This window comes from Silurus meridionalis, chromosome 12 (genome assembly GCF_014805685.1).
Source record: "Silurus meridionalis isolate SWU-2019-XX chromosome 12, ASM1480568v1, whole genome shotgun sequence".
In the NCBI taxonomy this organism is placed as follows: domain Eukaryota; kingdom Metazoa; phylum Chordata; class Actinopteri; order Siluriformes; family Siluridae; genus Silurus; species Silurus meridionalis.
The window spans coordinates 19,817,996-19,879,750 of record NC_060895.1 but is presented as its reverse complement, the minus strand read 5'-3'; the positions used below and the strand labels follow the sequence as shown (position 1 = coordinate 19,879,750).

The 61,755-nt window shown below is 37.9% G+C and overlaps 5 protein-coding genes, 1 long non-coding RNA gene and 1 pseudogene across 6 annotated transcripts; 4 read left to right on the top strand and 3 right to left on the bottom strand.

Moving 5' to 3' along the window:
• Nucleotides 1–1,010: 1,010 nt before the first annotated feature.
• On the bottom strand, nt 1,011–1,540 carry LOC124394992. Its single transcript, XR_006927585.1, has 3 exons — nt 1,527–1,540; nt 1,355–1,419; nt 1,011–1,046 (listed from the first exon to the last, which is right to left on the bottom strand). It is a non-coding gene; the product is annotated as an uncharacterized LOC124394992 (long non-coding RNA).
• An 11,441-nt stretch (nt 1,541–12,981) lies between these two features.
• Nucleotides 12,982–13,986, top strand: LOC124394294 (olfactory receptor 7A5-like). The gene has a single exon (XM_046862436.1). It carries the CDS (start codon nt 12,982–12,984, stop codon nt 13,984–13,986), a length of 1,005 nt encoding a protein of 334 aa, XP_046718392.1.
• Nucleotides 13,987–22,370: 8,384 nt separating this feature from the next.
• On the top strand, nt 22,371–23,372 carry LOC124394292 (annotated as a pseudogene).
• A 2,860-nt stretch (nt 23,373–26,232) lies between these two features.
• LOC124394291 (putative gustatory receptor clone PTE01) lies at nt 26,233–27,237 on the top strand. The gene has a single exon (XM_046862435.1). It carries the CDS (start codon nt 26,233–26,235, stop codon nt 27,235–27,237), a length of 1,005 nt encoding a protein of 334 aa, XP_046718391.1.
• A 3,710-nt stretch (nt 27,238–30,947) lies between these two features.
• On the top strand, nt 30,948–31,934 carry LOC124394799 (olfactory receptor 1M1-like). The gene has a single exon (XM_046863260.1). It carries the CDS (start codon nt 30,948–30,950, stop codon nt 31,932–31,934), a length of 987 nt encoding a protein of 328 aa, XP_046719216.1.
• Nucleotides 31,935–35,522: 3,588 nt separating this feature from the next.
• LOC124394779 (olfactory receptor 52K1-like) lies at nt 35,523–36,499 on the bottom strand. The gene has a single exon (XM_046863220.1). The coding sequence runs from the start codon at nt 36,492–36,494 to the stop codon at nt 35,523–35,525; it is 972 nt and encodes a 323-aa protein (XP_046719176.1). The 5' UTR covers nt 36,495–36,499.
• Nucleotides 36,500–43,327: 6,828 nt separating this feature from the next.
• LOC124394290 (olfactory receptor 52E8-like) lies at nt 43,328–47,592 on the bottom strand. Its single transcript, XM_046862434.1, is given in 5 exon segments — nt 43,328–43,441; nt 43,443–43,513; nt 43,516–43,713; nt 43,716–44,180; nt 47,550–47,592. Coding segments are annotated over 5 exon segments (891 nt in total).
• Between the last annotated feature and the right edge of the window lie 14,163 nt (nt 47,593–61,755).

The window sequence follows — 61,755 nt, the reverse complement described above, 5'->3', positions numbered from 1 at the left end:
GGGTAAAAGACTTGCTTTTGCTTAAACAAAATCACACAATCAAAGGTTAATTAACCAGAAACAAAAACAAATTAGGAGAGAAACTCTCAAGAAAATACAATAATATTTGTCTTTAAAATAGTGTACTAGGTTTTCAAGATTGCTTAATGCAATACAACAAAACTATTGGCTTCCTTTTATAAGTTATCTTCTATAGAAAGTCCAACAATCTGCAACATAGTTGCAACCAGGAAATCAAAGGCAACACATGATTTCATTAGAAGCATTAGGAACAATTTAATCAGCAATTTTCTTACTTCAGCGCATTATTTGTTTATATATTTTACAAATATATTAATTATTGATAGATATATAATTGCAATATATAATTTATTTTCTGGCCAATTGAAAACATGCATTTTCTCTCAACTCTATTGAATATAACAAGCACAGCTGTCTTACAGAGCTGTAACAACATTTATTTACATGATTTACTGATTCTTATTGGCACATTGTAAAATAAATGATTTTATGTTTTTGCTTTTTTTTTTTTACTAAATTTAGAACAAAGAGGTTAAACTTGGTAGTTACAGACATTGGTAAAACAAATTATATTTACTAACCTTGTGAATTGATATAATTCTTTTATAATGAAGTTATGACTGTGGCTTTGACATTTTTATAAGCTATGCTGAGTGTAATATATTAATAAATAAAATGAATTATTATGTTCTAATATGTGATATTTGATCTTAATGCAAACTTGCACCTTCAAGTTGAGTTCTAGTCAGAAAGTGTATGTACTGTATGGCAATAGTACATAATTGATCAAAGTAAAAAAAAGTGCTATATATACATTTGAAAAGATTAATAAATAAAATAATATCAAACTAATACAGACATATCACAATAAATAAGTGATGATAATGAAAGTACAAATAACATTAGTACTATAATTCATATGCTTATCTGATTTTGAAGTTTATTAATTTACTGCAGCTGTAACCGTATACTTCTGTGGTCTGCGTTGTGTTGAAAATAACCGACAGGAGAACGCCAGATTTGGTCTGCATAGAGAATGTATTTTTATATACAGATTGTCACAACAGCTTCAGCTCACACACCGTCAACACTCTTCCGCTCGGGAGAGAGAAGGAAAAAAGGGGAAGGGAGAAAAAGGAAGGTAAACAGAAAGGGGAGGGGAAAAAGGTGAAAGAGAAAAGGCGGAAGGGAAGAAAACAAAGGATAACCAACAAACAAGGCCAAAGTAAAACTAAATTTAACATACCAAAAAAAATAACTCCATACACACTTATACAGATGTGCATATGAAATGCAACAAGATTGATTTCAAATATGGTTCGTCAATGCATACCTGCATAGAGAATGTATTTTTATATACAGATTGTCACAACAGCTTCAGCTCACACACCGTCAACACTGTCAACAAAAATAACATTCCAGAGTGCATAAATTCACATGTTTCTGTGTGTGAATTATTTTCAACCAATGCTAGCAATTAATCTTTAGCATGGAACACAGCATACCTCTTCCGCTCGGGAGAGAAGGAAAAGACCGTTAAAGAGCAATCAGCAGATATGGCTACCTGGACTGAACCACTTTGTTGTTAAAGGAAGGGGAAAGGAAGGTGAACCCATTATCTAATTACAGACCCCTAAAATGTATTTTACCAAACACTGATGATTTCAACAAATATAGAACCACAGTGAATGCATAAACAAGAAAATCTAGTGAAATAAAACTATTTCAACCTTGTTACACTCACCCCCACTAATTTCACTAGAATTTCCATAACAACATGTACAACATACGAACGACTAATTTAAAATCAAAGAAAGAAGAGAGGGGGAATTTATAAACAAAATACTCAACTCTACAGTTAAATTACTCAGCTATCAGGTGTAACCCTAATCATACAGACTGAAGAAAGTCCACCAACATTAATGCTGTCCACTGAAGGACTAGGAAAGGCAAAGGTTAGCTACTCCTTCACCCAACCACAGGAAGACATGCCATATACACATCTTATCAAAAGGTCACATCCAAGATTGCATAATTGTCTATCTTAATAGACCACACCCAATTTTTTTATTTTTTTTTTAAGGAAATTTAAAGCAACAAATAATTGGCAATAAATAAAAAAAATAAAATAAGAATACACACAAAACTATGTATTAACTCATTGTTTAAATTTCTCTAAAAGAGATTCAAAACAAATAGGTTAGACAGTCAGAATGAGCTAATTAAACAGCTTTGCCAGTCTAACAGACTATATGCAATTATACATCATCCCTCTTCAAGTAAACAAAAAAAAATGAAATACATCAATAGATACAGTAACACAGAACAATAACAAAAAAACAGTAATACCAAAGTAACCAATTACCCAGAACTCACAGCACCATTTTGTCTTTTCCTAAAAATATTCCTAACAAATTGATTAGACATAGTCTGAATAAGCCTATTTAACGGCCTTACAAGTCTGCCATGTCTAGTGCGAAAACCATCAGTCAGATCAGGTCTTTTCACTGACAATTCAGTCTTCTCAAAGGTTGATGGTTGTACAGTAAGAGGAGGCTCATTAACAGGGTTTCCTTTGGGAATTGCCATAACCTCCATGTCATACTCAGTACACAAAATGACACCTGATGCAGAATCATCCTTATCCCCACTCCTGCATTCAGAAGGGCCATAATCATGTATATCACATTCTACATGGGAGTCAACACCAGCAACATCACCATAACACTCAGTTGTTACCATGTTAACATCATTCGTCTGAGCAGTGTCATCACACATCACATTCCGCCCATCCAACTCATCAATGTCCGCTACAGGACCTCCAGTGCTGTTAGAGAGGTCAGCAACCCATCGAGTAGTCCTTTCATCTGCAAGATGCTCAAAACTAGAACTCTCAAGTTCATCATCACTCAAACTGGATAACTGTTCCTCGACAGCGTCTGTATCAGGCAATGGGAGAAAGTCAACTGGCATAATCAGATTCCTATGAACAGTTTTAACAACACCAGAAGGGCTTCTGAGTTTGTACGTGTTTAACAAGGGATTTTTGTCGATCACTATGTAAACTGTACTCTCCCAACGATCTGCCAGTTTCTTTTTCCCTCTTTCACCTTTGTTAGCCAACAAAACTCTTTGACCAATATCAACAGGTTGTCCCTTACTCTTCTTGTTATACACTTCTGCCTGTCTACGTTGCTGTTTTCCTGAATGTGACTGAGCAAGTTTCATAGCCTCACAGAGGTCACGCTTGAGTAACTGCACATACTTGTCAATGTCAACAGTTTCTCCATTCAAAAGTACACTTTCGAACATAAGGTCAACGGGTAGTCTCGGAGTACGGCCGTACATGAGAAAGAAAGGTGAAAAACCTGTTGTCTCATGAACTGTACAATTATATGCAAAAGTCAAGGTGTTCAACATCTGCGGCCATCTGACTTTAGATCTGGGGGGCAGTGCACGAATCATGTTACCAAGAGTGCGGTTCATCCTTTCCACCTGACCATTGCCCATTGGATGGTATGGTGTGGTGTGAGTTTTGTCAATACCAGCCAACTGACACAGCTCCGCAATCAACAAACTCTCAAAATTGGCACCCTGGTCAGAGTGAATGGTAACAGGAAAACCATACACGCAAAAGAAATTGTTCCAAAGAACCCGTGCCACTGTCTTTGCGGATTGGTTAGGGCAAGGATATGCACACGCCAACTTTGTAAAATGGTCAGTGACTACTAAAACGTCAATAGTCTTATTGTTGTGGTCTTCAGCCGACCAAAAGTCTATGCAGACTAATTCAAGTGGAGCAGTGGCAATGGAAACTAATGGGGCCCTAGCCTCAGGCTCAGGAGCCTTGCTCACAATGCATCTCTTACAGTTGTGCACGTAGTCTTTGACATCTTTCTCCATTGTATCCCAATAAAACCTCTGTCTGGCCAACCCTAATGAGCGCTGCTGACCCTGATGGCCTGCATCATCATGAATGCCTTTCAACACTGCCATTCGAAGCGATTCAGGTACAACATATTGGTAAGTTTTCTGTTTTGTCACTGGGTGCTTGGACACACGATACACTATCCCCAGGCGTGTGTTCAGTTTACCCCACTGTCTCAATATCCTTAACGTCCCACGTGATTCATGAACTTTTTCACGTCTTGAGGGACGACGACCACGGTCTATAAAAAACTTGACCCGGCCAACAACAGCATCATTAACTTGTTCAGTAAGCAGTTCAGTATGGTTGAAAACAGGAACAGGATTCTGCCCCACTGCAACAAGAGACTCTAGGTACTGCACATGTGAAATTGCTCTCACAGTACCTGCATCTTTCCAATGCTGATGTGTTTGCATGACAGCAGAAATCTCATCACTGCTCACTCGTACACTTCCTGCAATACAAACAGCTTCACAGGTAGCATCTTGAGTCTCAAACTGAGCATTCACATCCTCAACTCTGGTAGCGCTGCGGACAGCGAAACATATTCTGAACATCATCCTGTTGAAAATTGGCGCCTGCTTAAGAAGGGTGGAATATGGAGCCCTAGTCAATCTGTGCAAAATTTTAGACTGCACAAAAGGCTTTCTACTGAGGCGTCAGCTACCACATTCTTAGTGCCTGGAATATACTGGATGTCAAAATCGAATGGTGCCAGCTGTGCCACCCATCGCTGCTCGCAGGCATCCAACCTGGGCTTGGTCAGTATGTACTTCAAGGGATTGTTGTCGGTCCACACAGTGAACCTATGACCACGTAACCAGTGGCTAAATTTATTACAAATCGCCCATTTCATTGCAAAAAATTCAAGGCGATGTGCAGGATATTTTGCCTGTGCATGATTTAGAGATTTGCTGGCAAAAGCTATTGGCCGTGCTTTGTCACTGTTGAGATGAATTTGCGACAGCACTGCGCCAAGTCCGGCGGTAGATGCATCAACAGATAAAATGAACGGCTTGCTAAAGTCAGGGTGAGCCAACAGCACTTCTTCAGTGAGTGCTGCCTTAAGATCCCGAAAAGCCTGACTACATTCCTGGGTCCAATCATCTGGGCCAAGTTTGCGGGTCAACAAAGGCCTTTTATTGCTTTTTGATTTCCGAGGCCTTTTCTGACCACCAGTCAAAGCAAACAAGAGCTTGGCCAACACAGAACAGTTTTCAATAAAATGCTGATAGTAGATTACCATCCCTAAAAAAGAACGTATTTTGGAAGGTGATGGCGTGACGCCATCCAACTCCATCAAATCAGCCTCTGTCACCTTGACTATGGCTTCCACTTTGTCCGGATCCCTCGAAATTCCATCCTGGGAAATCACATGCCCTAGGAATTTGACTGAACGCTTTAAAAACTGACATTTTGACGGTGAGAGTTTCAAGTTATGTTCTTTCAGGCGTCAAACACCATCTCCAAACGAGCCAAGCTCTCTTCTTCGGTCTTGGCAAACACCAACAAATCGTCGAGATAACACAGAAGACTTAAAAAGTTCTGGTCACCAAATATAGTCAACATCATGCGCATAAATGTGGCTGGACTATTACACAGCCCTTGCGGAGACGATTGTATTCGTGTAGTCAAGCGGTGACGAAAATGCTGTATACTTCCTGTCGTGTTCATGTAGGGGTATGTTGTAATAGCCAGCCGTCAAGTCCATGGTGCTAAAAAACATGTTTCCCCCCAACGCAGCCAGAACGTCACTCTGATGTGGAAGCGGATGGGCGTCTTTAACAGTTCTGGCATTAAGCCATCTGAAATCCGTGCAGATTCGCAGATCGCCATTTTCTTCCACACCAGAACCAAGGAGAGGCAAATTCACTACAAGATTTACGAATAATTTCTTTTGCCTCCATCTCATCCAAAGTTTCTTTCAGCTTATGATAATGAGCAGGCGACATTCTGCGGTATGGCAACCTAAATGGTCGGTCATCTGTTAATCTAATACGATGGCAGAAATCGCGCCTCACCACAATCCAGATGATGTCTCGAGAAGACAGACTCATATGCCTCAATCAAATTAACAAGTTTCTCTTTACACTGTAAGGACACTTCACAATCACCAATTGGAATGGAGCTAAGCCTAGCTTTTCCATCTTATCATTCACATCAATGATGTTACTGCATAAGCTTCTGGCAGTAAGGCTACAGCAGGAACTATTACTTTGCACTTTCCCACATTTTGATGAACAGTCACAGTGTCAGAAAACTGATCAAAGTCCTCCAAAGCAATGCAGGGGAAAACATCTGCAATTTTCGAGTTCCTACGTAATGTTATTTCTGCTGAAGTGGGGTTGATAATTTTCATGGGCAGCCACCCATCTCCCCACAGTGGAGACACTATCCGCCCAACCATTATCTGTTTGTTCACACATGGGGATGCACATGGCTCAATGAGTACCGTACTGCCAGCTGATAATACGGAACCCGTGGGCAATCGACCCCACACCAGATGTTCAGTCATAGGTCAAGAATTACAGAACTTTTCAACTTCAGAGTTCCAACCTTGTCTGGGATGGACTCCCCTCGCCATCTCTCTAGGTTAGACAGAAGACGAAGAAACTGGCTACTGTCATTCTGGCATGGTGAATCAGGATTACTCATAACACGCCAAAATCCATCATTTGACTTGAAATGCCTGATAAGCGGCTTAAGTACATTTGTACCTAAAACAATGGGATCAATCTGTCCTTTTACAAACAAAACTGGGACTAAAAACTTGTACCCATAAACCTCAAGTTTCAAATCACATAGTCCTAAAGGACTGGTTTGTTTTCCCCCACAACCCACTAAAACAATATCAGCAGGGGCCAGCATGTCCTCAGTCATCACGCCTGCTTGTTTTAACATGGGTATTATGTCTGCACTAATGGTAGTTGCCATCGACCCAGTATCCATCATGCCTTGTATCTCAACCCTATCCTGCACTAACACATTAGTGTAGAACAAACTTTCACTTTGAGATGTTCTCATGGTATTTTGCACGATTACCTTGCTAAACTTGGGACATTTTCGCACAAGAAAGCATATACAGATTCAATATCATCACTATCAAAGGAGGTTGAACTCATGTGCCTACCATCGCCCTCCTCCAGATGGAGGCTCACTAGTTTCCCTGAGGGGAAATTTGACTGTGACCGTCAACAGCAGCAGTCGAGCTGTTTGGCATAACCTGTGACGTAGTCATCCCACAGATGTCATGTGTATGACCAGGACGATAGCAAGTGAAACACAATTTGTGCAACCTACAGTGAGCAATTGTGTTGTGGTCATTACTCTGACAGACTTTACACACTAGTGGTCTCTTAGCATTCGGTTTGCGATGCACCACTGCCCTGGTGGACTGTGTGTTACATGTCAGTGCTTTCTCCAGCATATTCAGTATCCTATCCATCGTGTTACCTTCACGTGTTGTATGATCAGGCTCAACTGCACTCCCAGGAGCCCTAACAACTTCAGTTTTACAAGGTGGTGTACCACTCATATCATTACTAACAGCACTAGCTGTTTGTTGAGAGAATTGACACTCATATACTTGGCGGTTTCTTACAAATTCATCCAAACGATCCTGTACCTCTGCAGCGGTCCACTCACGCTGTGTTTTGCTTAAAACATCATTGAGAGATCTTTATCAGGACAATTACGTATGAACATAACGGCAATCTCCATGTCCCGATTTTGCAACGTTCTACCCTCACTTTTAAGATGCTGTTCAGCTAGGTCAGCAGCTTTGTTTAATCTAATCCAAAATCAAAAGGCCCCTCATTTTGATATGGCTTAGTAGCGTAAAAATCAGCCAGGGAAGCCCTGTGGATACGACACCCCAAGTGTTGTTTGAGGATACGGAATACCATATCTACATCGCCAGCCCTACAGACTGAGACACTGTTGCGTAACCATATCTGAACAACATCCCTTGCCCGCCCATCAATTTGTTTATGATCTCATCAATGCACTCGTTTGGAATAATTGCCTTTTTCAAGGTAGGTCTTCATCAAATCTTCCCATTCAAAGATCGAACACTTATCTGAACTATCGCCACGAAAATATGGTGGCTCTTTACCACTTTTCAGCACAAGATTCATCTTTGAAGCATCAATGATGGTGGTACCACACGGATCCACACGGGAACACCTCTGACAATCATAACACCAGTTGGAGTTAGTTAGCTGATTGTTAGGAAACAAGCTGGATTTAATCGACTGACTGATATCAGAGCTCAGTTGTTTTACTTGATCGTTAGATAGCGCTACAGTAGGTTCTGATAAACTCATTTCAAGTGGCGGTATGTCATCAGACGCTGGAGTAGAAAACCGTACTCTATTAGCATCAGAATCAATGTCATTCATCTTCCCAGGAGTACATGGACCACTAAATGGCAAAACCCCTCTGCCTCTCCCAACATGATAGCCACCAAAATCTCTTTCATCTTTGTTAGAATGCATCATTGATTAACATACCAAAAAAAAAAAATAAAAATTTCATTCAAAACCGCGTAAATATTATACTTTTGCACTGTTTACTTTACAACTCTACTAAATCGATCAATAACTTAAAACATTCGAGAAATTATCAAATCAAATCTATGTTCACTTAGAACGTCTTTAATCTTGAAAATAAAAGAGTACCGTAACCTTAGTCCATGCTACTTGACGTGAAAAGCAGTAAAAAAAAAACGACGTCTCCTCGACGAATTAGAAAAGCAATGATGTCTGACGTCTCCTCGATGAAGTGGAAGCGGTGAAGTCCGGCGATTCTAGTCTGTGCAGCAACCTCGGGAGTTCGGCAGCCGCTGAACAATCATCCGGGTCACGGCACCAGTGTAACCGTATACTTCTGTGGTCTGCGTTGTGTTGAAAATAACCGACAGGAGAACGCCAGATTTGGTCTGCATAGAGAATGTATTTTATATACAGATTGTCACAACAGCTTCAGCTCACACACGTCAACACTCTTCCGCTCGGAGAGAGAAGGAAAAAGAAGGGGAAGGGAGAAAAAGGAAGGTAAACAGAAAGGGGAGGGGAAAAAGGTGAAAGAGAAAAGGCGGAAGGGAAGAAAACAAAGGATAACCAACAAACAAGGCCAAAGTAAAACTAAATTTAACATACCAAAAAAAATAACTCCATACACACTTATACAGATGTGCATATGAAATGCAACAAGATTGATTTCAAATATGGTTCGTCAATGCATACCTGCATAGAGAATGTATTTTATATACAGATTGTCACAACAGCTTCAGCTCACACACCGTCAACACTGTCAACAAAAATAACATTCCAGAGTGCATAAATTCACATGTTTCTGTGTGTGAATTATTTTCAACCAATGCTAGCAATTAATCTTTAGCATGGAACACAGCATACCTCTTCCGCTCGGGAGAGAGAAGGAAAAGACCGTTAAAAGAGCAATCAGCAGATATGGCTACCTGGACTGAACCACTTTGTTGTTAAAGGAAGGGGGGGGAAAGGAAGGTGAACCCATTATCTAATTACAGACCCCTAAAATGTATTTTACCAAACACTGATGATTTCAACAAATATAGAACCACAGTGAATGCATAAACAAGAAAATCTAGTGAAATAAAACTATTTCAACCTTGTTACACAGCCAATGTGTCTGCCTCAATGGATTTATACCATGAAATTAATCTTCTTCTTCTTCTTTACCTCCACCTCTCCAAGATCTTCTTAACCTGCTCCCTACTCTTGCCACAAATCACAATATCATCCGCAAACATCATAGTCCACAGAGACTCCTGTCTGACCTCGTCCATCACCACTGCAATCAGGAAAGGGCTCAGAGTCGATCCTTGATGCAGCCCAACTTCCACTTTGAACCAGTCTGTCATTCCTACTGCACACTTCAATGCTGTCACCCTGTCCTCAAACATGTCCTGCACCAACCTCACATAATGCTCTGCCACACCTGACTTTTTCATACAGTACCACAATTCCCCTCTTGGCACACTGTCAAACACTTTCTCTAAATCTACAAGCACACAATGCAATTCCTTCTGACCTTCTCTATACTTTATCAACATTCTCAAAGCAAATTAATGCATCTGTAGTGCTCTTCCTTGGCATGAAACCATATTGTTGCTCACAGATGGTCACCTCTTCTCTCAGCCTGGCTTCCACTACTCTTTCCCATAACTTCATGGTGTAACTCAGGGGTGTCAAACTCAAAATCACAGTGGGCCAAAATTAAAAACTGGGACGAAATCGCGGGCCAAACTCAATATTTATTGAAAATTTGACTGCAATTGTGCATGAGAAACATGAGAAATTAAATTTGAAATGAAATGCACATCAGTGGTATTCGTTTCGGTATTATGTCTGTCTCTCTCTATCTATAGACCTAATTCCTTTTTAATGTAAATATTTTTACAGGGCAACAACACAACCAAAAATAATAATAATAATAATAATAATAATAATAATAATAATAATAATAATAATAATTTCCTTCAATTAAAAAAAAGCAATCTTTCAACTATTACCAGTCCATGCCTTGGAGTAGAAAAAGTGCATAAAGACATCATTCATTCAAGCTCAGTTTTTACACTCTGATTTACTCTAATGCACAGTGGTTCAAGCCAATGTGCATCAATGTCTGGGTTTAGGCTCTGAGCTGAGGAAATCCTCAGGATTGAGTGAAGATGTTCATCAGTGAGACTCCTGAGTGGTGTTTTGTTCATCTTCATTAAAGAGAACAGATACACACACAGATATGTGCTGATATATACACACCGAGTCGTACTTTGACTTGAGCGTGTCTCTACACTGGAGTTCAATCAGCTCCATTTGGAGGTTGGTTGCTGCGCTTCCCACGTCAACCACAAACGGATTACTGAGCAGTTCAAATCTGCATTTCTGGGCTTCAAAGTCAGTAAATCTCTGGGTAAATTCAGTGCTGAGTAGGCTGAGTTTTTAAGAGGTCTCGACAGATGCACCAACGCACAGCATTCTGGGATTTGTAGTATTAGCGGTGTATGCACTATATACTGGCGGGCCAGCTCTAATACACATTTGATATGATCTCGTGGGCCAAATATAATTACACCAATCTGGCCCGGGCCTGAGTTTGACACTCCTGGTGTAACTGATCAACTTTATTCCCTTATAACTTCTACAAGTCTGCACATCTCCCTTTTTTTTAAAGATCGTTACCAGCACACTCCTTCTCCATTCCTCAGGCATCCTATCACCTTCTAAAATCTTGTTGAACAACCTGGTTAAAAACTCCACTGCCATCTCTCCTAAACATCTCCACGCTTCTACTGGTATGTCATCATGTCCATCCGACTTCCCACTGTTCCCACAATCCTCTTAATCGCTGCTCTCACTTCCTCCTTACTAATCTTATCCACTTCCTGCTTCACCATCTTTACACCATCCAACCTTTGCTCTCTTTCATTTTCCTCATTCATCAGTTGCTCGAAATACTCCCTCAACCTTCTCAACACACTCTCCTCACTAGTCAACACATTTCCATCTCCATCCTTTATTGCTTTAACTTGTAGCACATCCTTCCCAGCTCGGTCCCTCTGTCTGGCCAATTGGTATAAAACCTTTTCTCCTTCCTCAGTGTCCAACTTCTCATGAAGCTCCTCAAATTTCTTTTCCTTGGCTTTCGCCACATCTCTCTTTAACTGCTGCCACATCACTTGTTCTCCTGCCCACTTTTCTCATCACTCTCCGTCCCAATCCTGTTTTGCCAACCTCTTTCTCCTTATGCTTTCCTGCACCATGAAATGAATCATATATTAAAATCTGTTATGAACTACTGAAAGAGAGCCTGATCAAGCAAGATAACCCATATATATATTCCAGAAACAGAAGTGTTCTGGAAGAAATAGTAGATGTAACTTTGAGTATGGAGGGACAGACACTTAGAAAAAAATAGAAAAAATTTAAAATTAAAATTAAAAAATGCACTTGCATGCTTTGAAATCTGTCCATGGTGAAAAATCTCAAATTTCCTTCACGTGTTATTCTATTTGTTCCTGTCATTTAAATTAATCACATTTAAAGTAACAGTGTTTTTTATTTTATTTTATTTCTTTTCTCAGCTGCAAATGTTAAGAATGGTGAGTTGCATACAGCTCTAGCCAGGATGAGACCCTTCAATGAACCCCTTCTTAATGCAACTTTTGGCATAAAGCCTCACCAAGAGTCGGTTTAAGAGTTTTTAATCTTTTCAATTATGGTCACCTAGATCTGCTCCACTCAGGACAGCATGTAAAAAAAAAATATTTGCTGCATAATTAGTGCCCAGATTCTGTTAATAAGAGTCCTCTGTTTATTATACATTGAATACTATAAAAATGTGCTGTATATTCATTTGATTATATTTAAATTTATTTATTTGCAATTCAGTTCTGTTTCTTCCAGATTTTATTTTGGTTTCAAGACAATTTTCAAGACAATTTTTTCTATTTACTCCATGGATATGCTATTCCTGTGATATTGAGAAAATATTAAGATATTGAGAACTGTAACTAGAACTTAGAAATAGAAAATCTTTTTGTTTGTTTTAAATAGCTGTCTATTCTAAACACAAACATTTGATATTTGCCCGCCCCTAAGTTCCCAACAGAGGGTCAAAACTTGTGAAAAAAAAATTTGAATATAAAATCATGCAACAATTGGAGGTGGGCTGTTATTGCATCACTGTATGAGGTATTAAATTAGAAAATATAGTACGCTCCTGCTACACATAATGCATGCTCAAAACCTGAACCTATGTTCTCTAAATAAGTAATAGGTAAGGCAAAAATCTTTTTAATATTTAATTACAAAAACAAAATTCAATCATTTTTTTACTGCTGTGTGTATGTATATATATATATATATATATATATATATATATATATATATATATATATATATATATATATATATATATACATACATACATATCTGCATATCTGTTCATATTTAACCTGATTATGTCTGTCATTACAGATTCTATAAGACATGAACAGCATCAAAATCACAAGCTCTTTGAACTTTAGTTTATTACAAAATGCATCATTTGTGCATCCCGAGTATTTTTTCATCAGTGGATTTTCCGGGTTACCTTTTAGCCAATACTACTTTGTTTTCTTAATTTTTGTCTATATTATCTCTCTGTGTGGAAACTCAATTGTCATTTTTGTTATATTAGTGAACAAAAATCTGCATGTTCCTAAATACATGGGAATCTTTAATTTAGCTCTGTCAGACTTTGGTGAAACAAACGCACTGATTCCTAACCTTGTGAAGACATTTCTTTTTAATTCACAGTACATATCCTATAATGCATGTTTGGTTAATATGTTTTTTTCTTTTTTCTTTGCTGGTGGACAGTCTTTAACTCTTGCTGCCATGGCCTATGATCGATTTATTGCCATTTACTTACCACTGAGATATCATGTAATTGTAAATAACTCCTTCATGTTTGCGACATTAACCTCAATATGGGTAATTAATTTTGTTATATTTGGCACAATGGTGATTTTGATTACACGTCTTTCATTCTGTAAAACCAATGAGGTCAAAAGTTTTTTTTGTGACCACGGGCCAATTTATACACTTGCTTGTAATGACAATAGCATAAATTCTTTTATGGCAAAATTTTGTACTGCAGTATATCTCTATGCACCTTTGACTGCCATAATCTTATCATACATAGGAATTCTTTTGGCCTTAACCAAGATTACAACATGGGAGGGTCGTTTTAAAGCACTCAAAACATGTGTCTCTCATTTGCTGGTAGTAGGAATATTTTTTCTTCCAATTTTAAGTATGTATATTGCGGCATTAACTTCAAATCTACATCCTAATGCAAGGATAATAAATACTTCGCTATCAGCAACCATTCCATCTATGGTAAACCCTATAATTTATGTCTTTAACACAAAGGAATTCAGAGGTTTTATAATGAAGATGCTTAAAAAGAAAAATATCACAATTTCCAAGTTACAGACTTTAGAAAAGTAATATCACACCGTTGCACTTTCCACATAAAACATCCAGTACCACAGGACTGTCTAATGCATGTTGTCAAACTTACTAAGAGTCAGTACTTTTATACCAGTCAACTGCTAGTCAGACCAAACAGCCCTTCAGGGTAAGTAGGTTATATAGGATGTCTCTGGTTGTGATTTAAATGTTCTTTTCATTTGAGCAAGTAGCCTCCATGAAGATGAACCCCAGGCTTCCTTACCCTGTATCAGTAAGATAATGTACGATATCAGATACAAACTCGTAACTGCTCCTGATTGTATATTATTGTATGTGCATGAATGTATTCTTATATTGTACTAAGGTGCAAAAGGTTTTTGAAAGCTAGTTCAGAATTTGCTAGATTGGGATGTATTATGTATTGTATTGTGAAAATCTGAACTGTCTCCAATAATTTCTTTTAAGAAAGAATTTCTCTTATTTTCTGCCACTATTTCTTAGTATTTGCATGCAGCTGAAGCATATAATGCATTTAATGCAAAGCAAATGCAAATTTTGTGAATATTGTAAAAAGCAAATTGTAAGCATTCCTGCTAAAAAAACTGCTACAAGTTGTTTTTGTTGTTTATAGTGATCAATAAATATTTATTATGATAGAACTGCCTTACTGCTACTTTAAAACAAATTGTAAATTAATAGCAATAATTTTATATATATATATATATATATATATATATATATATATATATATATATATATATATATATATATATATATATATATATATATATATATACAGTGAGGAAAATAAGTATTTGAACACCCTGCTATTTTGCAAGTTCTCCCACTTAGAAATCATGGAGGGGTCTGAAATTGTCATCGTAGGTGCATGTCCACTGTGAGAGACATAATCTAAAAAAAAAATCCAGAAATCACAATGTATGATTTTTAACTATTTATTTGTATGATACAGCTGCAAATAAGTATTTGAACACCTAAGAAAGTCAATGTTAATATTTGGTACAGTAGCCTTTGTTTGCAATTACAGAGGTCAAACGTTTCCTGTAGTTTTTCACCAGGTTTGCACACACTGCAGGAGGGATTTTGGCCCACTCCTCCACACAGATCTTCTTTAGATCAGTCAGGTTTCTGGCCTGTCGCTGAGAAACATGGAGTTTGAGCTCCTCAAAGATTCTCTATTGGGTTTAGGTCTGGAGACTGGCTAGGCCATGCCAGAACCTTGATATGCTTCTTACAGAGCCACTCCTTGGTTATCCTGGCTGTGTGCTTCGGGTCATTGTCATGTTGGAAGACCCAGCCTCGACCCATCTTTAATGCTCTAACTGAGGGAAGGAGGTTGTTCCCCAAAATCTCGCAATACATGGCCCCGGTCATCCTCTCCTTAATACAGTGCAGTCGCCCTGTCCCATGTGCAGAAAAACACCCCAAAGCATGATGCTACCACCCCCATGCTTCACAGTAGGGATGGTGTTCTTGGGATGGTACTCATCATTCTTCTTCCTCCAAACACGTTTAGTGGAATTATGACCCAAAAGTTCTATTTTGGTCTCATCTGACCACATGACTTTCTCCCATGACTTCTCTGAATCATTCAAATGGTCATTGGCAAACTTAAGACGTGCCTGGTGGTTTAAGCAGGGGAACCTTCCGTGCCATGCATGATTTCAAACCATGACGTCTTAGTGTATTACCAACAGTAACCTTGGAAACGGTGGTCCCAGCTCTTTTCAGGTCATTGACCAGCTTCTCCCGTGTAGTTCTGGGCTGATTTCTCACCTTCCTTAGGATCATTGAGACCCCACGAGGTGAGATCTTGCATGGAGCCCCAGTCCGAGGGAGATTGACAGTCATGTTTAGCTTCTTCCATTTTCTAATGATTGCGCCAACTGTGGACCTTTTTTCACCAAGCTTTCATCCAGCCTTGTGGAGGTGTACAATTTTGTCTCTAGTGTCTTTGGACAGCTCTTTGGTCTTAGCCATGTTAGTAGTTTGATTCTTACTGATTGTATGGTGTGGACAGGTGTCTTTATGCAGCTAACGACCTCAAACAGGTGCATCTAATTTAGGATAATAAATGTAGTGGAGGTGGACATTTTAAAGGCAGACTAACAGGTCTTTGAGGGTCAGAATTCTAGCTGATAGACAGGTGTTCAAATACTTATTTGCAGCTGTATCATACAAATAAATAGTTTAAAAATCACATTTTGTGATTTCTGGATTTTTTTTAGATTATGTCTCTCACAGTGGACATGCACCTACGATGACAATTTCAGACCCCTCCATGATTTCTAAGTGGGAGAACTTGCAAAATAGCAGGGTGTTTAAATACTTATTTTCCTCACTGTATATATATATATATATATATATATATATATATATATATATATATATATATATATATACAAACTAGACCAATCTCTGCCTAGTGTGCATTGGCACAGCTAGGTTAAAGGACAGTGGGGCCAAGAGTTGCACTAAGGTCAAGGTTATTAAACCTGACAAAGGTCAGCAAGGTGGATCAGCCCGCAGCATTGCAAATGTCTTGGAGTGAAACTCCAGAGGGCAAAACCTTAGAGCCTTAGAGACACTCAGAGTACAGTGAGCTCTGACCCTGAAAGGAGTTGGGAGACCAGAGGACTAGATGAGGTAGCATCCACAATTCACCTGCTAAGGGTGCATAACTCCTGGTGCATAACAGGTCATGGGACGACTAAGGGTACCTTGGCAACATACCCCGATTTAGGGTAAAGGAAGGTACTGGCCATGCCTGAAATAAATTCCAGGAATCAGGGAGCCACAGAGAGGGCGTGAGGATCCCCTACACTCTTGAGAGAGAAGATAGCCAAGAGGAGCACAGTCTTGACTGTGAGGTCAATGATGCAAAGGGAGGCTCAGAGAGGGCCTTTAAGACAATGGCCAATTTCCACGCAGGCACTCTAGATCATACCAGAGGCCTTAACCTCTGGGTATATGGAGAAAACCTGTCACCAACGGGTTCTTACCTAGCGACTGCCCCACAAGGGGTGCATGACAGGTTGCAATTGTGGACACGTTAAACTCCAGATTGGAAGGATCCAACACTTTGGCGAACTGTTCTTGAAGGAATTTCTGCCAAGGGCCGACCAACTGGATCTAAGTGCTGTTCCCACCATGACTTAAACAGGTGGCAGATCATGGCATATGACCTCCTCATAAAGGGAGTTCTGGATTGAAGGATCCAGAAGCCCCCCTCAGTCTATCATCTATCATAAGTGTCTATCATAAGAGCTGTGCAACATCCAGGAACTCCCAGCAGGGGCCCTGAGACATGTAGGGCTCGCTGCATGACCTTGATTGTACAGGTTGGGTTTCCTCTCCGAGAAAACCCTTGAGTCTTGAGCCACCAGTGCTTCACAGTGAGTGACTGGTCTTCTCTCACTCTCTTGACAACCGTGAGTATGGATTTGATATGAGCAGGAGTAAGGGTTAACATTATGGTTGAATCCCATAGCACACCTATATAGGTGGCTCTCTGTGATGGAGCTCTTTTTAGCATTCAGCCTTAACCCCAGCTCCTTCATGTGGGTGAAAACGGCATCTCAATGCCGAACCACCAGCTGGTCTGATTGAGCCAGTATCAACCAATCGACCAATTTGAGACATGACCTGATTCAGGGTCAGCATCATGAATGTAGCATCAGCTGATGTAGATCCAATATGGGATGCAACCCTCCGTCCTTTTTGGGAACTATGAAGTTCCAGCTGTAGAACCAGGATTCTCTGTCTGAGGGATTGACCACATCAAAGTCCTCGTTCCTCAAGAGAGTATTTACTTTTAGTTCCTGACCAGAGCCTGTTTGGGCCCCACCAGGGTGGGGCACACCACATTTAACCATTGCGGGCGAGCCCCAAACTGAATCATATAGCCTCTGTCTACAGTGCGCAGGACCCACCGAGACAAAATTTTCCAGGCTGCTAGATAGTCTCTTAAGGAAACGGTCTCTCAAGTACTGACCTCTGTGCCTAGACTCAGAGCTATGCCTTCAATGCAGCTTCAAAGCGTGGACAATGCAGAAGCATTCACAAAACGCTGTTGATGCAGCTCGAGTTACTGAATGGAAACAGCAACAAGAGTCTTCTCAAATCTGAGATGCTAAGCAACCAAAAAGTTAAAACTCACAACCTAGTTTCAACTTATAACAACTTTTCAGGAAATTCATGATTCAAGAGTTTATTGTAATATGTACAGGGAACAGTATGTTACAGCAGAAAGTGAAATTTGTGCTGTATTGTGCTGTATGTGCTAATTTAAATTGGCATACAAACACACACACACACACACACACATTTATTTTACACAATACATGTGTGGGTGTGGGTGTGAATGTGCCAATTTTGATAGGGAAAGATTTACAAGTCTAGAATCTTATTTATATCTGAAGTGTGTATGAAAAGTGGGGGTAACTTTGACACCTTTCTCAGGATCAGAAGGCAATTTGTTTTTGCAATGATGGGAAGAGGCTGTGAATGAGTGTTTACAAAAGTGATTGATTAAAAAATACTGGAAAGTAAATTAATATAAAATCAAATCAAATCAATGTTTGATGTGATTACCTATTGCCATTCACGTCTTACCTATGCACACTTTGTTTACATGCAAAAAGTCAGGGATTTAGCAGGATCAGGGTCAGGTGAACGAAAAACAATTCTACTAAGCAGGTGCTAAACATCAATTTCATATGTAGGTTGAAACAAAGTCATTAACTGTCAGCCAGTCGTATGGACAAATCCAGGGTTGCCACTTCCGCTTCCGGATTGGCACCATCTTGTAGTCGACAACGTGAGAACGGCAGCCATTTTTCTTCAATATAAACAGAGCTGATCTCATGCTCTCACTTGCAGATTGTCTCGTTTATCTCCTTGCTTTTTCTAGACACCTTCCAGCTTTTTTTTTTCCCTCGTGGAGAGCTTATTTTTGGTTTTGGTTTCTCCCGGCTTCTCGGACTCTCGCTGTCTCTCGGCTTCAGATTTGCCTTTTCCTCCCATTTGTTCTGTGTCATGGCTCTCTTCCTCGGACTCTCGGACCCTGACCTTCAGACCACCCTCAACGGCTTGCTTCTCTTTAGAACCTGGACTCTGCCGGTGGCCTACGTCATCATCTCCCTGCTATCCACGCCTTCCCTGCAGTGGGCTACTGCAAAATCAGAAAATCAGTCTTCCTCTGCTCCCCTTCGTCACCTTCTGCGGGGAACTCCGCAAGATGTTCAGTTTGTCTACCACTCAGCAGGATGCCGCCCGCTCGCGTTTGTCTTTTTCACAGGGCAACCGGTTGGTGGCTAAGTATGCTGCAGACTTTTAAATTAACGCTACTGACAGTGGGTGTAATCGCACCGCCTTATACAATGCCTTCATTCAGGAGCTTTCTTCCCAGGTGAAGGGCAAGCTGGCTGCCTGAAAACTTCCACCTGACTTGGATGCGTTGATTGCCCTGGCCACCCGGATTGACCGATGAATACAGGTGCTCTACCACCCTTCTCCAGCCCGCCACAGTACACCTGTTCAACACCTACCCCAGTGTCCTCCTTGACGCCACAGCCATGAAATTTTTCCATCGGCATCTATCGCCTACTGAGAAGGCAAGGCATTGTTCTATGGGGCTCTGTCTCTACTGTGGTGGTTGTGGTGAGGCCGGGTACATGGCGGCATTGTGTCCAGCAAAAGACAGGCTCGTCATTGAAGTGGGGTGCCATGACAAGCCACACTCTATCAGTCCTTTCGAAGCTTTTGTTTAAGATCAGCATTCGTTCCAGCAATCAGGATTTTTTGCAGGCAACCTTTGTGGACTCTGGGGCAGATGCAGAATTCTGCCCGCCAGCTTGGGCTGGAAACCAAAACTCTATTGGTAACTCACCAGGTCTGTGCCCTGGATGGACACCCCCTGGACAACGCCACACGTCAAACCAAGCCTCTTCAGGTGACCATTGGCGAGTGACACTTGCTTGCTGACCCTCAGCAAGCAAAACCCCCACTTGTGGGTGAGATACCGAACGGATGTTTGAAAGAGAACTTTAGGTTACTTTCGTAACCCCGGTTCTCTGATAACGGGAGTGAGGTATCTCACCACACTTTCCTCCTTGCAGTGCACAGAGAAGAGATATGTTCAGAATGAGGCAGGCACCTTCAGCAGCGGTGTATATAAGGAGTCGAAACTCCCTGCATCACTGTCGTGATTGGTCTGTCAACCGACAGACGTGGTGTGATTGGTCCTTTCAGGATTGGTCATGCCCGAGGCAATTCCCATAGTGAGATGTTGTCAGAGAACCGGGGTTACGAAGGTAAGCTAAAGATTTCTTGCAAGTTCAGGGCAGCATTTCTGCAAATGGAGTTGGAGATTTGGTTAGGATTAATGGTGTCCTCAATGCTGAGAAATACAGGCAGATACATATCCATCGAGATATATAATCAGGGAGGCATCTGGTTGGCCCCAAAATTATTCTGCAGGTGGACAATGACCCCAAAAATACATTTAATGTATTGACAACTATTTTGACCCCAGAGAAGAACAAGGAGTCCTTGAAAGTAATAGTTTTGACCTCAACAGAGTCCTGAACAGCAATACTGTTTCTGATTTACTGAATAGACAGAAGAATTTAAGGCAGTCTCAAATACATATCCCAAAATCTACCATACATTAATTTATAAAACATGAGCATACAATATAACCAAAGGATATTCCAGAAATAGAAGTAGTCTAAGAGGAATAGTGAATGAAAACTTATTCAGCAGGACAAAAACATTCCAAGCTGGAAAGAAAGATATTTGCAAGCTTTGAAATCTGTATAAATAAATACCTTCTGCGCATGATGTAATTAATATTGCGATATATTTACATTTCTATATTTTAAGTTAATTAATGTTAAAAACAATAATACCATAATTTCCTGGACTATATAAGCCGCACCCACTGAATTTTACAAATATTTTTATTTTTAACATAAATAAGCTGCACCTGTGTATTAGTTTTAGTGTCTACACTAAAACTAATGAACTTTACACAGGCTTTACCGAAAGCGAGTGTCTCTTACATGGTGTAGCAGGTGAAATATGTTGTGGCTCCTTTAAGAGCAGAGCAGCATTTTGGGAATAGCACGTCACTGCATTCCTCCGGTATTACTGTGTGTGTGCGTGTGAGACTGAGTATTATGTCCTTATTATTTTCTGATGCTCATTTCTAAGTTTCTTTGACTAACCCATAACGCTGTTGCCAAGAAAAATAAAAAAGCACGCGTTTTGGAAACCTGTCTGTGCTTATATGATTTCTGTTGCAACTGGAGTTAGCGAGCTCTCCCTTCACCTAGACTCAACGCGCTACAACGGCTTGTATCTAAACAGTAGCCTACCAAGAAAGTCATTGTTCACTGTCTTCCTCCTTCCTTTCACAACTACAGCGGTACCTTGAGCCACGAGTGCATTAATGTACGAGTTTTCCGAGGTACGAGCGGTCACTTGGTCGATTTTTTTGCTTTGTTACGCAAGCAAAAACTTGAGGTACGAGCTCGAGACGCCGCTGCTAGATGGCGAAGCGAAGCCAGAAAGCAAAGATCGTGACAAAAATTCAGATAAGCAAAGAAGAAAAAGTAAAAATGTTAAAGTTTAGGGATATGTAGTGTATAGGAGTGATAGTAAAAATCGAGTTTTCCCTCTGCCTCCGCTTATCGCCTTTACCCCTCCACACACACACACACACACACACACCCCACCGTTAGCTCAAGTCATCTCATCTCCAAGGAAAATACACTGAATAAAACCTTATTATATATTTACATACTCTTTCTATTATGTTTTCATACAAGATTTGCTTCCGTTCGGAAATTTCATGGGTCTAATGTTATGTCGCTCAGTAGAGCTGCTTTTTTACATTTAAAAATATTGCATTATTACTGGTAACAAATAATCTGTTATACAAAACATTGCTTGATATCCCAGATTTTATTTTAACTTTTAAGTCAAGTTTTTATAGAAAACAAATATTTATTCCTAGGTTTTTTTCAGATGCATAAAATGTTCTATACCTATACTATAGGAAAAACTATACAATCTTATAAAACTAAAAGGTTTGTAGGGAAAGCTTACTAAAAATCATCCAATAACAAAAGCACTTTGTTTAACAAGCAGTGAATTTTTTTATTATATTTTTTAAAGCTGTTCTTCATTCTGAACTTGCCCACTATTTGCCCACCCCCTGGTTTCCAACAGTGGGAATCAATATTAATTAAGAAATTGCGATATAAGTCTTGTAGATGTTAATGGACTTTTCTTGCCATTATGTGAGAATTTATGTGCTATGAAATAAAAAATAAAATGCTCCATATCTTACTAATTTTACCCGATTATGTCTCTCATTTTAGGAGTGAAAAGACATGAACAGCATCAAAATCACAAGCTCTTGGAACCCCAATTTTTTACAAAATGCATCATTTGTACGTCCAGAGTATTTTTACATCAGTGGATTTTCTGAGCTACCATTCAGCCAATACTACTTTGCTTTTTTATTATTTGTCTATAGTATCTCTTTATGTGGAAACTCAATTGTTCTTTTCATGATATTAGCAGACAGAAGTTTGCATATTCCTAAATACATGGGAATCTTTAGCTCTGTCAGACCTTGGTGAAACAAATGCACTGATTCCTAACCTTGTGAAAACATTTCTTTTTGATTCACAGTACATATCCTATGAAGCATGTTTGGCTAATATGTTTTTTTCTCTTTTCTTTGCTGGTGGACAGTCTTTAACTCTTGTTGTCATGGCCTATGATCGATTTATTGCCATTTGCTTACCCTTAAGATATCATGTAATTATAAATAACTCCTTCATGTTTGCAACCTTAACATCAATATGGTTTATTAATTTTGTTATATTTGGCACAATGGTAATTTTGATTACACGTCTTTCATTCTGTAAAACCATTGAGGTAAAAAGCTTTTTTTGTGACCATGGGCCAATTTGTACACTTGCTTGTAATGACAACAGCATGAATGCCTTAATGGTAAGGTTTTGTACTGCAGTTTACCTCTATGTTCCTTTGACTGCCATAATTTTGTCATATATAGGCATTCTGCTGGCCTTAACTAGGATTACAACATGGGAGGGTCGTCTTAAAGCACTTAAAACTTGTGTCTCTCATCTGTTGATAGTAGGAATATTTTTCCTTCCTGTATCAAGCATGTATATTGCTGCATTAACTTCATATATACATCCTAATGCAAGAATAATGAATACTTTACTGTCAGCAACCATTCCACCTATGGTGAATCCCATAATTTATGTCTTGAACACAAAGGAATTCAGAGGCTTTATACTGAAGATGCTTAAAAGAAGAAATACTACAATTCCCCAGGTGCATGCTTCAGAAATGTAATACCACGCAATTTAATGCTTTCCACAATAAACCTTGAGTGGCACTTATCTAATATACGTAGATTAGTGTTTCTGCAATTTTTTGTTTGTGCTCAATAAAAGAATAGTGTGAAAACTATAATTATTACATTCCACAAAGTTTCAGGTGTTTTCGATTCACATTTTATTACTTTGGCATACTAAATTTTAAAAGAATATAATTACTCAGCTTTTTTTGAAGATTTATAGATTTGTTAGTCGGAAATAAGGCACATTTTTCACATTTAAAGTTTTAACCTGTGTTACCTGTGTTAATTCTTATACATGAATGGAAATGCAATCATAATTTGTGCTATCAGATACAAATGTGTAACTCCTGTATGTACCATAGAACAGAGGATTTGAATGTATCCACATGGCTGCTTTCACTGTTCTGTTATACTGAAAGTATGTCATGGCTGGGTTCGATTTTGCCCGATTAGTGCTCTTTACTGTGAAAGCAGGAATACTCTGGACAACAGATCAGTCTTTTGTAATTTTTTGTGTGAAAGATTTTCTGTTTTATATTCTGCCACTATATATTAATATTTGCATGTAGCAGAAGCATGTTATTAAAGGAAAATATTAATTCTGTACATTGTATGAAGAGCTATCTGTAAGCATTACTGCAACCAGTTGGCAAGTTCTTTTTCATTTCTGAATTTCTTGTCTACAGTGAATAATCAACCTTTAAGGTAATCTAATTGCCTTCCTGCCTTTTTTTTCAAACAACTAGAGGATTATTTAAAGGTTTTGAAGTTGGAATGTATAAGTTTAGTGCCTGTAAGTTTGTTCTTTATAAATTTTAATCCCTAATGAGGAAGCCATTAGCGACTGTGACAAGAAGAACATTCCTAAAATGTTATGAAGAAGAAACATTGAAAGGAACCACACTCAAATAAAATCCTCATCTGGGTGGCACCAAATTGCCATTCATTATACTGTACTTTCATCATTGTTAAGGTATACTGTTCAGTGGTTGATGATTTAATGCAAAATTGTTCATTCAAACTGTGTTCCTAAGCCATTGTTGCAGCGTGCTGATATTTATTACAGTCCAAATTTATCCTCATAGTTTTTAATTTGCTCAGTAACTTCATTAATCTTAAAGCTTTTCATGTGGAATTATTCTCAGCTGCACAGTGTGATTTCTAATTGAAAAGAACTCCATCTAGAGGTAGGCCATTGGTATGAATCAGACAGATCATACTGGATCTAGTTTACACAAAATTTCTCTCTCTCTTCTGAACCGTTTTGAACATATTGACTGGCACATATTCAGGGAGGCTGTAGTCGATGGTGAATTCACCAACTTGAAGGACTACGTCAGCAATGACCAGCTACTTCAGCAAGTGCATCAATAACCTCACTGTCTTAAAGTACATCATTTCATGCTCCACCCGAAAACTGTGGATGTTTGTGGAGATGCATGTGCTTTTGAGTACCCAAGAGTCAGCCTTCAACCTAAGGCCCTGACCTGAGGAATGAGAACTTATTATATGTTAAGAAATGCAAAGCATAGGCTAATTATTATAAAACATTTTATACTATACATCCTTTTTTGGGTCAGAGGTCTGTAAACACCTGACTATTTTAAAACCATACAAGTATGAAAAGGTTTGCATTCAGGTTGGAGAATTTACTCATTCACAACTAGAGTTAATATATTGCAGCCAATTTGGATACCGTCATGCTTTTGGACAGTGAGGGAATCCTATCAAAAGATCAACTGTGAATGACAGCACTTTTTAGAAAAGTTGAGCATGCAAGAAATACTAAGAATATTTTATAACCTGAATTGTCCTACAAGGAATAGTGGGTGAAAACTGAACAAAGGCAGAAAAAGTCCAAGCTCGATAGAATAATAAAGCATTTACTATCTGTAGATGTCAGGGTGCAGGTGACCCAAATGCAGGACACCACAAAGTCTATATTTAAAGTCTTTAATGAAAAAAAAACAATATCAGGCAGGACACAGAATGTCCTTAAAGGAAAAAACACAAAAAAAACCAAGTGTCTGAAATGGTATGGCCATCAGGCCGAAATAGTCGATGCATGAAAAAACAAACAAAAAAAAACAAGTGTCCAAAAACTTACAGCTACACAGAGCTGAGCATATTAGGGTTAACAAACTTTGGCACAGTCTATAAATAATATTTAGTTTTTTCTTTTTTATTAATTTACCACATTTAAAATAATTGTACATAAATATTTTAATATTTATTTTCCAGTTTGCTGAAGGAGTTCATATTTACTGATTTTTACTTCAAAAGCACACTGCTAAATTACAAGTCTAATTACTTCTATATTTGTTTTAAAGAAAATGTTTTCTCCCAGATTTGCCTGATGCCTTTCATTTGCTATTGTAAGCATATTCTATGTAAGCATATTTTTCCCCTTTTTTATGCTGTTTATTCTGAACTTCTCTTCGCACATGTACGGTAATTGCCTGCCCCTTGGTTCCCAACAGAAGGGACATCAATACTTAACTTAGAAATAGGGATATAAGATGATACAACACTAGCAGGTGGGTTGTATTTGCATATGTCTGTCTGAGGAATTGCGTGTGAAACTATTGTCCACTCTACCTACATATCATGCATACACAATACCTGAACTGGCACAATGTAAGTGATCTAACTTGGTATAAGCTGAGGTTTGAAAAACGTGTAGGTAAACCATTTATAAAAACAATATAATTTGATTGCATTTTCATTGCTACCTGTAAAACTCTAGTAAATATTAATTCCCCTTTTTATGCTCTTATGTAAGATCTTCTGTACTGTAAATTAAAATATCTGTGCTCATTTTATTTCATTGTTTCTCATTTCAGGTTTGAAAAGACATGAACAGCATTAAAAGCACAAGTGTTTTGAACTCCAGTTTATTACAAAATGCATCATTTGTGCGTCCTGAGTACTTTTTCATCAGTGGATTTTCTGGGCTACCATTCAGCCAATACTATTTTGTTTTTTTAATTTTTGTCTATATTATCTCTCTGTGTGGAAACTCAATTGTCCTTTTCATGATATTAGTTGACAAAAATCTGCACATTCCTAAATACATGGGAATCTTTAATTTAGCTCTGTCAGACTTTGGTGAAACAAATACACTGATTCCTAACCTTGTGAAGACATTTCTTTCTGATTCACGGTACATATCCTATGAAGCATGTTTGGCTAATATGTTTTTTTCTTTTTTCTTTGCTGGTGGACAGTCTTTAACTCTTGCTGCCATGGCCTATGATCGATTTATTGCTATTTGTTTACCTCTGAGGTACCATGTAATTGTAAATAATTCCTTCATGTTTGCAACCATAACGTCAATATGGTTAATTAATTTTGTAATAATTGGCACAATGGTAATTTTGATTACACAACTTTCATTCTGTAAAACCAATGAAGTAAAAAGCTTTTTTTGTGATCATGGACCAATTTATAGACTTGCTTGTAATGACAACAGCATAAATGCCTTCATGGCAAACTTTTGTATTGCAGTTTACCTCTATGTACCTTTGACTGCCATAATCTTGTCATATATAGGAATTCTGCTGGCTTTAACTAAGATTACAACATGGGAAGGTCGTCTTAAAGCACTCAAAACTTGTATCTCTCATTTGCTGGTAGTAGGAATATTTTTCCTTCCTGTATCGAGTACTTATATTGCTGCATTAACATTGCCCCTCCATCCTAATGCTAGGATAATTAATACTTCACTTTCAGCAACAATTCCATCTATGGTAAATCCCATAATTTATGTCTTGAACACAAAGGAATTCAGAGGCTTTATACTGAAGATGCTTAAAAGGAGAAATACCACAAATCCCCAGGTGCATGCTTCAGAAATGTAATACCACACAATTTAATTCTTTCCACATTTGAACTTGATTGCCACTTATTTGATATAGGTCAGTGTATCTGCATTTTTTAATTGTAGTTATGTGCTAGCCAAACCTTACAATATTTAGGTGCATGTAAGAGTTGGTATCAAAACATTTTGAGACTACCTCTGTTTACAGGAAAGTGCTTCATTTATCTAGGTTTACTCACTATCACCTTCAAAATAGTCCCGTTGCAAAGCAATATATCGCTCCCAGCATTCCTGCCACTTCTGGAATGTGTCCTGGAAAGTCTTCTTTTTGAGGCATGTCAAGAACATTCTGTGATTTGTGCTGGATCTCAAATTTCGAAACCTTTTGATACCAACTCATAAAGTTTGGCTTGAACGAAAACTGAGGATTTTAATGTCCACATGGTTGCTTTGACTTTAAAATTATGCTAAAGGTCTCTAACAGCCAGTTCAGATAGTGCCCGATTAAAGCTCCCTACTGTAAAAGCATTACTATTTTAAACAACCAATCATCTTTAGTAATTTTAATGAAAATTTAATGAAAAATATGTTTTTTACTCGGTTACTATATATTATTCACATGAAGCAAAAGCATGTGATGAAGGGAAAATAATTCAGTAAGTTCTGTAAGCTATCTGAAAGCATTCATGCAGAAAAATCTTCTACCATTTCACAATTTCTTTTAAGAATTGAATTTCATTTAAAGTGATTTATAAAACTTCAAGATAATCTAATTGACCCTTTTTTCAACAAATTGTTCATTGCTGCATTAATAGTTATAATTAAGCTTGACCAATGTGACTTTTTTTGTCAGTAAAATGTTGGATGTTTTACCAGGTGGAGAAAAGTTGTCAGTTATTTTCACTAAGGTATCCAAAACATGTGGCCTCAATTTGAAGATCAGCATGATCTGAAGGAACATTTGAAGAAACAATAATCTTTCTCGTAGTTTTTGTTTGCCTGCCACTTGATTTGTTTCAGGCACCACAATGTGAACTGGGTTATTGTCATGCTGGACACAGTTTGAACTAAACCGATTGGTTCCAATTCCATTTAAGAGACATTTAATGCCACACTTTTGAAACTTTCAGACAATTGTGTCTTTCAAACTCTCTGGTAAAAGGTTGGGGAGGCTCCATAAATTCCATCAGCACAAGAACTTTGAAGTAAGATGAAAAGACATGCTGGATAATCAATACTTTGCTTTCAGCAACCATTCCATCAATGCTAATTCTTATGATTTATGTCTTGAACACAAAGGAATTTAGAGGTTTTATAATAAAGATGTTAAATAAAAATACAACAATTAACCAGGTGCATGCAATACAAATGTAATACCACACATTTTAATCCACATTAGACCTTGAGTGCCACATGCTCTTATTCTAAAGTGCTAGCTAGGCCTTAAACAGCACATAGGTGTATGTAGGATTTGGATGGAATGAAATCCTGGACCTATACTGACATTCATTCTGTCATGGGGTAGTGGAAAAACTGTGTACTAGTACTTTCAGCATTTCCATTCATAATAATAATTATTATTCTGTAATCCTATATGGTTGATGCAGTTGAAAAAAAAACTGGTTTCCCTTCATAGACCTTCCACAGAAAGCAAATCCTGGAGTATTCTGTTGTTCTTCATTCATACTTTATTAATTTAGCATTTTATATGTTTGTGATTAAACAGATTTTTTAAATGATGAGATGATTTATTAGTTTGATAATACTAAATACAAAAAAAAAAAATAAATTAAAAAATAGTCCATCAGACTTTGGAAAACAAATGTACTAATAACTATATTTGTAAAGAACTTCCATTTTATTTATAGTACAGTACATAGTGCATAGTACAGTTTCATTCATAGTGCTCCCAGCCCCCTCTTCTTTTTCTGTTTACCAATCATTTGTAATTATAATGTTTTTGTCCCCATATTTTTACATTAATGTGTGTAATGTGTATACTTGCACATACACTTCATACAAGCCTCTATATGTATGGTTTCACATACTGTACTGTATGTGCCTGTTCATGAATGCATCATAAAGCACAGGATGTGCAAAAATGTATCTATATGGCTACTTCTTTATGCCCCAAAAGATCTTTAACCATTGGTTCAGATTTGGCTATATTAAGAATTCCTACTGTGAAAGCAGAGATTGTATAATATATTTTAAACAAATTACCAACCTTCAAGAAATTTCTTAAATAAAAGTACAATTTCTGAAAAATTCCTGCTCTGAATTTCTTGTCTAAAGTGATCCATAAATGTTTGAGAAAATCCAATTGCCTTACTAATAATTTCTTCCAAACATCTTATCTTTAGCTGCATTACTAGTGATATTTATTTGTTTTAATTAAATAGCTGGCCAATATTCTGGTACCTAGTAATACAGATTAGATATATTAACAAATTAGAATACAAGTGCAGCCTGTAAGCAATTAAACAATGACACTGCCAATATAACACTATGTTAATTAGAAGCTTGGAGTAACAATTCAAACCTGGATTAGAATGCAGGCAAAACCCAAAATAAACACATCAACAACAGTTTTCCAAAACACCAATGGTGCTAAGCAACTAAAGATCGATTAAATAGGGAGACTATTGGAATAAACTAAAAACAGATTTGCACAAAAGCAAGATTTGTATGGAATAAAATATCAAAGAAGAAAAATAAAGCTCATATTTCCTCCCTTTGGTGTCTATAGTGAACATCACACTTAGGTGATAATGTCAAAAAATTAAGCAGGGATCCAATCCAATTGCATTCTTAATAAAACTCATTCCATTTAACACAAACGTCATCGTTATACAATCAACAAGTGGAGAAGCCCCTCTTTTCACTGGAGTTTCCAAAACTGGAAAACTGTAATGGATCCTATAATGGATATGAGGCCAGGTATGATTAGGTTGTACAAACTATGCAAATGACATTGTTGTGCAAATTTGAACAAATCTCTTAACCAGTTAATTAATATTCTCTTATTAACATATTATTACAAAGGAATTCTTGTCTGGTGAGCAAAATTATTGCTTGAAGTAATTAATGTCCATTAAATGGGCCTACCCATATATTATAAATCTTTTTGCAACTCTTATTTTATGCCATACTTAATTGCTGTTGCTGAGTATTAATTACTAAATGTCAGTAGATTATTAGATTTAATTACATTTTATATATCTGACAATAGAATAATTTCACTTTTCAATGTAAAGCATGGCAGTAAATATGTCTACAAATTGTTGTTATATTTGTTATATAATAATCTTATAATGAGAAATATTACATAACAAAAATAAAGCTATCTTTCTCTCTAAGATATACTGTTTGCAATTCCTGTGACTCAGAAAATAAATGTACATGTATGATATGTGCCAATGCCCTAGTTCCCAAAAGAGAAATGAGAACACTGGCAAATGAGTTGTATTTTACATCACTGTCTGAGTTATCACGTGGTCTAACATCTCTACATATAATGCATGTATTGCTGAATATACAGTACAAGGTACGAGGTAGAGCAAAAGTAACAGCGTTAATAATTTAATAATTGAAATCTCATTGCTACAGCTTCACTAATATGTGTTGTAAATGTACTGTGTATTGTGAATCTAAACATTTTGGGCTATGCTAAATGTGTGTGCTTATTTTTGTTTTACTTCATTATGTGTGTTATTTTAGGCTGCAAAGGACGTGGACAAAATCTTCATCATGAGTGCTTTGAACACTGGTTTAAAACAAAATGCATCATTTGTGCGTCCAGAGTACTTTTTCATCAGTGGATTTTCTGGAATACCTTACAGCCAATTCTATTTTGTTTTTTTAATTGTTGTCTATATTGTTTCACTGTGTGGGAATTCAGTTGTCATTTTTATGATTCTAGTGGATAAAAATCTGCACACTCCAAAATACATGGGAATCTTAAACTTAGCTCTGTCAGACTTTGGTGAAACAAATGCACTAATTCCTAACCTAGTGAAGACTTTCTTTTTTGATTCACAGTACATATCTTACGAGGCATGTTTGGCTAATATGTTTTTTACTTTTTACTTTTATACTGGACAGTCTTTAAGTCTTGTTGTCTTGGCTTATGATCGTTTTATTGCCATTTGCTTACCCCTGAGGTACCATGTAATTGTAAATAACTCCTCCATGTTTGCAATTATAGCGGCAATATGGGTTTTAAATTTTGTTACAATTGGTACCACTGTACTATTGATTACACGACTTTCATTCTGTAAAACCACTGAGGTCCAAAGCTTTTTTTGTGATCATGGGCCAATTTATACAATTGCTTGTAATGACAACAGCATAAATTCCTTCATGGCAAAATTATGTGTTGTAGTATACATCTATATACCATTGACTGTTATAGTCTTATCATATATAGGCATTCTGTTGGCCTTAACTAAGATTACAACGTGGGAGGGTCGTTTTAAAGCGCTCAAAACATGTGTCTCTCATCTGTTAGTTGTAGGAATATTCTTCCTTCCTGTATTGAGTGCATACCTTGCAGCAGTTGTATCCTTTCTACATCCCAATGCTAGGATAATTAATACTTCACTATCAAGAACTATTCCATCCATGTTAAATCCTATCATTTATGTCTTGAACACAAAGGAATTCAGAGGCTTAATAGTGAAAATGGTTAAACGAAAAACCACCAATATTTCTGAAGTGCATGCTTTAGCAAAGTGATACAATACAGTTTAGTGCTTTTTACATAGAGAGTTCATATATATAAATACTGTACAGTGCAGGGATTCATATGTTTCTGCAAAGGGCCCATGTGTACATGGTTTCATTCCAGCTAAGCACAAGACTTATTGATTTCAGTTGATTAATAATTTAGATTTTATGAATCAGGTGTGTTCAATGAAGTTGAAATGATACCCTTATTGGTTTCCCTGTTTAAACACATATGCATATTCACACCATCAACACATCATCAAGAGATAGATCAAATGTAACAGAACTTCTCAATATGTTCTTGGATACTGTGTACTTGGATAAACTGAGAATTTGCAAATATAAATACTGCAATACTTGCATGTTTTTTCTTTATTTCTAGCTCTTTTGTTTTCTACAGGAATGTCAGAAAATATCAGACTCTGCAGGGTTAAACTGAAACATGATATTACACCGCTTACCACATCTCTTAAAACATTGTGTCTAAAATACCTTCTTGCATTTTTTGTAGTAATAAATTGATGAGTTATCTTAATTTAATGGAATGCTCTGATTTTTTTACCATGCTTGCTGCTGAGCTTGAACGAATGCATGTTGTGATATGCAATATGTATCACAGTGTGTCATTATAGAGTTCCCAATGGCTTATTTTTTGTTTTTTTCTGTAGTGTTAAAGAGTCAAATAATTATTTTAAAAAACAGCAGTGCTGAATAGAGTTGAATAATTATTATGTATTTAGCAGTGGTGGACAGTAACACAGTAAATGTAATTTGTTACTGTACTTAAGTAGTTTTTTGCATATCTGTATTTTACTCAAGTATTTCAGTTTGGTGAGACTTGAACTTTACCTTCCTACACTTTAAAGTCAAATATCTTACATTTTACACAACTACATTTTGCGAAATCAGTCGTTTCTTTTTATTTATGACTGGATAAAAACTGGTCAAGTAAACAGCAAGCCACCAATCAGGGTAACGCGTGCGCTCTGTATCAAACTTGTTTTGATTGCCACCTGGCAATAGCAGATTTAGGCATGGGGACTGATAAGAACTGACAAGACCTGGAGTGATGTCACATCAGTAAGTAGAGCTGAATCCAAATTAAAATCATTGATGACAAAAAAGGTCTAAACCCCTTAGAAGCCAATTCAGAAAAAAGAGTAAAGAAAACGTGCAATAAATAAAGGTGTGTATGCAACTCTATCAATCATCTCACTATGAGGATAGTAAAAGCTAATGCATTTAATGAAATAGGCTAATAACTATATATCACATTATGCTGTGTTGCCTGTCATGCTTTTACGCATAGAGCAACAATATATTTTTTAGTTTGCATAACGTTATAATTTATAGTATGTTGTTTATTATAATGTGTAGCAATAAAACAATTACAGCCTAACTAGTCTAGTTGGATTGTAGTTAAAGTAACACTTATTTATTTGGTTGCCTTTAATTGAGGTGATGTCATAAATGTTTTCTGTGAATACTGAATAGCTCCTGAACTGAGTTCAGTAAGGGGAATCTCCAGTGCAAATTAAAAGGTTTATTAATTAAATAAAACTAATCAATGGGGGATACCTTGGGTCATGGCATGGTTCACCACTGTGTCATTCAAGCTAGAACCACCATTGCCTGTTGGTGGTATGTACTAAGCATCAGCATACAGTTCAGTATCACTTTAACAGCAAGCAGAATATTTTGATAGTAATAAATTATTGAAGAAACTCCTGACTTGCCACACACTTATGATCTTGTTTGCATGATTTTTTTTTTTTGAAGGTTTTGGGCTCATGATATTTTTTATAGATACAAATCATTGTTTGATTCATTAATATAATTCTATTATTAGATAAGTAATATCTTACAGAGGGAATCTCTACTTTTACTCAGGTACATGCTTTGTGTACTTTGTCTATTACTGCTATTTAGATTAAGGGATTAATCAGAAGTATGGCATCATCTGTCCTTACTTTTAGGCCATCACATGATAAATAATTGTAAAATATTCTCTACCTTTTAAAAAGCTTAATTTCTGACAATGACAATGACAAAGCTTACTAATGCTCTTTCGAATAAGCAGGTTTTTTTAAACCCACATTCCAGTCTGGTGGAAGCCTTCTCAGAAAAGTGTAGGCTATTATTAGAGTGAAAGTGGATATATCAGAAAAGGAATTTTTTGACAATATATAAAAACATTTTTTTTTTTTACTATGAGACATGCATAGCACATAGGTGCTCTCCATACTCATCTGTGTACTATGTCTTAACCAGCTGATCCACACTGGTTTTACAACCAAAGTCAAAATGTACAGTAGCTAGACTTCTAAAAGCACAACAGGAAAATGCATTTTTATGTAGAGTGCTGCAATAGATGATCAAAGATGTTTTTGCTGCCATCTTGTGGTAATTCCTTTTAAATACTTTTCATTACTACTGGAGAGAAAGTTCTGCAGTGTTAGAAGTGCTTTTATAAATAAGTGCTTTTTCGCACACATTTATAATAAATATGCGAATAACTGATATATAAAATGTGCATGTAAAAATAAATGAAAAAATTTATCCATAAAGTTTTCAGCTTCCAAAAAATGTATTAATGTTTGAAGATTGTGTTGACTTGGTATAGATAATAATGCTAGGTCTTTACACTGTACTGGTGAAAGAACTCCCATTTATTTACAGAGGTAGAATGTATACACCCAAATCATCTAAAACATCATCAAATCACATTAAACTATTATTATTATTATTATTATTATTATTATTACGATTACTATTATTATATCTAAGACTATGTCATTCTCTAACAGATAAACATCAATTGCTAAATCATAAACTAAGAAATTTTATACACATGAAAATAAATACTGGAATTTAGAAAGCTCGATTGTGCCTGTAAAAGCTTTAAAAACAAATGCATGGGACACAAGCAGATACCTTCTGTTTATATACAAATAAAACTTGTTAAAGAGCAAAAAAAAAAAAAAAAAAAATCTGAATCTGAGAGTGAATAATCTATGGACAAATGTGTCCAAATTTGACATTATAAGATAATGATTACAGATGAAATTATATAAGGCAGATATCAGGACATAAAATGTTAGTAGACTGCCTCACACCCATAGTCAAACATGGAGGTGGAAGCTTAATGATCTGTGGTTGTTTTGGAGCAGAGAAAGGTGGAGACTTACTCCTGGTGAAAGGCATACTAAATCAACATGGTTACTATTCCATACTACAACCTTGCAATTCCATCTAGATTGCACCTAATTGGAACCAAATTCACCAAAACAACATATCAATGACCCAAGTATATGTCAAAACTTAATGTGCATTATTTAAGAGCAAACAGTTGGATGGATTTAAGTTTTTTTTTAATTCTTTGTTTCGATGTTCACACACATATACAGGGAAATAAACAATGTTATGGCTATTTTAATTGTGTTCATGTATCAAACATTTCAACAAGGACACTGGCACACACAACTGCATGCAACCAGCAATTAATACAATATCAATATCAAATCAGTTATTGATGTACATCTCAGACACTCAGTAAATATGACATGTAATTATAGTGAACATCTTGAATAATCATCACTATTTCATTAACTGTGGTGACACTTTCTGTGGCCCAAAAAGTTTCAGCAACTTCTCTTGCAGTTCCTCAGTCTTTAAACTGTATATAATAGGGTTTAACATGGCTGGTAGTGTACTGGACACAGTCAGAACAGTTGTGTAAAGATCAAGTGATTGCACTAATTGCAAGTTCCCTAGTATATAAGCCAAAATAACTGGCATAAAATAAATGAGGACCAGGACCATGTGAGTAAAACAGGTGTTGAAGGCCTTCCAGCGTTGGGCTGTGGATGCAATTCGCAGCACCGCTACCACCACAATCACATACGAGCAAACAATAAAAGTCAGTGGACCAAGAAGAACAGCTAATGTCTTAGTAGTTGCTAGACTTCTGTTATAAGAAATATCTCCACAGGCTAGGCGGAAGACTTGACCATGTTCACAACAAGAGCTTGATACTACCCTTGATCTACAGTAGGAGAGTCGACTGGCCAAAACTACAGGGTAAATCTCAATTAAAACTACCAGTAACCACAATGCAGCTATGATAACCATCATCCTTAGATTAGTATTGATTGTTGGGTAGCGCAAAGGAAAGCAGATAGCAATCAGGCGATCATAAGCCAATAGGGCTAGTGAAAAGGATTCCATGTCACCAAAAAAGTGCATGAAAAACATTTGAGTGAAGCATGCTTCAAAACTGAGGTGATTAAGATTAAATACAAAAACAGGAACCATTTGAGGAATAATAACACTGTTTATAGAAATGTCAACTACTGCCAGGTTACACACCGCAAGAAATTTGGGGTTATGTAGACTTGAGTTCATCATGATCATAGCCAGAAGTGTAAAATTACATAGTAGAGTAATCACATAGATAATTCCCAATGCCAGGATCAGGTAGTTCTTACTGCCCAAAGAGTTAAAAGCAACTAAATAAAATCCATTATCAAATGTACCAGTTCCATTGGAGTTATTAACACTTAAATTCATTTGAATAGCTTCTTCACACCTGTAAAAATTAAATAATAATTTAGATTACAATGCCAATTATACAAATTAATACAGTATATATATATATTTTTTTTTTTCTTTTTTTTTTTTTTTTTTTTTTTCTAAAGCTAGAAAAGCAAATCCGTTGTTAATATTTGATTGTAACTATATTTAATTTAGTCTCAATTAGAAATGCTGAATTATATTCAATGCACCTTAGAAGCTTTACTTACACACCTGGCTCAGACTCCACTCAACTCAGACATAATGCAGAGTGAATATCACAAATATAAATAGTTGAGGAAAATGGACAATAGTAATTTGGGAATAATTAGTATCTGTGTGTGCCAACAAAGAAACAATTACATTTGCAGTCCGGCTAATTAAACCAAAGCAATCTCTAAGTACCTAATTATGGCATAAAAAGGATTGTCTATTTAATATTGTGATTGCTTTTAATGTTTCCAGCCTGTTAAAGACCAACTCACTGATATGATCCTTAGAGAAAAGACTAGAATAATTAAGTGCTTGCCATTTTTCTCCTTACATAAATAACCACTTAGGAATAACCATGTAAACAAAACAGCACACAAGTTAGTCACCACAAAAATAACTATGAAACTTGCATTAAATATAGTTTAAGTATACATTTATATACTTCTTGTACATTTTATACACAGTACATACTTTATTTTATTATATGAATAATTAATTTCTGTTTAATTTGTAATAATATGTGAAACTGTTAAACTGTATCCTGTATAAGTACAGTATTATTTTAAAAAGAAAATAGCAGAATTTAATGGTGCAGTAACCACCATTCATACTGTATCTCCATGGTCAATGATTCAATTCTAATTCAATGTTGTCCCCATCCATATGGGATTTCTTTGGGCTCTTAAACTTTCCAAAAAATCTCTGCAGCTGCTTGATTGGGTGGGAATAAAAAAATAAAATATACATTAAAATGTTTCTTTAATTGGTTATTTTACTTTGTGTTTTAAAATCTCTCTCTCTCTCTCTCTCTCTCTCTCTCTCTCTCTCTCTCTCTCTCTCTATATATATATATATATATATATATATATATTTATATATATATATATTTTTTTTTTTTTTTTTCTAAAGCTAGAAAAGCAAATCCATTGTTAATATTTGATTGTAACTATATTTAATTTAGTCTCAATTAGAAATGCTGAATTATATTCAATGCACCTTAGAAGCTTTACTTACACACCTGGCTCAGACTCCACTCAACTCAGACATAATGCAGAGTGAATATCACAAATATAAATAGTTGAGGAAAATGGACAATAGTAATTTGGGAATAATTAGTATCTGTGTGTGCCAACAAAGAAACAATTACATTTGCAGTCCGGCTAATTAAACCAAAGCATTCTCTAAGTACCTAATTATGGCATAAAAAGGATTGTCTATTTAATATTGTGATTGCTTTTAATGTTTCCAGCCTGTTAAAGACCAACTCACTGATATGATCCTTAGAGAAAAGACTAGAATAATTAAGTGCTTGCCATTTTTCTCCTTACATAAATAACCACTTAGGAATAACCATGTAAACAAAACAGCACACAAGTTAGTCACCACAAAAAATAACTATGAAACTTGCTTTAAATATAGTTTAAGTATACACATTTATATACTTCTTGTACATTTTATACACAGTACATACTTTATTTTATTATATGAATAATTAATTTCTGTTTAATTTCTAATAATATGTGAAACTGTTAAACTGTATCCTGTATAAGTACAGTATTATTTTAAAAAGAAAATAGCAGAATTCAATGGTGCAGTAACCACCATTCATACTGTATCTCCATGGTCAATGATTCAATTCTAATTCAATGTTGTCCCCATCCATATGGGATTTCTTTGGGCTCTTAAACTTTCCAAAAAAATCTCTGCAGCTGCTTGATTGGGTGGGAATAAAAAAATAAAATATACATTAAAATGTTTCTTTAATTGGTTATTTTACTTTGTGTTTTAAAATCTCTCTCTCTCTTTCTCTCTCTCTCTCTCTCTCTCTCTCTCTCTCTCTATATATATATATATATATATATATATATATATATATATATATATATATATATATCAGAAAACACACTGGTCAAAATTAGAGAACAATGACTGTAGCATGGAAAAAGATTACAACAAAATTTTTTGAAGGTTACAACAGTCATCAATTAGTAGAAAGTGTACAGGCCTCTGCTTTGAATGACTTCAGCACATCTGCGGCCACAGGACAGCACTAGTCTCTCTCACTGCTCGGGTGTGATTTTGGTCCACTCTTCTTCCAGTCTCCTCCACAGTTCGGTGACTGTAGTGGGTTTCTTGGCCATAACTTTGTCGCCAAGGATTTTCCAGAGGTTCTCTATTAGGTTGAGATCAGGACTCTGGGCAGGCCATGTCATTATTTCAATGTTTTCAGTTTCAAGGAACTGCTTTACCCGTTTTGCTGTGTGACATGGAGCGTTGTCCTGCATTAACACTGTGGGCTGATTGGGTGATGAATGCAGGGAAGGAACCATATGTTGGTGAAGAAGGTTCTGATAAACATTTGCATTCACTCTGCCATGTAGCTGTATAATAGGCCCAACTCCTGCTGCAGAAAACATGCCCCAAACCATGACACTTCCTCCTCCACTTTTCACTTCTTCTTTACACACTTTGGGTTTAGTCTTTCTTCAGTTTGTTGCCGAACATAATGTTTCCCATCGGACCCAAATAAATTAAACTTGCTTTCATCACTGAAGTGGACTTTGGACCAGTTCTCCTCTGTCCACACAACATGCTCCTCAGCAAAGCTTAGTCTAGCCTTTTGATTCTTTCTTCTAATAAGAGGTTTGGTCACTGCAGAGTGGGCTATTAGTCCAAATGCTCTTAAACGTCGAGACAGATCCTTAACCTGTTCAGCGCTGAACTGGTGAGCAATTCCAGCTGCAGTGTGGAAACGATTGCCAATTGAGATCCTCCGCAGTATCCTGTCCTCTCTTAAATAATAATTTAGATTACAATGCCAATTATACAAATTAATACAGTATATATATATATTTTTTTTTTTCTTTTTTTTTTTTTTTTTTTTTTTCTAAAGCTAGAAAAGCAAATCCGTTGTTAATATTTGATTGTAACTATATTTAATTTAGTCTCAATTAGAAATGCTGAATTATATTCAATGCACCTTAGAAGCTTCACTTACACACCCGGCTCGGACTCCACTCAACTCAGGCATAATGCAGAGTGAATATCACAAATATAAATAGTTGAGGAAAATGGACAATAGTAATTTGGGAATAATTAGTATCTGTGTGTGCCAACAAAGAAACAATTACATTTGCAGTCCGGCTAATTAAACCAAAGCAATCTCTAAGTACCTAATTATGGCATAAAAAGGATTGTCTATTTAATATTGTGATTGCTTTTAATGTTTCCAGCCTGTTAAAGACCAACTCACTGATATGATCCTTAGAGAAAAGACTAGAATAATTAAGTGCTTGCCATTTTTCTCCTTACATAAATAACCACTTAGGAATAACCATGTAAACAAAACAGCACACAAGTTAGTCACCGCAAAAAATAACTATGAAACTTGCATTAAATATAGTTTAAGTATACGCATTTATATACTTCTTGTACATTTTATACACAGTACATACTTTATTTTATTATATGAATAATTAATTTCTGTTTAATTTGTAATAATATGTGAAACTGTTAAACTGTATCCTGTATAAGTACAGTATTATTTTAAAAAGAAAATAGCAGAATTTAATGGTGCAGTAACCACCATTCATACTGTATCTCCATGGTCAATGATTCAATTCTAATTCAATGTTGTCCCCATCCATATGGGATTTCTTTGGGCTCTTAAACTTTCCAAAAAAATCTCTGCAGCTGCTTGATTGGGTGGGAATAAAAAAATAAAATATACATTAAAATGTTTCTTTAATTGGTTATTTTACTTTGTGTTTTAAAATCTCTCTCTCTCTTTCTCTCTCTCTCTCTCTCTCTCTATATATATATATATATATATATATATATATATATATATATATATATATATATATATATATATATATATATATATCAGAAAACACACTGGTCAAAATTAGAGAACAATGACTGTAGCATGGAAAAAGATTACAACAAAATTTTCTGAAGGTTACAACAGTCAGCAATTAGTAGGAAGTGTACAGGCCTCTGCTCTGAATGACTTCAGCACATCTGCGGCCACAGGACAGCACTAGTCTCTCACACTGCTCTGGTGTGATTTTGGTCCACTCTTCTTCCAGTCTCCTCCACAGTTCGGTGACTGTAGTGGGTTTCTTGGCCATAACTTTGTCGCCAAGGATTTTCCAGAGGTTCTCTATTGGGTTGAGATCAGGACTCTGGGCAGGCCATGTCATTATTTCAATGTTTTCAGTTTCAAGGAACTGCTTTACCCGTTTGCTGTGTGACATGGAGCGTTGTCCTGCATTAACACTGTGGGCTGATTGGGTGATGAATGCAGGAAGGAACCATATGTTGTTGAAGAAGGTTCTGATAAACATTTTCATTCACTCTGCCATGTAGCTGTATAAGAGGCCCAACTCCTGCTGCAGAAAACATGCCCCAAACCATGACACTTCCTCCTCCACTTTTCACTGACTTCTTTACACACTTTGGGTTTAGTCTTTCTTCAGTTTGTTGCCGAACATAATGTTTCCCATCGGACCCAAATAAATTAAACTTGCTTTCATCACTGAAGTGGACTTTGGACCAGTTCTCCTCTGTCCACACAACATGCTCCTCAGCAAAGCTTAGTCTAGCCTTTTGATTCTTTCTTCTAATAAGAGGTTTGGTCACTGCAGAGTGGGCTATTAGTCCAAATGCTCTTAAACGTCGAGACAGATCCTTAACCTGTTCAGCGCTGAACTGGTGAGCAATTCCAGCTGCAGTGTGGAAACGATTGCCAATTGAGATCCTCCGCAGTATCCTGTCCTCTCTTGTATTTGTCTTCCGTGGACGACCAGCCTTCTTGGCGGACTTGAATGAGTTTGTGATGTTGTAAAGAGACAATACAACATGGCCTTCATCTGGACAACCTGCTGCCAGAGGCTTTCAGTCACTTTAGAACGGCCCACCATCTTGCAGAGTCAGTGAAACTGGAAGTTAGGCTACCAGTTAAATATGGGTTGACAGATAATTAAGGAAATTAGCACCAGGTACCAGATTAACACCAATAACTGGGAGGTATCTGAAAGTGTTCTCTAATTTTGATCAGTGTGTTTTCTGCAAAATAATTTTTTTGGAAATGCCTTAGTTATTTTGTGGGAAAGGTGTACTGGTAGCATGGTATAGACAGGACAAAAAACTCCTTTAACTGTTGAGCAGTGAAGATGACATTATTTCAGAATTGTTCAATTGTTTATAAATTGTTCTCTAATTTAGATCGGCAGTATATATATATATATATATATATATATATATATATATATATATATATATATATATACTGCAGATCAATATATATATATATATATATATATATATATATATATATATATATATATATATATATATATATATATATATATATATATATATATATATATATATATATATATATATATATATATATATATATATATATATATATATATATATGACTAGAATTCAAATTATTTACAGCTTTGATAACACCAGTACAACACAGCGGGACACACACAATGAAGCATTGAACTTACTTAAATTTATTTACATCAAGCTTGATGCTGTGTGAATGGGTTACTTTTAACTTCATTTTACTGCCTAAAATCATTCAAGAAAGCTTGTGGTTCAATGTCACAATACAAAAGATATGTGATACATTATTCATTTGACTAGAGATACATGTCAGCTTTATAGTTACTTTAGTCACTACCTCAAGGATAATGAAAAGTTTAATTCTGTGAATATGATATGGATAAACCTAATTTGCCCATTGATCAGATAGGTGAAGTGCAACTATCGACAATTTTCATTTTTTAATTTGGGCTACATTTATATGCATTCATCTATGGCTACAGTGTTTCTGAAAACCATGATTTGTCCTTGAAAAGTCCATTTAGATTTTTGTTTGGAGAGTGGTCTGTAACATGCCATATATTACTTGTATTCCCTGACAAACATATTTTCTTTCAATGTAAAATTTTTTGTTAACAAATGAAAATGTTTGCAAGTCATAAAAGATATATAATAAATACACATAAATATAAAGTAATTTGTACTAAAACAGGATATGCATATAAACACTACATGCATAATTTAGCACTGACTGTGGATAATTCATACTTTTTTGTGTTTGTAAGAAAGTATGAAACTTTATATTTGGTGTAACTGTGCTTTGCAGTGCTCTATAAATATTTAATTCAAATTCCACCATTTAACTCAAATAATCAACTATAATCGGTGATATACTGTATGTTATTGCCCATGTTATTAGCTAAACTTCAATGAACAGAAAATAAAAGAGAAACCTTTTTTGTCAGTTATCAAATTAGATTATCACACAAATGTGTGAGCAGTTAGAATAGAAACATTGCAATTATCCATTCTGCACGTGTTCAGTCTATACATCCTACAAACATATATAGAAGGCAAAGAAATCCATAAGAATCACATTTCCAAACAATGGTTCATGCGAAAGGCAGTTAATATAATATTGTATTTTATTTAAATGTTTGTAATACATAAAAATAAAATCATAAAAAATGTAAAAAAAAAAAAAAAGAACCAATCTTATTATCTAAATAATAGTGAATTATACTAAAACTGCTCACTGATTGATTAATTTATTTTTATTTGGACTGTGACACTTTTTGTGGCTTAAAGATTTTCAGCAACTTCTCCTGCAGTTCCTCTGTCTTTAAACTATATATGATAGGATTTAACATGCCAGGCAGTGTGACACACACTGTCAAGGCTGTTGTGTAAAGATCCACTGACGGCATTAACCGCAAGTTTCCTAGTATGTAGGCTATAATAATAGGCATAAAATAAATGAGGACGAGGACCATGTGAGTAAGACAGGTGTTGAAGGCCTTCCAGCGTTGGGCTTTGGATGCAATTCGCAACACTGCTACCACCACTATTACATATGTGCAAACAATAAAAGTCAGAGGGCCAAGCAGAACAACTAATGTCTTAGTGGTTGCCAGACTTCTGTTATAAGAAATATCTCCCAGGCTAAGTTGAAAACATGACCATGTTCACAGCAACAGCCTGGCACTACCCTTGATCTACAGTAGGAGAGACGACTGGCCAAAACTACAGGGTAAATCTCAATCAGAAATAGCAAAAACCACAATCCAGCTATGATAAGCATCATCCTCAGATTAGTATTGATAGTAGGGTAGCGCAAAGGAAAGCAGATAGCAATCAGGCGATCATAAGCCAATAGGGCTAGTGAAAAGGATTCCATGTCACCAAAAAAGTGCATGAAAAACATCTGAGTGAAGCATGTCTCAAAACTGAGGTGATTAAGATTGAATACAAATGCAGGAACCATTTGAGGAATAATAACACTGTTTATAGAAATGTCAACTACTGCCAGGTTACACACCGCAAGAAATTTGGGGTTATGTAGACTAGAGTTCATCATGATCATAGTCAAGAGCATTAAATTACACAGTAAAGTAATCAGGTAGATAATTCCTAATGCCAGGATCAGGTAGTTCTTATTACCCAAAGAGTTAAAAGCAATTAAAAAAATCCATTATCAGATAAAACTGTTCCATTTGTGCTATTCATTTGAAATGCTTCTTTAAACCTGTAAAATGAAGAAGAACAAATGTTGTTGTATATAAGTACATGACATATGTTTCCAAAATTATGACAAAGCAAATAACAAAATGCTTACTATACTGCTCTTTTACATGCAATACCTAACAGAAGCTTGACATACAATCCAGTTAATACAATTAGCACACTCGACTGCTCTAAAAGACCTACAAAAATATCACAAATATAAAGACTCGACCAACATGTTATTGGCAAATTGGGATTAATTAGTCACTGTGTGTACAAACAGAGAAACAATTATCCTTGTAGTTGTTCAGCTAATTTTACTACACATTTCTCCTGAGCACCTAATTAAAGAAAAAGAACTTCACCATAAATAAGGTTAATTGTCTGTTTAGTGGTCATTAATTTTGACATATTTTTGAACCATTTAAAGAGTAGTTTTTATTTATTTATTTACTTGTTTATTTTTTTAATCATAATTATAACACTTTATTATTTATCTTAATAATAATTCATATAATATAAGTCACAAATAATTACTGGAAAATAATCATGTAAATAAATAATAATAATAATAATAATAATAATAATAATAATTGTAAAGTACTGTTTGATTTATAATTTATTATGTTAAAATGATCGAAGGCCAATAACAGTTCATTTACCACCTTAAATAGTGCTGTCTCTATTCTATGATAAGGCCTAAATCCTAACTGATGCATTTCAAAAATGTAAGATGTAAGCTATAACCTTTTCTAAAATTTTGGAAATAAAAGGCAGGTTATATATCGGCCTATTGTTGGACAGCTGACAAGGGTCAAGGTCAGGTTTCTTAATTAGGGGGTTGATAACTGCCAGTTTGAAGGATTTAGGTACATAACCACTGCTAATAGAATAGTTTTAAGTCATTCTCTGGAATAGGGGTAAAACTTTGTAATTGATTGTCTGTTATAATTACACTGCTGTCTACAGGGTTACTTATATAATAGTTTGGATTTATATTAACCTTCTGGATTTTTTGCCTGATGCTACCGTGCAAAATAAAAATCTAGGATTATGCTTGTTATTTTCTATGAGGGTGGAGAAATATGCTGATCCAGCAGCACTAACAGATTTTTTTATAACTCAGGAGGCTCTCCTTCCATGCTATTTGAAAAACTGTCAATTTGGTTTGACGCCATTTAAGTTTTAATTTCCAAGTGGTCTGTTTTGTGGTGCGCGTATGATCATTATATCACTGGGCTAATATTTCTCCCTGATAATTTTGGTTTTAAGGGGAGCTACATCAATTACAGTGTAACGAAGGTTGATTCTAGGTATTCAGTGGCCCAGTCAGGCTCTGCGGGGTCAGACGGAGATCTAATTAATAGACGGTTCCGGAAGATTATTGATAAAATGCGCTGCTGTAACTGACGTGAAAGTACGCTTAACACGGTAACGTGGCGAGATACTAATGCAATGACTGAGGCAGATTTTAAAAGAGATGAGGTAATGATCTGAAATAGCTTCAGACTGTGAAATTATGACAATTTATTTTTTATTTTTTAACCCAAATGTTAATAACAAATCAAGAGTGTGTCCACCACTATGACGGGGTCCTAAACCATTCTGATTAAATCCAACTGAATCTAGAATGGACACAACGGCTGCTCTTAAGAAGTCTTCCTGATTATCAAAATTAATATTAAAGTCAACAACAATTAATGCTTTGTCTAACAAGTAGCTAAATTTGAGATGAAATCTACAAATTCTATGAGAAAATCAGAGTAGGGCCCTGGGGGTCTATTAATAATAATTAATGGAATTGACTGACTAAACCTGCTTTTGGACACTAAATATTTTATGATGGTGTAAAGAACTTCAAATGTTTTACATTTACATGTTTAGTTTTTTGTGTGACGCTTAGATTATTATTTTAAATAGCTGCGACTCCGCCTCTTCTTCTATTTAGACGGAGCTGGTGTATGTAACTATACCCAGGAGGACTCGCTTCATTTAATGCTACATATTCATTCGGTTTAATCCACGTTTATGTCAAGCACATTATATTAAACTCCTGGTCGGTAATAATTTTGTTTATAGTCAGTGCTTTTCACATAAGAGATATAGTATTCAACAATCCTATCTTTAGATCAGAAGTGTTGGCTGTGCATTCAGTCCTATTTAATTTACAGTTAATCAGGTTACTTACACAGACTTTCTGTGAATTTCTACATTTTGGTTTTGCTCGGGGGACAGACATGGTCTCAATATGGTGGATCCTGAGTGACGACTCTGTGTAGCTAGCAGACAGTCGGTTTAGCCTGTCTGTATGCTCCCTGGCCTTGGCTCTGGACAGTCACTTGTTAACTAGTGCTGTTCTGAGATTATGACCTATACTACAAGAAGTTAGAGCAGCACCTTCCCAAATGGGATGGATACCGTCCCACCCTAACAGGCCAGCCTTGCCCTCAAAATTACTCCAATTATCTACAAAGCCCACATTGTTTTTGGAGCACCACTCGGACATCCAGCAGTTCAGCAACCATAACCTGCTGTAGGCTTCATCGACATGCCGCATTGGGATAGGGCCAGAGCATGTTACTGCATCGGACATTGCCTTTACTAATTTACACACCTCTATAATAATACTCTTAGTAACCTCTGACTACTGATGGCGTATATCATTAGCTCTTATGTGAAAAAACTATCTTAGAGAACCTGTGCTTTCCTAAAAACCTAAGCTGACCAGCTGGCTCCTGATATACACTTGACCTACACTGCTGGTGCCCCTAAAGGTCTAGCTAATTTTACGTACCTTAAAATAGAGTCACCTATAACCAGAGCTCTTTCAGGGGTATAGTTAAAAATTTACAGGCCCTCCAGTCTATACAAGACTGCCCTGTCACTGCTCTTTTCTCTGTGAAATTTTTCTGTGGATGAAAGAATTGTATCATGCAAAGCTAACAAGGGAATGACAATACATGAAATACAACTAAAAAATAAAAAAATAAATAAAAATAAAAATATTTTATAGACCCACCATGGCATTCCACCTTGATAGACCCATTAGGGGGCTGATCATTGTCTACCCAAGTGTGATAAAATATGTCCATTCACGCTCAATTTGCATACAACCTTTCTGAAAACAAAACATCAGTGTACTGTTTTATTTGAATATATGAAAAGAATGGTTATAATAATAATATAATAAAAACTTAGCAGAAGACACAGAACACAGATAATCATTTTAATTGTATTGAAATAAATAAGGTTGCACATTTAAAAATGCAAACAAGTATATAATAATAAAAAAAAACAATTCCTTTATAAAATTCATAACTGGCTGTGTCACATTTAGCAACAACTACAACCAAATGTTTAATACAACTAAATATCAGTCTTTCACATTGCTGCAGGAGTGACAGTGGAGAATTTCCAAGCATCAACTGCAACTGATCCTGCCACAGCATCTCAATGGTTTTTCACAAAGCTAATTGAAAAAAATAATAATTTTGTTAAATTTCCACTACTTCTACTTTTTTGTTAACTTTACCCTCTAAATGTATGACAAATTTAATGAGTTTGAATAACATAATCTTCATAGTCCTCTGGCAAAGCTCTGCAGCATACCTACTGTATGTGTAAGGAACCTTCAAGCCTTGTTCAAACTCACAATCCTGTTGACTTTGCAAACCTTGCAACACACCTTAATAGTGCTAGCCTTGAACTGAAGTTTCATCATAGGGGAATCTGTCTTGCACTTCACCAAGCTCATTACCATCCATGTCAGTGCTCTGCTATTGACAATGTCCCAGAAGTTGTACTACCTGCCTTCTAAGAACAGTTTGATGACATGTGCCCATATCTCTTTTGCCATGAGTCATTCCAACACTTACCACACAATGTAGCTGCTTTAAGCCAAATTCAGATGCCTTAACATGTTCTAGGACATTCAAAAGTGTGTGTCATCCTCATATGTATCCATCTCACCAAGGCACCTCTGCTGGAAAACAAACTTCTAATTTTCGTATCCTCTCCTTCTCACTCTACCAATGCCATTATGATATCATAAGGGCTATCTGAGAAACAGAGTAGCAGGAATTATTCAGATTTTTTCACAATGCATTTTATGCACAATGCACAGTGTGTATTCCATATTTTTGCATTCTACTACTACTACTACTACTACTACTACTACTACTACTGAAAACAAAAGTGTATTGTCTAACATAATTCAAAGGGTTTATTCTATTTTTCACTATTAGATTTATCTTTTCCAAAAATGGCTATTGTGTATACATTTAAGATTACGGCATTTGGCAAATACGGCATATGGCAAGTGTTTGGCAAAACCCAGAGTGTCTTACAAATGAGCAGTTGAGGGTTAAATGTCTTGCCCAAGGACCCTGCAATGATAGCTTAGGATGGGGATTTGAACTTATGACCTTCTGATCCAAGGTCCAATGACAATATTCATAAATTAGTAGGAGACATAGTTAAATATATGATTCTTTCATTTCACTCTTTGAAGAGAAAGGAGCATTTATTTGCCAAATATACATTGTTAGGAAGTGGGCCCTGCCCCTGGGGTCAGGGCATAGGGTCAGACATGATACAGTGCCCCTAGAGCAAAAGGCATAAGGCTCTTGCTCAAAGTAGCTTGAATTCCTGACCTTCAGAACATTACCTCTAAATGCAGTACCTTAACATTTGCACATACATATGCTCTTTGGAGTATATTTTAAACAATTCATTCTCACAGGAGTCATTATCATGGTTTACATCAATGGTGGCATGCTCAGGAGAGATGACAATGACACGTGACAATTGGATAAACATGCAACAATAATTAACCTAATTAACAACAAAAGTGTTATGGTGTTGCAGTACATAAAGGGGTTGTCAAGTAAGACTAACTTTTAACAAGTCTCCTGATAGAGGGTATACACACTGATGGTATCATTTTGTAGAAATAAAAACAATACAAAATAAATAATAATTAATGCCTAAGTTAGTGTGTGTAATGCTTTTTCTTATCATGTAATTTTCACTTTTATAATCGATCATAGATTTTTAATGAAATAAAGCTCAATAGAGAGGAGTATATAACTAGTCCATGTAAGTTATATTAAATGTATTAAATTCATCCATGTGTTAAATTGTACTAAAACTTGTCCCAATACATAACTTGTTTAATTTTCCTCTTCTTCTTTTTCTTCCGATCAGCAATCTGAAACTCTCAGAATATTCAACTCCTTTGAACTACTGTTTAACCCATTCAAACGGAGTGATTCAGCGAGAGGTCTGGCCTGGAGGTGGTCTGAGTACCCTTCGTTTGTGGATCCGTTTGTGGTTCAATATCTTCGTAATATGTGAAAGAATTAAGATCCCGGTCCGCTTTGCGTTTCGTTTTGACATGTGTACCTGGAGGCTTGCCATACCTGTAGCCAGTTTTAAGTCACTGCTGTAACAACAGAAAAATCATGGGGTTGTGTAGTCCTTAAAGAGTTGAGCACTTATTAAGTTTGGAAAGATGATAACATTAAATGGCAACTCTCCTCAACACACAAAAACATAAAAGTATTTCTTTTGTTTGCCCTAAAAAATTAAGGAAAGGGTTGAAGAGGACCAAAAAACAACACTGTTGTGTTTTCACATATCATTTATTTAAAAAAACAAAACAAAAAAACAGTTCACTTAAAGTGAACCAGAAAGGAAATCTTAATCCTTTTGGTGTTCACAATCTTGTGGAATCAAAAGAGAATCCAGTTCTGTTTTGAAGAGATCTCAGACCCTTTCTTGTTCACGCCACAACTTTATTCAATTCAAATCAATTCAATTCAATTCAATTCAACTCATTTTTATTTGTATAGCGCTTTTAACAATGAACATCGTCTCAAAGCGGCTTTACACAGAAAATGTGGTGATTAAAAGTGAATATGTTCTTTATAAGTAAGTTTGTCCCTGATGTCTCATCTAAACCAGGCGATATAGCTCAATTAACTCGAATAACTGAGTGTGTTAAGGAAATAAGAGATTGGATGACTCATAACTTTTTACTTTTAAATTCTGATAAGACTGAGATTTTGCTCATCGGCCCAAAAACTAGTATACAGACGCTCCAGCATCTCAACCTGCATTTAGACGGATGTTCTGTAACCACTAGTTCAACGGTAAAAGACCTGGGTGTTATTTTATACAGCGACCTGTCTTTTAAAAATCATATCAACCAAGTTACAAAAACAGCCTTCTTTCATCTTAGAAATATTTCTAAGTTAAGAAACATGTTGTCTATATCTGATGCAGAGAAGCTCGTCCATGCTCATGACCTCCAGAATAGACTACTGTAATGCATTACTAGGTGGATGTCCTGCATCATTAATAAACAAGCTTCAGTTAGTCCAGAATGCAGCAGCCAGAGTTCTTACAAGGTCAAGAAAATATGATCACATAACCCCAATCCTATCGTCCCTACATTGGCTTCCTGTTAAGTTTCGAATAGACTACAAACTATTACTTCTCACTTATAAAGCACTAAATGGTTTGGCTCCCATGTATCTATCCAGTCTTTTAACACGCTACAATCCGCCACGCCCCTGAGATCTCAAAACTCTGGGCTTCTAGTAGTTCCTAGAATAGCAAAGTCCACTAAAGGTGGTAGAGCATTTTCACATTTAGCTCCTAAACTCTGGAATAGTCTTCCTGACAGTGTTCGGGGCTCAGACACACTCACCCAGTTTAAGTGTAGATTAAAAACATATCTTTTTAGCAAAGCCTACACATAACACACATCACATATCATAACCTTGTGCTCCAGAACATCTGATCACATGCACATTATCAACTTGTGCTGTTAATATCATGAACAGCAGCTACGCTAATTCCTCTCCACTGCTTCTCTTTCTCTCCCCATCCCGAGACACCCTGAGGTTTGGCCAGCTCCAGTCACCTCCCACCTCGTGATGATTACGGACCTTTGAAGAAGTAGATGCCGAACTCACAAACATCCCGAACCATCTAGAGACGTACCAGTGCCATTTGGATCCCGCTACATGTGTGGAGTTTTGACATTGGACCTCCTGGAGTGTTTAAAGGCTCTGGCATGGAGAAGCTGATGCTGGATCTGTGGTGATCACAAATGCTGAGCTCATAAAACTCGGAGCTACTAACCATATAGACTGTATAAGACTGCAGAAAGAACATCACTTATAATCTTATACTCCAGTAATCATGTTAGTTCTCACTGTCCAGTGTTCTGTATTGTTAAAAGATTTATGATCAAACTCTTGATGTCACCCAGATGAGGATGGGTTCCCCTTTTGAGTCTGGTTCCTCTCAAGGTTTCTTCCTCATAACATCTAAGGGAGTTTTTCCTTGCCACAGTCGCCACGGCTTGCTCATCAGGGACAAATTCACACCATTCACCATCACTGTTGATTTGTGTAAAGCTGCTTTGAGACAATGTCTGTTGTGAAAAGCGCTATACAAATAAACTTGACTTGACTTGACATGAGGTAGCCGGTGGCAACTGTGGCAAAGAAAAACTCCCCGAGATGGCATAAGGAAGAAACCTTGAGAGGAACCAGACTCAAGAGGGAACCCATCCTCATCTGGGTTGCACCGAATGTCCATTTATAGCAGATATACGATGTTGTGCGGTACAGTGAAGATAATCAGAAGCGGAAAGAAGTCCTGAGTCAATGTAGCAGGCAGTTGACATTAGCTACAGTCCAATCCATCCTCAAAGTGCCCGTTCTTAGTCCGGAATTTCATTGAACCACCCAAGGCGTTGATGAGAAACTGTCTGCACAGAGTGGCCTCCAATCGAAGAGAACAATATCCAGAGGCAGGCCTGGACGAAGTGGAAAGAGCCACGAAGGGGAGAGGGGCAGGAACAGTGGTCACTAAAACCTCAGAAGCATGTTTAACTCGACCGAGAGAGAGAGAGAGAGAGAGAGAGAGAAGAGGGGTGAAAGGAGGAGAAGGATATGGATTATTATGTGTCTTTATTGTTGTATGAAGGTTAATGTCACTGTGCAGTTTGGACTCCTGCAAGACTCGCTATAGCAGCATAGCTAAAAGGAAGAACCAGAAGGTAACACAGACATGAGGGATTTCTGGGATAAGAGATGACCCACCACACCACCGTCAACAAACCTGAGTGAATGTTTGAAAGTGAGGTGACGACAGCATACAAATATCCCAGTTCACCAAACACTCTATATCCATGCTCCCTCCAGATCTGCACCTTTACCTAAGAAAAAAAAATCTACTGATAAAAGGCTTGACTAAATAAATATGTTTTCAACCTCAACTTGAACACTGAGAGTGTGTCTGATTCCCAAACACTGATTGGAAGGCTGTTCCATAACTGTGGGGCTTTATAAGAGAAATACCTGCCCCCTGCATTTTCATTATTTGAGGTACCAACAAGTAGCCTGCACCTTTTGATCTAAGTAGGCATGGAGGACCATACTGGTACAGAAATTCACTCAGATACTGCGGTGCGAGACCGTTAAGTGCTTTACACGTCAGTAGTAGTATTTTATAATCATTGTGAGATTTGATTGGAAGCCAGTGTAGACTGATTAAAACAGGGGTGATGTGGTCATATTTTCTAGATCTAGTGAGGACTTTTGCTGCTGCATTCTGAACCAACTGAAGCTTATTTATGCACTTACTCGAACACCCAGACAGTAAAGCGTTACAGTAGTCTAATCTAGATGTAACAAAAACATAAACAAATTTTTCTGCATTCTGTAACGACATCATATTTCTAATTTTAGCTAAGGTGAAAGTCTAAGGTGAAAGAAGGCAATCCTGGTAATATTATTCATGTGAGCCTCAAGGAAAGACTAGGGTCAATAATAACACCAAGGACTTTGACAGTTGTACTGGCTGAAACAGAAACACCATCAAATATAAGTGCTTTCGGCTTTTCCCATTAGGGGTCGCCACAGCCACTATCTCAATAGCCCCTTCTCACTTTGTCCCCAAAACGTCGTACATGCCCTCTAATAACTCGTTTCTAATCCTGTCCATCCTCGTCACTCCCAATTAAAATCTCAGCATCTTCAGCTCTTCTACCTCCAGCTCCACCTTCTGTCTTTTACTCAATGCCACTGTTTCTAAACCATACAACATCGCAGGTCTCACCACAGTGTGTGTGTGTGTGTGTGTGTGTGCCAAGATAAATTGAGAGAGAGAGAGAGAGAGAGAGAGAGAGAGAGACCTGCAGATTGTAGTCTGTGGCAGACATTTGTAGATGCAATATCTTCTGGGGAATGGAGCTCATTGTGTGATATGACCTGACTGACAGATTCATAATAATGCAATAGTGCCATCTGGTGTCAAGAGAACAATTATGAACTGCCATTTTAGTTGGGTGCCAGTCAATATTAAAGCTGAAACTGTGATCTATCTGTTGATCCAATGTATAGTCTTTAGCTTTTTACTTACTAATGCCCTGTGCTTACAGTATGTGATGGTCCCATGAGATAAAGGAAAAAATGTTGTCTGTTTATCAGTGTATGAACATCACCACAGCAAAGAAAAAAGCAATTTAATTAAAGTGTATGCTATGGGCTTTATATTATAAAGGAACCTAATTATTTGCGTCCTAATTTGTGACACTTATTTGTGTCCTTATTTGTACCTAATGGAAGGGAGGCACTTGCCAGTGCACTCTTAGTGCCGGTCCCAAGCCCGGATAAATGGGGAGGGTTGCGTTAGGAAGGGCATCCAGGGCAAAACATTTGCCAAATCAAATATGCGAATCAAAAATAAGAATTTCATACCGGATCGGTCGAGGCACAGGTTAACAATGACCGCCACAGGTATCATTAGCCGACAGGGTACCGATGGAAATTGGGCTACTGTTGGCCGAAGGAGGAGAAGGAGAGGAGGAAGACGTCTACAGAGACAGCAGATAAAGGAGAAGTGTAGGAGAGTGGAGGTTTGGGTTGGTACTTTAAATGTTGGTACTATGACTGGTAAAGGGAGAGAGATATGATGGAGAGGAGAAAGGTAGATATGTTGTGTGTTCAGGAGACCAAGTGGAAAGGGAGTAAGGCCAGGAACATTGGAGGTGGGTTTAAACTGTTTTATCATGATGTGGATGGAAAGAGAAATGGTGTAGGGGTGATTCTGAAGATAGAGTACAGTAAAAGTGTAGCGGGGGTGAAGAGAGTTTCTGATAGGGTGATGAACGTGAAGCTGGCTGTTGAAGGGATGATGATAAATGTCATCAGTGCCTATGCTCCACAAGTCGGCTTTGAGATGGAGGAGAAGGAAAGATTCTGGAGTGAATTAGATGAAGTAATAGATGGTGTACCTAGGAAAGAACGATTGGTGATTGGAGCAGACTTTAATTGGCATGTAGGTGAAGGGAACAGAGGTGATGAGGAGGTGATGGGTAGGTATGGCCTTAAGGAGAGGAATTTGGAAGGGCAGATGGTGGTGGATTTTGCTAAAAGGATGGAAATGGCATTATTTTAAGAAGAAGGAGGATCATAGGGTGACCTATAAGCGTGGAGGAAGGTGCACACAGGTGGACTATGTTCTATGCAGGAGATGCAACCTGAATGAGATTGGAGACTGTAAGGTGTTGGTGGGGGACAGTGTAGCTAGACAGCATCGGATGGTGGTCTGTAGGATGGTTTTGGAGGCAAGGAAGAAGAGGAGGAGAGTGAGGACTGAAAGAAGAATAAGATGGTGGAAGCTGAAGGAGGAAGAGTATAGTGTGAGGTTCAGGGAAGAGGTCAGACAGGGGCTCGGTGGTGGTGAAGAGGTGTTGGATGATTGGGCAACTACTGCAGAAATGATGAGGGTGGCAGCTAGAAAAGTACTTGGTGTGACATCTGGAAATAGAAAGGAAGACAAAGAGACGTGGTGGTGGAATGAGGAAGTGCAGGAGAGCATAAGGAGAAAGAGGTTGGCAAAACAGAAGTGGGTTTGACAGAGTGATGAAAAAAGTAGGCATGAGTACAAGGAGATGCGGCAACAGGTAAAGAGGGATGTGGTGAAAGCCAAGGAAAAGGCATATGAGGAGTTGTATGAGAGGTTGGACACTAAGGGAGGAGATAAGGATTTGTACCGATTGGCCAGACAGAGGGACCAAGCTGGGAAGGATGAACTGCAAGTTAGAGCAATAAAGGATGGAGATGGAAATGTGTTGAATAGTGAGGAGAGTGTGTTGAGAAGGTGGAGGGAGTATTTTGAGCAGCGGATGAATGAGGAAAATCAGAGAGAGAGAAGGTTGGATGATGTGGAGTTAGTGAAGCAAGATGTGGATAGGATTAGTAAGGAGGTGAAAGCAGCAATTTGTTTTGATATTTTGATATTGTGATTTGTGGTGAGAATAGTGAGCAGGTTGAGAAGAGCCTGGAGAGGTGGAGCTATGCACTGGAGAGAAGGGGAATGAAAGTCAGTAGGAGTAAGACAGAGTACATGTGTGTGAATGGGAGGGAGGGCAGTGGAGTGGTGTGGTTACAGGAAAAAGAGGTGGAGAAGGTGAAGGAGTTCAGGTACCTGGGGTCAACAGTGCAAAGTAATGGAGAGTGTTAGAGAAGTGAAGAAAAGAGTGCAGGCAGGGTGGAGTGGGTGGAGAAGAGTGACAGGAGTGATTTGTGATAGTAGGGTATCTGCAAGAATGAAAGGAAAAGTTAATAGGACTGTGGTGAGACCTGCAATGGTGTATGGATTAGAGACAGTGGCATTGACAGGAGGTTGAATTAGAGGTAGCAGAGCTGAAGATGCTGAGGTTTTCGTTGGGAGTGATGAGGATGGACAGGATTCGAAATTATTTTATTAGAGGCACAGTCCATGTAGGATGTTTTGGAGACAAGGTGAGGGAGGCGAGATTGAGATGGTTTGGACATGTGCAGAGGAGGGACATAAGTTATATTGGTAGAAGAATGCTGAGGATGGAGCAACCAGGGAGGAGGAAAAGAGGAAGGCCAAGGAGGAGGTTCATGGATGTGGTGAGGGAAGACATGCAGGTAGTTGATGTGAAAGAGGCAGATGTAGAGGACAGGGTGGTATGGAGACGGATGATCCGCTGTGGCGACCCCTAATGGGAGCAGCTGAAAGAAGAAGAAAAAGAAGAAGATTTATACCCAATGGAGAGTGTGTTAGAGAATTGAGGAAAAGAGTGCAGGCAGGGTGGAGTGGGTAGAGAAGAGTGGCAGGGGTGATTTGTGATAGAAGTGTATCTGCAAGAGTACCTAATTTGTGTACTTATTTGTGACCTAAATACCAATTTAGTAATCATTATAGATAATTGCTTGAGAAAAAATAGCAGCAATTAGTGAACAGCAAGCTCTAATGCACAGTTTCAACTCATTTTTTATGTTTTTTCCTGCTCTGTTCTGAATTTTTACTGTAAACATAATTTACAATGTAAACATAAATTAACACTTACCCATGTGGTAGTGTAAAAATGTAAACATAATTTAACACTTACTCATGTGGTAGTGGTTGATTGCGAGTGAGATGCGCATCATGCTCGTTACCTTCTTGGTTTCCATGGTAATTTTATTTACTTTTGTTTTCACAGCACCATCACTGATTTTCTTAGGAGACATTTTTCAAGATTTCTAGTGAAATAAAAATATAACACTAAAAAAGTTATGTTTTTACTGCTCTGAACAACGAGAGCGACCGAGTGATACGTCATCAACTAAGCCGCTGATGCGACCCTCGGCCGAAAACGGGGAACTGGCAGTGTGGGTTTGCTTGTGCCTTCGAAATTTGCTCGTGAAACAGGGTAAAATTTTGCGAGCCAGTTTGCTCGTATCTCCGTTTGCTCGTACTATAGGTTGCTCGTACAACGGGGTTTTACTGTACTCTATACTGTGGAGTGTGAGTTCAGGTATATAATAGCTGCTGAATTTGTAGTCTGTGTGTAGTAAGGACTTGTAGGAACTTAGTACATGCATACTTGTATATGTTAGCTGTCATGGAAAGCAATGTTAATTCCTATATTGACATGAAAATTACCCAATTATTGTCAATACATTTCCTAAGCAATGAGCAAGGCAAAAGGCAACAAGAAGTACTGGGGTAACGTGAATGAGACAGAGGGAGTCAACGATGTAAACATGACTGAGAACAGACAATGCAGTGCACATTAATATAACAATGCAATTCTTTTTTCTAATTCGTTTAGTGTTTCACTATGGGAATTGCTTTGGGCGTGACCAACTACGGAAGCTCCTTTGACACCACGCCCCACCTTTATCCCTCAGGTCGACCCCTTCTAATATCATTCGCGATCGAATCGCCGGTCATGCTGCCGCTGTTTGATAACCTCCTCGCGGAGGACGAGGAACGACCGTGCGACGAGGATGCAGAGGGCGATGCGAACTCTGACCTCCTCGACTTGGATATGGAGGATGAGGATGAGAACGACAGTGGTCCCTTCCCGGCCCAACAGTCGAGACCCCAGAGCGTGGGCGACGCAACCTCACAGGCGGAAGGTAACCTGCACGAGGTATGCAAGCGAGCCGCGGCTAAGCTAGGACTAGCTTGGCCCGCGGCCCAGGGCGCGGAGGGACCAAGGGTGCTCCAAGCTGGAGATTCAGGGGATGGAAGAGCTGGGGTTGGCCGGACCCCCAGCAGTGGAGCCTTTGGTGGCTTATCACCTCCATCCGAATCGGCGTTCTATCTCTGCCTCCTCTCCAATTGCACTGCCTGGAAAAATCGAGAGATTGACGGCGTCCATCCATCAGAGGATGTATAAATATGCAGCGCAGTGCTCGCTAAACGCGGTGACTTTACTGTACCAGCCGGAGATTTTGGAGGAGATGGGACGACAGCTCGACACGCTCAAACATTTCAAGAATCAGCATGCACCCCCCTAGTTTTGCCGCTGGAGACGGTCGTGACGTCATCAACGCGTGTTGTGTACACGGGGGTTCCCTTTCTGCGTGCCTTGTCAATTGGCGTGCATGCGTTGTTCATCCGTGGGTGTTAAGCACGATTTCACGGGGCTACAGGCTTCAATTCGCCTTGAAACCACCGAGATTCAACGGTGTGTTAGTCTTGGTGGCCGAAGGAGAGTCGGCTCGCGTCCTAACAGCCAAGATTGACTCTCTTTTGAGCAAAAGGGCAATCAGAGTTGTTCCGGAGGCGGAAAACCGTCAGGGTTTTTACTCCTGGTACTTTGTGATCCCGAAGAGAGGAAGCACATCTCTTCGTCTGATCTTGGACTTGCGTGTGTTAAACAAGCACCTGAGAAAATATTCATTCGGAGGCGAGATTGAGATGGTTTGGACATGTGCAGAGGAGGGACATAAGTTATATTGGTAGAAGAATGCTGAGGATGGAGCAACCAGGGAGGAGGAAAAGAGGAAGGCCAAGGAGGAGGTTCATGGATGTGGTGAGGGAAGACATGCAGGTAGTTGGTGTGAAAGAGGCCAGGGTGGTATGGAGACGGATGATCCGCTGTGGCGACCCCTAATGGGAGCAGCTGAAAGAAGAAGAAAAAGAAGAAGATTTATACCTAATGGAGAGTGTGTTAGAGAATTGAGGAAAAGAGTGCAGGCAGGGTGGAGTGGGTAGAGAAGAGTGGCAGGGGTGATTTGTGATAGAAATGTATCTGCAAGAGTACCTAATTTGTGTACCTATTTGTGACCTAAATACCAATTTAGTAATCATTATAGATAATTGCTTGACAAAAAAATAGCAGCAATTAGTGAACAGCAAGCTCTAATGCACAGTTTCAACTCATTTTTTATGTTTTTTCCTGCTCTGTTCTGAATTTTTACTGTAAACATAATTTACAATGTAAACATAATTTAACACTTACCCATGTGGTAGTGTAAACATGTAAACATAATTTACAATGTAAACATAATTTAACACTTACCCATGTGGTAGTGTAAACATGTAAACATAATTTAACACTTACCCATGTGGTAGTGTAAACATGTAAACATAATTTAACACTTACCCATGTGGTAGTGTAAACATGTAAACATAATTTAACACTTACCCATGTGGTAGTGTAAACATGTAAACATAATTTAACACTTACCCATGTGGTAGTGTAAACATGTAAACATAATTTAACACTTACCCATGTGGTAGTGTAAACATGTAAACATAATTTAACACTTACCCATGTGGTAGTGTAAACATGTAAACATAATTTAACACTTACCCATGTGGTAGTGTAAACATGTAAACATAATTTACAATGTAAACATAATTTAACACTTACCCATGTGGTAGTGTAAACATGTAAACATAATTTAACACTTACCCATGTGGTAGTGTAAACATGTAAACATAATTTAACACTTACCCATGTGGTAGTGGTTGATTGCGAGTATGAGATGCGCACCACGCTCGTTACCTTCTTGGTTTCCATGGTAATTCTATTTACTTTTGTTTTCACAGCACCATCACTGATTTTCTTAGGAGACATTTTTCAAGATTTCTAGTGAAATAAAAATATAACACTAAAAAAAGTTATGTTTTTACTGCACTGAACAACGAGAGCGACCGAGTGATACGTCATCAACTAAGCCGCTGATGCGACCCTCGGCCGAAAACGGGGAACTGGCAGTGTGGGTTTGCTTGTGCCTTCGAAATTTGCTCATGAAACAGGGTAAAATTTTGCGAGCCAGTTTGCTCGTATCTCCGTTTGCTCGTACTATAGGTTGCTCGTACAATGGGGTTTTACTGTACTCTATACTGTGGAGTGTGAGTTCAGGTGTTTGCAATCAGAATAAAGCATGAGAGCGTTTATAATAGCTGCTGAATTTGTAGTCTGTGTGTAGTAAGGACTTGTATGAACTTAGTACATGCATACTTGTATATGTTAGCTGTCATGGAAAGCAATGTTAATTCCTATATTGACATGAAAATTACCCAATTATTGTCAATACATTTCCTAAGCAATGAGCAAGGCAAAAGGCAACAAGAAGTACTGGGGTAACGTGAATGAGACAGAGGGAGTCAACGATGTAAACATGACTGAGAACAGACAATGCAGTGCACATTAATATAACAATGCAATTCTTTTTTCTAATTCGTTTAGTGTTTCACTATGGGAATTGCTTTGGGCGTGACCAACCACGGAAGCTCCTTTGACACCACGCCCACCTTTATCCCTCAGGTCGACCCCTTCTAACCTCATTCGCGATCGAATCGCCGGTCATGCTGCCTCTGTTTTATAACCTCCTCGCGGAGGACGAGAAACGACCGTGCGACGAGGATGCAGAGGGCGATAAGAACTCTGACCTCCTCGACTTGGATATGGAGGATGAGGATGAGAACGACAGTGGTCCCTTCCCGGCCCAACAGTCGAGACCCCAGAGCGTGGGCGACGCAACCTCACAGGCGGAAGGTAACCTGCACGAGGTATGCAAGTGAGCCGCGGCTAAGCTAGGACTAGCTTGGCCCGCGGCCCAGGGCGCGGAGGGACCAAGGGTGCTCAAGCTGGAGATTCAGGGATGGAAGAGCTGGGGTTGGCGGACCCCAGCAGTGGAGCCTTTGGTGGCTTATCACCTCCATCCGAATCTGCGTTCTATCTCTGCCTCCTCTCCAATTGCACTGCCTGGAAAAATCGAGAGATTGACGGCGTCCATCCATCAGAGGATGTATAAATATGCAGCGCAGTGCTCGCTAAACGCGGTGACTTTACTGTACCAGCCGGAGATTTTGGAGGAGATGGGACGACAGCTCGACACGCTCAAACATTTCAAGAATCAGCATGCACCCCCCTAGTTTTGCCGCTGGAGACGGTCGTGACGTCATCAACGCGTGTTGTGTACACGGGGTTCCTTTCTGCGTGCCTTGTCAATTGGCGTGCATGCGTTGTTCATCCGTGGGTGTTAAGCACGATTTCACGGGGCTACAGGCTTCAATTCGCCGTGAAACCACCGAGATTCAACGGTGTGTTAGTCTTGGTGGCCGAAGGAGAGTCGGCTCGCGTCCTAACGGCCAAGATCGACTCTCTTTTGAGCAAAAGGGCAATCAGAGTTGTTCCGGAGGCGGAAAGCCGTCAGGGGGAAACCCCCTGTACGGGGAATGGAAACTGCACACCCAGGTGGTGGAGCAGATATGGCAGAGAAATCGGGCCGGGCTGTCGTAGATCTCTACGCCTCACGAGAAAACGCTCAGTGTCCTCTGTACTTTTCTCTAAGGGATAGAGATGTAACGTTGGGTGTGGATGCGTTAGCCCACCCATGGCCAAACGTTCTTCTCTACGCATTCCCTCCACTGAGCTTGATTTTCCCCACCCTGGCCAGGGTCAGAGAACTCGGCCTGTCACTGATTCTGATAGCTTCACGTTGGGCATCCAGACACTGGATCGCCGAAATAGTTCAGCTGCTTTCAGGTCAGCCGTGGCCACTCCCTCCACGGAGGGACCTTCTGTCCCAAGCAGGTGGGGAGATTTATCATACGGACCCGAACAGGATAGCTCTCTGGGTCTAGCCCGTGAGAGGTGTAACTTGAGTGTGGCGGGTTCACCCCCATCGGTTATACACAC

Bases quoted from the DNA above. Each gene is read 5' to 3' on its own strand.
- LOC124394799 (XM_046863260.1), top strand. From the start codon at position 30,948: ATGAGTGCTTTGAACACTGGTTTAAAACAAAATGCATCATTTGTGCGT.
- LOC124394291 (XM_046862435.1), top strand. From the start codon at position 26,233: ATGAACAGCATTAAAAGCACAAGTGTTTTGAACTCCAGTTTATTACAA.
- LOC124394779 (XM_046863220.1), bottom strand. From the start codon at position 36,494: ATGAATTTAAGTGTTAATAACTCCAATGGAACTGGTACATTTGATAAT.
- LOC124394294 (XM_046862436.1), top strand. From the start codon at position 12,982: ATGAACAGCATCAAAATCACAAGCTCTTTGAACTTTAGTTTATTACAA.